General features: G+C 48.6%; 2 protein-coding genes across 3 annotated transcripts in view; both read left to right on the top strand.

The window, feature by feature from the left end:
- Positions 1-24,257: 24,257 nt before the first annotated feature.
- Positions 24,258-48,583, top strand: PRPSAP1 (phosphoribosyl pyrophosphate synthetase associated protein 1). 2 transcript variants are annotated; one of them, XM_043461545.1, is made up of 10 exons: positions 24,258-24,692; positions 27,697-27,749; positions 30,637-30,703; positions 38,569-38,741; positions 40,286-40,401; positions 40,878-40,933; positions 41,639-41,784; positions 45,418-45,488; positions 46,265-46,411; positions 47,298-48,583. In XM_043461545.1, exons 1-10 carry the CDS (start codon positions 24,523-24,525, stop codon positions 47,454-47,456), a joined length of 1,158 nt encoding a protein of 385 aa, XP_043317480.1. In that variant the 5' UTR covers positions 24,258-24,522; the 3' UTR covers positions 47,457-48,583. The 2 variants fall into 2 exon arrangements, with proteins under 2 accessions (XP_043317480.1, XP_043317488.1); XM_043461553.1 differs by lacking the exon at positions 24,258-24,692 and adding an exon at positions 31,162-31,309 and having other exon boundaries at positions 27,709-27,749.
- Positions 48,584-50,853: 2,270 nt separating this feature from the next.
- QRICH2 (glutamine rich 2) overlaps positions 50,854-70,101 on the top strand; it is a 39,373-nt gene continuing 20,125 nt past the window's right edge. Inside the window, exons 1-13 of the mRNA XM_043442779.1 lie at positions 50,854-51,363; positions 51,530-51,619; positions 57,792-57,986; positions 58,042-58,666; positions 58,847-60,112; positions 61,431-61,516; positions 62,591-62,688; positions 63,194-63,308; positions 67,938-68,198; positions 68,926-69,048; positions 69,126-69,200; positions 69,390-69,554; positions 69,650-69,771. Coding sequence (XP_043298714.1) covers positions 50,854-51,363; positions 51,530-51,619; positions 57,792-57,986; positions 58,042-58,666; positions 58,847-60,112; positions 61,431-61,516; positions 62,591-62,688; positions 63,194-63,308; positions 67,938-68,198; positions 68,926-69,048; positions 69,126-69,200; positions 69,390-69,554; positions 69,650-69,771 — 3,731 coding nt within the window. The remainder of the gene's footprint in view (positions 51,364-51,529; positions 51,620-57,791; positions 57,987-58,041; positions 58,667-58,846; positions 60,113-61,430; positions 61,517-62,590; positions 62,689-63,193; positions 63,309-67,937; positions 68,199-68,925; positions 69,049-69,125; positions 69,201-69,389; positions 69,555-69,649; positions 69,772-70,101) is intronic.

Genomic DNA, 70,101 nt, shown 5'->3' with positions numbered 1-70,101 from the left:
GGCCTGTCTCCAGCACCCAGTCCCACATCCTGGACACTGGTGAGGGGAGAGCAGGTCCCCGTCTGAGGCTGCAGCCAGCCCCCACCCTACCCAACTGTGTTTTTCTTTTTAAAGAAATAATTTTATTTATTTTTGAATGAGCTGGGTGTTTATCCCAGTGCATGGACTTCTTTTTCTAGTTGCCACTCCTAGTTGTGTGCAGGCTTCTCATTGCGGTGGCTTCTCTCGTTGTGGAGCACGGGCTCTAGGGCACACTGGCTTCAGTAATTTGGGCGAGTGGGTTCAGTCGCTGCAGCTCCCGGGCTCCAGAGGACAGGTGGCATAGATGTGGCGCATGCGCTTAGGGGCCCGGCGGCATCTGGCGTCTTTCCAGATCAGGGATTGAACCCATGACTCCTGCACTGGCAGACAGACTCTTTACCACTGAGCCACCCGGGAATCCCTCAACTGTGCTTTGAAATCACTTACTCATTTATACTGGTTTATACTGGCTCGGCTTCCCTAGTGGCTCAGACAGTAAATCATCTACCTACATTGCGGGAGACCCAGGTTCAATCCCTGGGTCGGGAAGATCCCCTGGAGGAGGAAATGGCAACCCACTCCAGTACTCTTGCCTGGAAAATTCCATGGACTGAGGAGCCTGGTTGGCTGCAGTCCATGAAGTCGCAGAGTCGGACACGACTGAAGCGACTTCGCTTCACATACTGGTTCGGAGAGATGCTGTGCGCCTGGTCGTCTCCTTCAAGGGAAGAGCAGCCAGCCACCGTGTCAAACTGCTTTGGGTGATTCCCAAAAGGAGAAGTTCTGGAAAGCAGGAAGAGAGCCCTGGCCATCTGCAGCCAGGCAGCAGGAACGCTGAGCCGCTTTTATTTGGTAGCAGCCCAGGTCCAGGCCAAGGGGATGGGTGTGTACACAGTTTTCCGGGCGTTTTTTGTTGTGCAGTGTTTTCCACTTTAACATCGCTCCAAAGCTAAGCCACGTCCTTGGGTTGTTCCCAAAGCAAACAGGCTGGATGCAGCGCTTTGGCACTAATGGTCTGGGGTGGTTTCCTCCCACCTGGGAATGGACCACTTCCACAGGGCAGAGGTGACAGCCTCTCTCACCCCCTCTGGAGATGCGGGAACGCCCTTTCACAGCGCCCTGCTGGCCCCTGGTGGGCACCTGGAGTTGCATCCCTCTCACCTCCCAGGCCTCCTTCACAGAGGCCAATTCACGTAGGCCGAAGAGGGGCCAGCGCCCTACTTTGCCAAGCTGCACAAAAAGACGGGCGCCTGGAGTGGGGCTTGCTTACCCCTGACGCTCATTATCCACATCCCGAAAATAGAAATTCCCCTTCCCTGCAGGCTGGCCTCCTGAAGGTCAAACCCTTCGATTCTTTCCAGACAGAACCATGGTCATTTAAGTAATGATTACACAGGATGGGCTGGACAGCTGGGGCTGAGGAGAGGGGCCCCGGGGCAAGGGACACGGTAACCTCGTTCCACATGTGTGCCCCCGAAGCTTTGTGCTGCCAAGGGAGTGATGCTGTGCCGATCCGACAGGAGAGCCACTTCCAAAAGCGGCTCGTTGTCCTTTTTGCTCCTTGCCCTAAAGTGCTGACCATGGCAACGTGACCGGCATCTTGAAAATGAGTTGAGATGTCATTTCTCCTTCAAGGCACCATCAGCAGCCTCCTCTGAAACTCCGTCTCAAAACAGAAGAGGGAGCCGAGTGAGTACCTGTCAAAGCTTACAGACTGAGTGAAGTTATTTTTAAAGAAAACAAAAGATGGAATGGACTTGGGAGGAGCATATAATGGGAAGCATATACGAATAAAGTATCCTTTCTTTTCTGTTTCCGTCTCCTTCCTAGAGCTGCCCTGAGCATGGTTCTATACACAGAAGTCCTCAAGAGAAATGCTTGTGGGCTGACCCCTCCCAACCTCAGCAGAGGATCCAGGGGAGGGAGCCCCATCTGGGCGCCAGGTGGCTGCTGCAGCGATGCAGAGAGCCCAGGAAGGGCACAGTCAAACACCCCACCTCCTCCTGGCTCCGCGCAGCAGGCTGATGGGTCCCAGGAGGGAGGGACAGACAGACAGCTCTGATGCAGAGTTTAAAGGACATATCCATCTTCCAGACTCGGCATGACCTAGAAAAATCCACAGCATCCCCTTGACATTTGCCAACAAGCGCAAAGATCCTATCATTTTAGGCTGAATTCCAGTTGCCACGTGGCAAGTATCTGTGACCACTTGGTTCTCAAATTGAGGACTTGGAGCACTTAAGGAGGGAAGACAGTCTAACTGTAAAATAGGATTAGCATGGAATCAGACCTGCCACCTGCATCTCTTGGCAGCAGTGTTATTCCTAAGGGGAGAGGCGTGTTGAGTCCTCCGGGGTGGATCTGTTGCCCCGATTTGCAGCCATTAGCGGTGCAGGAGCCACACAGACTGGGGGAAGGCTGGCTGGCCGCCAGGAGACAGGCAAACCCTAGGACACTAAGGTCTCAGGCATTTCTGAAATGCTAAGGACCCTGAGCGGAAGAGCAGGCTTCAGACTTCATTGTGCTCACTAGTGTCTGACTCTTTTTGACCCCATGGACAGTAGCCTGCCAGGCTCCTCCGTCCACGGAATTTTCCAGGCAAGAAAACTGGAGTGGGTTGCCGTTTCCTCCTCTGGGGACCTTCCTGACCAAGGAATGGAGCCTGCGTCTCCTGTGTCTCCTGCATTGGCAGATGGATTCTCTACCATTGAGCCACCTGAAGGAACAACAGCATCATTTTAATTCTAAACTGAGACTTGGATGTTAGGTGTACTTAACAAAGACAGGCTGGTCACCCATGAAAAACTGGTCCTAATAGATGGGGAACAGGGGCTTCCCTGTAGCTCAGATGGTAAAGAATCTGCCTGCAATTCAGGAGACCTGAGTTCAATCCCCGGGTCGAGAAGGGACCCTGGAGAAGGGAATGGCTACCCACTCCAGTATTCTGGTCTGGAGAATTCCATGGACAGAGGAGCCTGGCAGGCTACAGTCCATGGGGTCACAAAGAGTCGGATACAACTGAGCAACTAAGGCTACTACTACTAATAGATGTGGAAAACGAATCTGGAGCACCCACCAGCCCTTGAGAAAAATATGTGTTAAAAATTTCTTTATTGAAGTAGAGTTGATTTACAATACTGTGTTAATTTCAGGTGTATAACAAAGTGATTCAGTTACACATATACGTATTTTCTTTTCAGATTCTTTTCCATTATAGGTTATTATAATACATTGATATAGTTCCCTGTGCTGCACAGTAGGTCCTTGTTATTCTTCTCTTTTATGTATATATAGTGGTAGTGGTGTGTATCTGTTAATCCCAAGCTCCTGATTTAACCTCCCACCCTTCCCCAGCCACCACTGGTGGCTCAGTGGTAAAGAACCCACCTGCCAATATAGGAGATGTGGGTTCAGTCCCTGGGTTGGGAAGATCCCATGGAGAAGGAAACAGCAACCCACTCCAATATTCTTAGCCTGGGAAATCCCATGGACAGAGAAGCCTACAGTCCATGGGCTCCCAAGAGTCAGACATAACTTAGCGGCTGAACGGCAACAACCCTGCCCCAAGAAAAATATCTTTTTTCCCCCCTTTGGCTATGCCAGGTGGGTTATGGGATCCCAGACCCTCAGCAGTGAAAGCCTAGAGTCCTATTCACTGGACCACAAGGTAAGTCCCAAAAAATATCTTTTAAAAAGGAGAGAACTGGGACTTCCCTGGCAGTTCAGTAGTTAAGATTCTGGACTCCCAATGCAGGGGACAGGGTTTCAGGGAACTAAGATCCCACATGCCACAGTGTGGCCAAAAAAAAAAAAAATAGAGAAACTCAAGGTTCCTCAAAAAATTAAACATAGAGTTACCATGTGACCCAATAATTTCACTCCTAGGTATTTACCCAAGAGAACTGAGAACGTGTGTCCACATAAAACCTTGTACACGAATGCTCATGGTAGCTCTATTCACAATAACCAAAAGGCAGAAACAACACAAGCATCCGTCAGCGGATGAACGGGTAAAAGAAATGTGGTTTATCCATATTAAGGAATAGTATTTGTCCATAAAAAGGGATGAAGTCCCGATCTGTGCTACCCTGTGAGTGAACTTCAAGAACATCATGTGAAAGAAGTGACAGAAGGCAGACAAAAAGGCCACATATTGTGTGATTCCATTTAAATGAAACCTCCAGAATAGATAAATTCACCAAGACACAAAGCAGGTTGGTGTTTGCCAGGAGCGTGAGGAGACAGTGCTTAATGGACATGGGTTTTATTTGGGATGATTTTATTTCGGGTGATAGTTTTATTGTGGGTTTTATTTTGAAACCAGATAGAGTTCATTGTTGCACAACGTGAATATGTTAATTGACTTGTTTATTTCCTGTTATGTGCATTTCTTCCCCTTTTTTTTTTTTAAATGAGGGACTTGAACCAGAAATGTCCCTTTCAGCATCATTCTTTTGTGATGCACAAAAAGTCCATTTCTAATGATGCAGTTTAAATTCTGATTTGACTGCTGTTAAAGAAAAACATTTATTCCAGGCACTTGTTAAAGAAGGGTAAGGTGAGCTATATTCAGGACCTCTGTGATAGGGGCAGGGACCACTACCTTGGGGTCTTGCTGATAGGCGGGAGGGAGCAGAGATTGAGTTCAACTGTGAATACAAAGAGAAGTGGGAATATAAGCCAAGGAGTAGTGTAAGGGTCAGTGGGTGGAAGATTACTAAAAGGAAACATCAGGGATCAGGGGAGATTCTCACTAAACCGACCTGGCAGAACTTCCAGTGGCTAGGATGCCACACTCCTATTGCAGGGGGACCAGGTTCAATCCCCGTTTAAGGAACTGGATCCCACATACCACAACTGAGAGTTTGCATGCCCACAACTAAGACCCAGTGCAGCCAAATAAATAAATTAAAAAAAAAACTTGCTGAAGGCAGGCCAGAAGGCTCAGACATCACCCAAGGATGCTGGACAATGGGGAACCCAAACATTTTGAAGATGACCAGACCTGGAGGATGGGGGTTCTGGCTAAACTGACTTAGGATTCTTCTTACAACTGGACTTTGCATGGAAAGACAAAAGGGCCCCAGGTTTGAGACCTGGCCAAAGAGAGGCGTAAGATGAGCCTCAAAGAGGCTTAGATTAGATCAAAGAGAGAATCTTGCTCCTTGGCACTGAATTATTCGGAGTCTAGTATGTCAACCTCATGGAACCTCCCAGGGGCTCCTTCCCTCTCCTTACAGGGGTGAGAGGTGGCCACCAGCACTTTGGTGGCTTTATTTGGAGGGACTTACCTTGTCTCAAAAGTTGTGTCACCTTGTGGAGGCCCTAAGGGCCAATCCTTGGTTTTCACTGGTTCTTTTTTTTTTTTTCCATTTCTCTGTATTTCCCCACATAGTTATGCAGTATGTGTGGGGTTTTTATTTATTTTAGTTTTTAGGGTTTTTTGGACCCCTGCCATGCAGCATATGAAATTCTTAGTTCCCTGACTAGGGATCAAACTTGTGCCCCCTGCAGTGGAAGCATGGAGTCTTAACTACTGTACCAACGGGGAAACCCCTGGGTTTTTTTCCTAAAGAATGTACGTATCTGTATAACTGAATCGCTTGGCTATGTGGGATTTTTATTGAGGTATAAATATGTACAGAAAGCACATATTATAAACTATGAATTTATGAGCCAACACACCTGCATCACATCCTAGAACACATCCTAGAAAAAAGAACACATCCTAGAAACCCCTGGTGCTCCCTCCCAGCTCCTCCCCACCCCCCAACCACGATAACTACTCATGCTGTGTACTTTTATATTGGGGAAAAAAATACTTAAAATTTAAACAAAGCACAAATACATTAGAGATGGAAGATTTTTAAAACCATCACTTTAAAAAAAAAAAACAAACCAGCACTTCTTATTTGTGAGTGAAGTTGCTGAGTGGTGTCTGACTCTTTGTGACCCCATTGACTGTAGCCTACCAGGCTCCTCGGTCCATGGGGCTTTCCAGGCAAGAATAGTGGAGTGGGTTGCTATTTCCTTCTCCAGATCTTCCCGACCCAGGGATGGAACCTGGGTCTCCCGGATTGTAGGCAGATGCTTTACCGTCTGAGCCACCAGGGAAGTTTATTTGTGAAGGATCTTCCAAATGGCTTAGACATGGTAAGGACTGAGAGCTGTGAGTTTCAGGCTGCTCCCAAGGGAAAGCAGAAGGAGGCAGCTGGTAGTAGCCACGGGATCAACTGACGGCCCCATCGCCTTCCGGGGTCAACTGGGCAGCACTTTGGCACCCCCCACAGGGGGTCTTCAGCACTACAGATGCCCGGGCTCCATCCGCAGAGATGGTTTCACTGGTCTGGACTTCAGAATTTTTCAAAGCTATTTAGTGATTCTAATACGCAGACAAATTTGGGAACCACTGACTTAGCTTACAAGGAGGATCTGAAGCCTGCCTTCCAAGCAGGTGGGCAGACTCAAAAGCCTCCCAGAGATTCTGTAACTACCACAAAAAGCCATCTTCTTCAAGAGCATCATGAATTGTCATGGTCCCCGTGACTATTTCACTTCTGGAAATGAGTCAGCCGTAGTATACAAGTGACACATACTCTTACGGCCTCTCCCCACATCCTCCCCGACGCCGGCGTGGGAATGTGGGAACAGTGACAAAGCTGGCTGCCACCCAGCCTCCAGGAATGTGGGGCGTGGGGGCTGGGGAGGGGGGTCGGCGGTGGGGAGGGGAGGCTCTGCTGTTAATACAGTCACTTCCACTAGGTGGCGTCGGAGCAGAAGCTCTTGTGAATATCTTAAAAAAAAAAAAACAAACTCAATTAAACCTTATTTCCCTGTGCTCCTTCTTAGTATCGTACTGGTATTTAATTACTGGTGGGATTCTATTTTCCCTGAAAGGAAGATAAAGTTGCCTTACTCTCCCCAACTCCTCCAACCCCCCACCCCCTGAGGACTCTCACTGTGGGGGTTAACCTCTGATGTTTCTGCTCCTCCCACCTAGACACACTGTACCTTCATGATATGGGTGAGATTTCTAAGAATCTGACCGTGTTTCTATAGTGGTTGTTTGGAATAGTGGTTTAAAATTTATGGAAGAATGGGAAAGGCTTGACAGCAGGAAGAAGTGGGCAGGAGGGGGAGAACAAGGGGTGGGGGGCTGGAATGCTTTCATGTCACCCACCGTATGAGCTGATGCAGTGCCTGAGCCAGAACTTGGGACTGGAAGAGTGTTTGGCGTGTATCTTTCCACCGGCCTGGATATGCCACTTATGCAAACCCTTCCTGGACAGTCACTAGAAAGACAATTAATTTTTCATCCAAGAAAGCACCATATGTTTCTGAGAGTACTTGACTCCCTAGGGAAGTGTTCTAATTACCTGTTTCCGAGTGATAAATCACCCTAAAATGTAGTGGCTTGAAGCAAAAATTTACTGGGCCCTGTGCGGGATGACTGGACTCAGCCAGATGGTTCTCACTTAGGGACTCATGTGGTTGCAATGTCAATGGTCTGAACATCTGAGATGGGTCCCACGGGAGGGACTGCCCCCTTGAGGGGGGCTGTCAGCTAGCTCAGCTGGGGCTGGCAGCCAGAGCTCTTGGGTGGCACCTCCGGGTGACATGGAGCCTGGGTTCCCAGAGCGACGGTTTCGCAGGCATCATTCCAAGACGCCCAGCGGAAGCTGTGCGGCGTCTCATGCCCAGGCTTTGGAAGTCCCAGGCCGTCACTTGCGTCACATTCTGCAGCTCAAGCAAGTCACTAAGGCCAGGGCCGACTCCAGGGAAGGGAGCCAGGGCCCCTCCCCCTTGGTGGGGGAGGAGGGGGCTGTGGAGGCCATATTTAGGGACTCAGTTACTTATCTCAGGAAGTGGGAACTGGGACACATTTAGGGAACTGCTTCATCCTGAAGGAAACTGTTTTTCAGTTTAAGAACAGAGACCTTCAAATGTATTTTCAGGAAACCCCAGTGCCTGGTTGATCAAAGTCCCAGTTTCCTTGGGTGTCCGTGCTTTAACTGGAACCAGCTACCCAGCCAGACAGCATTCATCCTTAAGCCCTCTCTCTCCATTGGAAGCTGATGATTTTCCACTTCCTTCTTAATACAAGTGCTAACATTCATCACGCTCTTACTTTGTGCCAGACACTGTGCTGAGCAATGCATGCACTTAGCCCGTTGCATTAAGAAGACATGTCTGTTAGGAAAAGGTTGCTTGCTTGCTTGTTTCCAATAACTACCACCAGCTGTGCTCTGTCCAAACCCCCTTGGTCACTTGAGTGTAAGGCTCCCCATTAAGGCACCTCAATCTGATTCCACTTTTCCAGTCATTTTGTTTTTGTTGTTGTTATTAAGGCAGCCCCACTTGGGAGTTTAAGGCTTGTCCGTTTAAAAAGTCAAACTTGGGACTCAGATGTAGAGAACAAACTTATGGATACCAAGAAGGGGGAGAGGGGTGGGATGAACTGGGAGCTTGGGATCGACATGCGTCTACACTAGTTATAAAACAGATAACTACGGAGAACCTACTGCATAGCACAGGGAATGCTACTTAATGCACGATGGTGACCTGAATCGGAAAGAAATCTTAAAAAAGAGGGAATATATGCGTATGTATGTGCTTCCCAGGGCTTCTCAGATGGTGCTAGTGGTAAAGAACCCACCTGCCAATGCAGGAGACATAAGACACGCGGGCTCAATCCCTGGGTAGGGAAGATCCCCTGGAGGAGGGCATGGCAGCCCACTGCAATATTCTCGCCTGGAGAATCCCATGGACAGAGGAGCCTGGTGAGCTACAGTCCATATGGTCGCAAACAGTCAGACGTGACCGAAGAGACTTGCACACACGGGCTTTCCAGGTGGTTCATTGGTTAAGAATCTGCCCGCCAACGCAGGAGACAAAGGAGATGTGGTTCGACCGCTGGGTCGGGAAGATCCCCTGACGTAGGAAATGGCAACTTACTCCAGTATTCTTGCCTAGAGAATCCCATGGACAGAGGAGCCTGGAAGGGTACAGTCCTCAGAGTTGCAAAGAGTGGGACACGACTAAATGAGCACACACATACATATACTTAGAGCTGATTCATTTTGCTCTACAGCAGAAGCTAACACAACATTGTAAAGCAACCATACTCCAATGAAAATTAACGAACAAAAATAAATAAAAGAGTCAAACTCGGGAATTCCCTGGTGGTCCAGTGGTTTGGACTCTTCACTTTCACTTCCGGGGCCACAGTTTCCATCCCTGGTCAGGGAATTAAGATCCCAAAAGCCATGTGGTATGGCCCTAAAAATAAAACAATTAAGTCAAACTTGTCTCAGATTACCCCTACCCTTGCCGAAGCACAGGCTGAGGTTCCAGCACTGAAGCAGGGGACCAAGCATACCTCTCCCACCACCCCTCCTCCCTGCTTATGAGGCCCTGGGGAGAGAAATGGAAAACAGAGGTGTTTCCTGGGGTCACTGGCTGGGGTCAATGACCTGGCTGTCCTGTGTCCTGGGTCTTTACTGCTGACCCAACTCATTCTCTGGAGCAGGGTTTCTCATCCTCAGCACTATTGATGTTTCGGGCTGGGTTATCCTTTGTTGTGGGGCCCTGGCCTATGCATTGTTTGGCAATATCCCTGGCCTCCCCTACTGGACACCAGTTGTTCAGTCCTAAGTCGTTTAGCACTCCCCAAGTTATGCAACCAAAAATGTGTCAGCCAATACCAATATGCCCTGGTTGAGAACCAGTGCTTCTTAGACTTGGTGTGGACAAGGGGGTGCCCCATGGGCCTACTGACCGAGACTCTCTCCCACGGGGCTCCCCTAGTTACATATTCTTGTGGACCCTTGATCTCATGCCATATTGCTCTGAGGTGTTCCCCTGCCCCCAAACCCCAGAATCCAATTCTAGCCTTCCCTGGTGGTCCAGGGGTAAGGAATCTGCCTGCCAATGCAGGGGACGTGGGTTCGATCCCTGGTTTGAGATCCCATATGCCACAGAGCAACTAAGCCTGTGAACCGCAAGTACTGGGCATGTGCTCTGGAGCCCGAGTGCCACAACTACTGAGCCCGCATGCCTGGAGCCCAGGCTCTGCCACAAGAGAAGCCACCGCAAGGGGAAGGCCAAGCCTGAGCGCCAGAGTAAACCGTAGCCCCTGATGACTACAGCCAGAGACAGCCTGCATGCAGCAATGAAGACCCAGTGCCACCAAAAGTAAATTACTAAAAAAGCCTCAAAAAAACACAAAGACTCTGCAACTCCATCCGTACTCTGGATCCAGCTCTGGGGCTGTCGGGGAGGTGGGGTGGGGATGGCCTCAGTCCTTTGCCTCCTGGCTGACTGCCCACCACGCCAGCTGCCCTGGACACTCTCCAAACTTCAAGGAGTCCCAGGGCAGAGCCACCAGCCCACGGCCAAGTGGACAGCCAAGTGGGAGACGAGGTGTTCCTACCTGCTGTCCCACCCACCGCACAGTGACTCCACTGTGTCCCCGACCCCCTCCACTCCCACCTGTTTCCCAGAAAAGCCAGTCAAGTCTTCATGAAGAAGCAGCCTCTCACCCCTCCTCCCTCCCTTTTCCTTTGGAGGCACCAACTACCCAGGCTGGGCCAGACTTCACAGGTTAAGGGCTCCGTGCTCTGAAAGACTGTCTTCCCTCGGACACCAGCCGCCAAGTCTGGGGGGTGTCCAGGCCACACTCATGTTTTATCAGTTTGCTACAAACCTGGGGGTTTCCCCTACTCCCTCAGGTTTAATAATTCGCTAGAGTGACTCACAGGAAAGTGCCGTACTTGCCATTACAGTTTAATGAGAGCGAAAGGATACAAATCTGAACCAGTCTCGAGCCAGGTCTGGTGGTGGGGGGGGGGGTGGTGGTGGTCCCAAACTTGATGCTTCTGATATCCTCAGGGACATGTTACCCTCTTGGCACATCAGTATGTGACAATATGCCCAGAACTGCCAACCAAGGAAGCTCACCAAGCTTAAGTGTCTAGAATTTCTATTGCTGCTGCTGTTACTGTCATTCAGTCGCTGTCATGTATGACTCTGAAACGCCATGGACTGCAGCACGCCAGGCTCCCCTGTCCTTCACTATCTCCCGGTGTTGGCTCAAATTCATATCCATTGAGTTGGTGATGCTATCCAACCATCTCCTCCTTTAGGCTACTTCCTTCTCCTTTTGCCTTCAATCTTTCCCAGCGTTTTTACTGTGGTTTCATTATATGTCTACACCATTGACTGAATTCAATCTCCAGTTCCCCTCCCTTCCCCAGAGACTGAGCTAATAACATAAGGTTTATCCTAAACCAACAGGTCGAGTTGGAGGAGTCCAGTGTGAATAACTGACACTCCCATCACTTAGAAAATTCCAAGGATTTAGAGGTGGCCTCCCAGGAACCAGACAAAGACCATCCAAATGCCGGGTTACATACAGGATTCATAGAGTCAGTGCTATGTGGCATCCCCCAACCAGCCCCTGGCTGCTAGTTCTCTGAACTTACAAAGTGGGGTGCATTTTATTCTTGGCAGTAGGCTCTGGCAATTCTTGGAGAGCAGGAAAGACCCTGCAGGGTGCCTGCCTCCACCTTGTCGCAAATACGTCATGTCATTTGGTCGAACCGGTCTCCCACCCCCTGCCCCCAGGCAGGTGTTATTGTGATCACCCTTCCACAGATGAAGAAACGCAGGTGTAGGCTAAGAGACTCCTCAGGTGAACCAGTAGAACAGGACCGAGTCCAGGTCTGCCTGACTCCAGAGCTGCCCACTCATGAGGAACGGAGTTCTGGTTGCCCCCAACCCCCCTATCCCCTGCCCCCACTGGTGTAGTCATGCCAGCTCCCCTCACGGCCTCCAACACACCTCCCTTCCTCCTGCAAAGCTGTGTCCTAACCCTCTGCTACGGGGCTCACCCTGCCCCTGTGGTCGCCCACTCCTCCTCTGGAACGTCTCTGGCCTCTGCTCTCAGTCTTCCTGGCTCCGAGTTCTGCGAACGTGTAGAACATTAGGTTCTGGGAGCTGGACGCCTGCCATAATCTCTCTCCGATCTAGAGTATTTTCCATCCGCGTCCGACCTCAGCCTTGCCTCCCTCGCGGCCGCCCCCGGACCACCAAGCCCTCCTCCAGGGCTGGAGTCCACGTGCCAGGGCGTCCTGCTCTCTCCCTCCGGCGGCCGCGCTGTCATCCAGGCCTGCCTTTAACCCTTGAGCACCTCCTCTCACTCCTCCAGTCCGCCGTCCTGGGGCTGTGGGCAGGGAGAGGAGGGGCAGCGTTTAAAGCAGGGGCCACACGCGGCTCCGTGACGCTGCCGGGACTCTGCGAACCCCTGTTTCTCCTCCGCCACGGTCCCTTCCAGCCTCTGCCGCCAGGGGCGCTAGCGGGGCCCACAGGGCCGGCGGAGCGGGGAGGGCTGTGGCTTCCAGTCGGCTCGCTGGTCGGGCTCCCGAGCATCACCCTGATGTCTGGCTCCAGGCTCCAAGGTCCCTGTGCTCCCAGAACCAGTCTCTGTGCCCCACAGAGATACCGCACCAGCTGGGCAGTGGCCCCTCGTCAGAGATCCGAGTCCAAGCTCCCTGGGACCCCCTCTTCCCGGCTTCTAAGGATCCCATAACCCCGACCTGTCCTCTCGGTTCCCCAGCCAAGGGGGTGGGGTAGCTGCTTCCTGTGGTTCCCCCAGAGTCGGCTTTCTGCCACTTCTGTCTTGCAATACCCATTTAACCAATTCTCTGTTCTAAATTCTTTGTTAAAATAATGAATGTGCTTGTTTTCCTGGTTGCCCGTGACTAACAAATATGTATAAACATTTCCCCTCTCCCTTCCCTGGGGGCTCAGAATCCACCAGTGCAGGAGACCCGGTTTCGATCCCTGGGTTGGGACGATCCCCTGGAGGAGGGCATGGCAGCCCACTCCAGTATTCTTGCCTGGAGAATCCCATGGACAGAGGAGCCTGGTGGGCTGCAGTCCATGGGGTTGCAAAGAGTCAGACACGACTGAGCCACTAACACTTTTCACCTAATTACCTCCAACATGCCAGACCCTGTTCTGCTTGACATGTATGGGCTCACTTAACTCTGACAAAACCCTTCTAAACAGCAATTACTATTATCCGCATTTCAACAGGGGAGAAAACTGAAGGGCAAAGGAAGACAGAATTATTTGCTCAGGGTCACGCGCTGGTGAGAGTTGGCCCGGAGACAGCACACATGTATGCACCCTCTCAGGGTGTCCCTGGGGCATTAAGTGAACACATAGTTTCCCAGTTGATGGATGGACTAGAGCTATTTTTGGATGTTTACATCATGTGGAGCTTTTAGCTATTAGAGATCCTGAATCACCTTGAACCTGACAAATTTAGTTTGCTTGAGCCAGGAATCTTGCAACTTTCTGAATTATTTGGTTCATGATTTGTTACAACCTGCCTCCTTAACGTTTGTTTGTTTTTAATAGGGTTGTTTTTGTTTATTTATTTGGTTGTGCCAGGTCTTAGTCCTGGAACATGGGATCTTCAATCTTCATTGCGACATGTGGGATCTAGTTCCCTGACCAGGAGTTGAACCCAGGTCCCCTGCACTGGGAGCTCTGAGTCTTAGCCATTGACCACCAGGAGAGTCCCCTGTCTCCTTAATGTTTATCTTCTATCTTATCAGCCCCTACTGACCTTTTTCCTCCCTTCATGTCTTTCCCTATGAGCTCCCCCACCCCCTTGCCAGGGCTGCTATCAATCTGGAGATATGGGCAAGGAAACGTCTCCTGTTTGGCAGAACTCTAGAAGGCACTATGGTCTCACCTTGAAGCAAAGTCTTCAGCAAGTATGGGTATTGGTGATACCCTGAAATGTCTCTGACTTCCCAGGTGGAGCTAGTGGTAAAGAACCCACCTACCAATGCAGGAGACATAAGAGACACTTATGTCTTCACAGGTTCGATCCCTGGGTGGGGAAGAGAGCTTGGAGGAGGAAATGGCAGCCCACTCCAGTATCCTTGCCTGGAAAATCCCATGGACAGAGGAGCCTGGTGGGCTACAGTCCACGCGGTCGCAGAGAGTCGGACATGACTGAAGCTACCTAGCATATAGCACCTATCTCCAAAGGCCTTCACCAAGAGTTCCCAAAAACCTCACAACAGAGAGGTTCTGTCCTACTGAGACTCTACGCTGGATTCCATTTCAGACTTCCCCGTGGCCATCAGGGCAGCTGCTCTCTATCACTGCCCTTGCTCGAGTTGGGAAGGGTCACTCCCAGCGCGCTTGGCTCTGTCTACCCAGTATTTTGCCCTCGTCCCCAGCATGGTTTCTGGTGTCCTATGGAGAGAATCAGCTTAGAGATCCAAATCGGTATTATTTTTAGAACTAAAGATCATTTGGTCTCAGCTTGCTTAGTCCTGTTCAGGGAATGAAAACAGGGAAAAGTCTCATATTTTTTCAAAGTTCAAGTCGGAGTAGTGAGACTTGGAGGCAACACTTCTGAATCACCGCCTAAAACGTTTTCCTTTGTTGCAGAGACTGACCTTGTCTTCCAAAGGATTCATTCCCCGGGGACAAGGCTGCGTCTTTTGAAACACACCCCTCTTTGTCTTTGACTGCTTTCTCTTGGACAATTCGTGTCAAATCTGAACCTGTGCTTTCTCTTCCAGTTTTTAGAACAGATGAGATTATGTTTCCATAATTTATGCTGAACCTGCAGCCCAGTTAACAACAGGTTTTTTTTTTTTTTAACTTGAAAACTGAAATTGAGTTGAATGTGGAAAATGTCATCTTGCACCAAGCAGAGAGAGCTGTTTTTGTTTTTGGTTTTTTTTTTTGCAGGAAATGTCCTGCAGATCTGGAAGATCAGCCTGTTCTTATAGAGAAACCTTAAAAAAAAAAAAGAAGAAGAAGAAGAACTGGGCAAGAAAAGTCTCATTTCAAACTGAAAAAAAAAAAATTCTTTACAAAATGAGCACAGATATTTTTTCCCTCGGTTCAGACCCTGTATTGGTCAGGGTTCTCCAGAGAAGAAACAGGATTGATATGATTATCTATCTATCTAGAAAGCAAAAAAATTTTTAATATTTATTTGGCTACGCCGAGTCTTAGTTTCGGCATATGGGCTGTACTATAGTTTCCTGATCGGGGATCAAACCCGGGCCCCCTGCATTGGGAGAGCAGAGTCCTAGCCTCTAGACCACCAGGGAAGTCCCTAGAAAGCAAATACTAAAGAACTAAAAGGAAATATAAAAAACTCCACAATCAGAGAACAAGCAGATGAAAAATAATTAAGGTAATAAAGAATTTGAATACAACTAACAAACTTGATCTAACCAACAGATATAGGACATGCACCTCCAAACTGCAGAACACATATTCTTTTCAGGTGTAGGCAGGACATTTACCCACATAGATCATGTGCCAGGCCACCAAGAGTGTCTCAACACATAGCAGAGGACTGAGTTCCTTAGAGTGTGTTTTCTTACCAAGTGGAATTAAATTAGAAATCACGTCATAAGTCTCTATAAATTTCTCAGTTTAAAAATCAAGCAACACACTGCTAACAATTCACAGGACAAAGACGAAATCATAGTGAACATTCCAAAGATTCTCAGACATAAAAAACCACGTCATTTTCAGCAAATGGCAAAGAGTTGAGAAAGCCACAGGCCCAGGGCATGGCCTATGGGGTGGGGGGGAGGGGAAAGCCGGAGATGGGGAGGGAGGCTCAGACCATGTCAGGCTAGGGAGTTTGGCCTTGTAGGCAGTGGACAGCCCTGAAGGATTTTTACCAGGAAATCTGCTGTGTGTGTGGAGGGTGGGCTAGAGACATTGGAGGGAAGGAAGGACAGAATGTGAAAGAATGAGGCCAGCTGCGAGACCTCTGCCCAACATCAGAGATCAATAGCTATCTGCTGTTTCACATGTCGGGTCCACAAATACAGGCAGAGCCCTTACTATGTGCCAGGGACATGAAAGGCACTACTAATACCTTCTCCCAAGTACAGCGTGTGAACCACCTTGGCGCCACGTAGAGTATTATACACAGATCACTAACTGGGAACACTTCCAACAGTGTAACCGAAATGTTCATTTTTTATGAAGCGTCACATTAAAACAGAGCATGTAGTTCTTGATGCCAGGCTAAGATTAAATGCCTAGCTTGATGGCACTTCCAAAGACATTCTGTACATAAAGCCCAGCCTCCTCCCTCCACGCCTGAGGCAGTCTGGGAGGGCAGCTGCTTCTCATCAGTATCACCCCACATAGTTATTACAAATTCATCTCTCTTTTTGAAGGCTGTTTTTGGTGTGGACCATTTTTAAAGTCTTTACTGAATTTGTCACAACATTGCTTCTGCTCCATGTCTTGGTTTTTCGGCCATGAGGCATGTAGGACCCCAGCTCCCCAACTAGGGATCAAACCCCAACCCCCTGCACTAGAAGATGAAGTCTTAACTGCTGGACCACCAGGGAAGCCTCCCTAATTCATTTTTTATGGCCTTCCTCCCTATCACTGGAGAAATAAGAGAAGTTTGTAGGAATTTAGACATTGAGGCTTTGTGAAGGTGAGGACTTCCGATCTCAAATTTTGTATATTTTTTCATCAGAGACTTCTGAACATGAGATGGGCTGGCTGTCTGGTCCAGAGACACAAGGATGAAAGAACACAGACTCATCCATGCCTTTTGGAGCTAACAGTCTGGTGGAGAGATAAATAATCACCTGAAAATGGGGACCAGTTGGGGACAGGCAAAAAGGCTCTAAGAGAAAGCTCCCAGCATACCATGCTTTAAATCAGATAGACACTGATCTCCTGTCCTCTGTGACCAAGCCAAGGTGGGTGGTCCAGGACTGGCGGGGCAGGTCTGCTTCCTGAGGTCAGCCAGCAACTCAGGTGATAAGCTGACTCTGCTGTCCTCAACACATGGCCTCCAGCTCCAGGTCCACAGGGGTTGCTCCAGTGGTTGTCATTTCCCAGCAGTGAAGTGACAAACTGGGGCCACCAGATGCCTGCACATTGCACACACTGCTTCCTTTCTCATTCTCTTGGCCAAATGTGTTCATGTGGCCACCCTAGCTGCAAGGGAGGCTGGGACCTGACACTAGCTGGGCGGGTTCTAATACTGAAAGGAAGAAGGGAGATTGGGTACAGTCTCATGATTGGTGGTCCTCACAATATACACATTTGCAAGTGTGAGTTCAGTTCAGTTCAGTTCAGTCACTCAGTCATGTCTGACTCTTTGTGACCCCGTGAAACACAGCACGCCAGGCCTCCCTGTCCATCAACTCCCGGAGTGTACCCAAACTCATGTCCATCAAGTCAGTGATGCCATCCAACCATCTCATCCTCTGTCATCCCCTTCTCCTCCCACCATCAATCTTTCCCAGCATCAGGGTCTTTTCAAATGAGTCAGCTCTTCACATCAGGTGGCCAAAGTACTGTAGTTTCAGCTTCAACATCAGTCCTTCCAATGAACACCCAGGACTGATCTCCTTTAGGATGGACTGGTTGGATCTCCTTGCAGTCCAAGGGACTCTCAAGAGTCTTCTCCAACACCACAGTTCAAAAGCATCAATTCCTCGGCACTCAGCTTTCTTTATAGTCCAACTCTCACATCCATACATGACTACAGGAAAAACCATAGCTTTTGACTAGACAGACCTTTGTTGACAAAGGAATGTCTCTGCTTTTCAATATGCTGTCTAGTTTTGATCATAACTTTCCTTCCAAGGAGTAAGCGTCTTTTAATTTCATGGCTGCAATCACCATCTGCAGTGATTTTGGAGCCCCCCAAAATAAAGTCAGCCACTGTTTCCACTGTTCCCCATCTGTTTGCCATGAAGTGATGGGACTGGATGCCACGATCTTAGTTTTCTGTATGTTGAGCTTTTAAGCCAACTTTTTCACTCTCCTCTTTTACTTTCATCAAGAGGCTCTTTAGTTCTTCTTCACGTTCTGCCATAAGTGTGGTGTTATCTGCATATCTGAGGTTATTGATATTTCTCCCAACAATCTTGATTCCAGCTTGTGCTTCCTCCAGCCCAGCGTTTCTCATGATGTGCTCTGCATATAAGTTAAATACACAGGGTGATAATATACAGCCTTGACATACTCCTTTTCCTATTTGGAACCAGTCTGTTTTTCCATGCCCAGTTCTAACTGTTGCTTCCTTACCTGCATACAGATTTCTCAAGAGGCAGGTCAGGTGGTCTGGTATTCCCATCTCTTTCAGAATTTTCCACAGTTTATTGTGATCCACACAGTCAAAGACTTTGACATAGTCAATAAAGCAGAAAGAATGAAGGGACAGAACCAAAGCAAAAACAACACCCAGTTGTGGGTGTGACTGGTGATAGAAGCAAGGTCCCATGCTGTAAAGAGCAATATTGCATAGGAACCTGGAATGTTAGGTCCATGAATCAAGGCAAATTGGAAGTGGTCAAACAGTGAACGTCGACATTCTAGGAATCAGCGAATAAGATGGACTGGAATGGGTGAATTTAACTCAGATGACCATTATATCTACTACTGTGGGCAGGAATCCCTTAGAAGAAATGGAGTAGCCAACAAAAGAGTCCAAAATGCAGTACTTGGTTGCAATCTCAAAAACGACAGAATGATTGCTGTTCGTTTCCAAGGCAAACCATTCAATATAACGGTAATCCAAGTCTATGTCCCAACCAGCAATGCTGAAGAAGCTGAAGTTGAACGGTTCTACGAAGACCTACAAGACCTTTTAGAACTAACACCCAAAAAAGATGTCCTTTTCATTATAGGGGACTGGAATGCAAAAGTAGGAAGTCAAGAAACACCTGGAGTAACAGGCAAATTTGGCCTTGGAGTACGGAATGAAGCAGGGCAAAGGTTAATAGAGTTTTGCCAAGAGAACGCACTGGTCATAGCAAACACCCTCTTCCAACAACACAAGAGAAGACTCTACACATGGACAACACCAAAATCAGATTGATTATATTTTTTGCAGCCAAAGGTGGAGAAGCTCTATACAGTCAGCAAAAACAAGACCAGGAGCTGACTGTGGCTCAGATCATGAACTCCTTATTGCCAAATTCAGACTTAAATTGAAGAAAGTGGGGAAAACCACTAGACCATTCAGATATGACCAAAATCAAATCCCTTATGATTATATAGTGGAAGTGAGAAATAGATTTAAGGGACTAGATCCAATAGACAGAGTGCCTGATGAACTATGGATGGAGGTTCGTGACACCGTACAAGAGACAGGGATCAAGACCATCCCCAAGAAAAAGAAATGCAAAAAAGCAAAATGGCTGTCTGAGGAGGCCTTACAAATAGCTGTGAAAAGAAGAGAAGTGAAAAGCAAAGGAGAAAAGGAAAGATACACCCATTTGAATGCAGAGTTCCAAAGAACAGAAAGGAGAGATAAGAATGCCTTCCTCAGTGATCAATGCAAAGAAATAGAGTAACACAATAGAATGGGAAAAACTAGAGATCTCTTCAAGAAAATTAGAGATACCACGGGAACATTTCATGCAAAGATGGGCTCAATAAAGGACAGAAATGGTATGGACTTAACAGAAACAGAAGATATTAAGAAGAGGTGGCAAGAATACACAGAAGAACTGTACAAAAATGATCTTCATGATCCAGATAATCACGATGGTGCTTTCACTCACACTCACCTAGAGCCAGACATCCTGGAATGTGAAGTCAAGTGGGCCTTAGGAAGCATCACTATGAACAAAGCTAGTGGAGGTGATGGAATTCCAGTTGAACTATTTCAAATCCTAAAACACGATGCTAAGCAAGTGCTGCACTCAATAGGCCAGCAAATTTGGAAAACTCAGCAGTGGCCACAGGACTGGAAAAGGTCAGTTTTCATTCCAATCCCAAAGAAAGGCAATGCCAAAGAATGCTCAAACTACCACACAATTGCACTCATCTCACATGCTAGTAAATTAGTGCTCAAAATTCTCCAAGCCAGGATTCAGCAATATGTGAACCATGAACTTCCAGATGTTCAAGCTGGTTTTAGAAAAAGCAGAGGAACCAGATATCAAATTGCCAACATTCGCTGGATCATTGAAAAAGCAAGAGAGTTCCAGAGAAACATCTATTTCTGCTTTATTGACTATGCCAAAGCCTTTGACTGTGTGGATCACAATAAACTGTGAGTGTGAAGTGAAGTGTTAGTTGCTCAGTCATGTCTGACTCTTTGTGACCCCAGGAACTGTAACCCGCCAGACTTCTCTGTCCATGGGATTCTCCTGGCAAGAATACTGGAATGGCTCGCCATTCCTTTCTCCAGAAGATCTTCCCGACCCAGGGATTGAACCCGGGTCTCCTGCATTGCAAGCAGATTCTTTACTGTTTGAGCTATGAGAATGTGACCAAGGTATATTGCTGGTAGAGCCAATGGGAGGAGCCTTTGACCTTCTCAGAGAGGTCAGAGAAGACTCTCCAGGGCTGAAAAGGAATGAGAGCTGACTGGGTGATGAGAAGGGGGCAGAGCTTCCCAGTAGAAGGAACAGCACATATAAAAATCCTGTGGCAGCAGGCTACAGGGCCAGAGCAGGGCTGGAAGGAAGCCAATCAGGTTGATGCCAAGGGAAGAATATAAGGCATGAAACTGAAGACATAGGCAGGGATCAGACCTTAAGCTTTGGCTTTATTCTAAAAGTGACAGGGAACCTCTGATACCTTTTGGGAGGAGTCACTATCAGATCTGTATATGTAAATCCCAGGCTGGCTTATGTGGAGAACAGGTGAACATAAAGAAGAGGTCATAATGAATGGAACCCGGTAGAGAGGATCTGGCTACCCTAGTGAGACACCTATCAACAGGGCTAAGAAGGTGGGAGGGCTTCCATAAGTTTTGGTAAGTAGAAAACACAAAAAACTTGGTTGGTACCCCACCCCAGAACCCTCTTCTGTGATAGCAAGGATAACAGTCCTCCAAAGATCATGACATCCAGATCCCCTTGTCAATGAAAATAATCAATAAATAATCTAAGGGACTTCCTTAGTGGTCCAGTGTTTAAGACCCTGAACTTCCACAGTGGAGGGCAATGGTTTGATCCCTGGTCAGGGAAGTTCCATATGCCTCCGAACAAAGCAAAACGGAAGACAACAACCAAAAAACTATAATAGGAAAAGAAAATAGTATTATTTGAGCCAAACTATAGGCTGGAAGACAGCCTTCCAGATAACTCTGAGGAACTGCTCCAGAGAAGCATGATTTTCAGCAGTTTTATGTCTTATTAGGACAAAGAACATCAAACAAGTCAGCAAGACACTCTTTCAAAATTAAAAAAAAAAAAACAACAGATCAGCAGGTACACAGTGACTCATGGCCTTGTGCCTGGGAAGGGAGTCTTATCATTCAAAGAGGAACCAACATCAGCACCCAGAGGGGAGGTGTTCAATCTTTATTTTAAAAATTTTTTTTTTTTTTTTTTTTAGTTCTACCACTTTATTGCTACCAACCCATCTCCCTCCACCCTCGGGCACACATGCTCAGTCATGTAACCCCATGGACTGCAGCCCGCCAGGCTCCTCTGTCCATGGACTTTTCCAGGCAAGAATACTGGAGTGGGTTGCCATTTCCTTCTCCACAATCTTTATTTTTAACATGTACATTCTTTACGGTGCCCCGATAAAGAACCTGCCTGCAATGTGGGAGACTTGGGTTCAATCCCTGGTTTAGGAAGATCCCCTGGAGAAGGAAATGGCAACCCACTCCAGTATTCTTGCCTGGAGAACCCTGTGGACAGAGGAGCCTGGCTGGCTACAGTCTATGGGGTCGAAAAAAGTTGGACATGACTGAGCGACTTTTACTTTCATTCTTTACTTCTGGTCAGTGTGCCCTTTTCCTTAATAATTAAAACAGATGTACACTGTAATTTTCAGAGGCCACTAACAGACTGTTATAGTTAGTATAAAATTCAAGTTAACTCGTGTATAAGCCAGAATGACTTCCCATACCTCAATATGTGAAAATTTCTTTCATAGTACCAAACCAGCGAGTTGATTACTTTACACGGTAAAAGTGACTTCACAGATAAGGTCAGGACCTTGAGATGGGGAGATTTTACTGGATTCTCCAGTTGGATGAAATGTCATCACAAAAGTCCATAAGGGGGAAGGGATGTCAGAGTGGGTAAAGATACATGAATGGAAGCAAAGATGAGAGAGAGAGATTTGAAGATGCCAGGTTGTTGGTTTTTTTTTTTTTTTTTTAGGTTGTTGGTTTTGAAGATGGAGGTTGGGAACCACTAGCCAAGGAGAGAAGTGGTCTCCAGAGAGTGGAAAAGGCAAGGAAATGCATTCTCTTCCAGAACCTTCAGAAGGAAATCAGCCTGCCAACACCTCCATTGTAGGACCTTTGACCTCCAGAGCTGTAAGATGGTATAAGTTTGTGTCATTTTAAGCCACTTCGTGGCTCAGATGGTAAAGAATCCACCTGCAATTCAGGAGACCAGGGTTTGATCCCTGGGTTGAGAAGATCCCCTGGAGAAGGGAATGGCAACCCACTCCAGTATTCTTGCCTGGCAAATCCCATGAACAGAGGAGCCTGGCGGGCTAGAGTCCATGGGATAGCAGAGTCACAACTGAGTGACTGACACCTTACTTTTTTACTTTTAAGCCCCTTTGTGGTAATTTGTTACCGCTGCAATAGGAAATAAATACAACTTCTAACATACTATATAACTTACTCAGTTATTATGTTTATTTTTCAATCTCTGTCCCCCTAATAGATGTTCCTCTCCAGGGTAGGAATTTTTGTCTTTTTTTTTTTCTCTAAAGTATCCCAAATTACTTAAAATGGTCCTGGCAAACAGCAGATGCTCAGTCACTGTTATTATATGGATAATTGGATAGATATAGAAAGTGAAGAAAAGGAAAGTGCCAAGGCTTCTCTTGCACTTTATTGACTGGGAACCTCATGTTATGTTTACTCACAGAAGGAACAGAGGAGCCGGACAGTTTGGAGAGAATCAAGAAAATAAAGATGGGTTTAGTTTGAGGTTTGAGAGGTTCTGTAGGAGATATAACTAGATAGACATAACGTGAGGGACTTCCCTTTTGGTCCAGTGGCTAAGACTCCACACTCCCAATACAGGGGGCCTGGGTTCACTCCCCAGGCAGAGAACTAGATCCCACATGCCTCAACTAAGAGTTGGCATGCCGCAACTAAAGATCCCAAGTTCCACAACTGAGACTCAGCGCAGCCAAAGTAAATAAATATTTACAAATATATATTGCTTTAAAAAAAAGAAGAGAAAAATGTGTCAGTAATTCTGCAAAGGCAGCTGGAATATGGGTCAGGCTGCTAACAGGCCCTGGGGCTGTTCAGTTTCCAAATCCTGAAGCCTGAGGCTTGGAAGGCTTCACAACACAAGAGTCAGAATCAAGTGCTCCCTCTGGTTTAATGTCACAACAGGCAGGGTCCTCAGAATAAGAAACAGATCAGCCTCCCTCCCCAATCCTGGGGCAACTGATAAACTCACAAGTTTCCTCGTCCTTTAACTTTCTTCTTGGATCTTAATTGACGGGAATTGATTGTGTGCCTCCGGAACTCCGCCCCAGACACCGGGAAAGACAAAGCACTAAGTGTTACACGATCTTGCCCTAAGAGGACTTACATTCTAGTTGGAAAGTCAGACGTTCACAAAACTAAATTAAAATAGAAGCAACCATACACGGTGCCGCGCATGGTACTGTCCAGCGGGCGAGGGTGGCTTACTATGACTGAAGCATCTAGAAAGACCCAGTGGAGCAGATGTCACGTGAATGGGTCTTCGAGGGGCAGGGGCACAGAGAAAGGCTTTCCTGACCTACAGCAAAGACTGCCAAGAATGCTTTGACTCGTTCAGAGAGCCTTGCCTAACGTGCAGATTCCAGATTGGAGTCTGTTTGGGGAATAAACACTTGGTTTAGGAATACACCACCTTTTGGGCATTTTAGTATCCCAGGCAACCTCCCAGCCCAGCGCATGCGCCTCGCAGGGCTCGCGCAGTGTTACCATAGAGGCTCAAGGCTAGATCGTCAACCAGCGCAGAGGCAGACATTTTGGATCCTGGCAGGAAAAAGTTGGACAGGCTGACACCACTAAAAAGTCAGGCTGAACCGCCAAAGAACGTGAGAGCAAAAGAACCCCCGTGGGGGCGACAAGATCAAAGTGGCGAAACGAATCTTTAATGCCTTCCTAGAAAAAAATAAGCTTGGGGAAAGTTGCCCAGCGCCCTGCCCTCATCTAAGATGGCGACCGTGCGGGCGCTCTAGCTGCGCCTTTCGGATTCCCAGAGGGGGCGGTGCCCTCGTAGCTATCTTTGAGGTGATCAACGGCGCAGGTTGCTTTGCTCTCTCGTCGCGCCTGATTCCTCAGCGAGTGGCCTTTGGTACAAAGGAGGTTGGGGGTCTCGAGACTCTCCCCCGCCCCCCCCCGCCTCCCCCGCCTCCCGTGTCGGTTTTCTCGGCGCCTTCGCTGCGCTGGCCTCGCGGCCGCCTCCGTCAGAACCGCTCCCGGGTGCAGCCCCTCGCGGGCCGGCTGTAACCGCGCCCCCGGGCCGGACGATGCCCAGGAAGCTGCTGCTGCTGCCCCCGCTCTCCGTGTCCTCCGCTTTCCGCGCCCCGCGAGCCTGCCCCGCCGCCCGCCCGGCCATGAACGCCGCCCGCACCGGCTACCGAGTCTTCTCTGCCAACTCCACGGCCGCCTGCACCGAGCTGGCCAAGCGCATCACCGAGTAAGGGGCGGGGGACGGGGATGTCCTAGGGGGCCCTTCCTTTCAGGGAGACCGTCCTTGCTCCTCTTCGCCTCCACATCCCCCGTCCGGGGCGAGGGGTGATGTGGCCCCTTCATCCTGCCGCCCCCACCCCAACTTTGCAGCTGAAAACGCGTTGGGCTGGCCGACTTAACTGGCTTTTCCCCCAGCCCACCCTTCGGGTCCTTGGAGCGCCCGCCCTGCTTTCGGCTCCCCACTCCCACCTCCCAGGCGGTGGAACCCCACCCCCACCCCCAGGTTAGGGCTTTGTGGGAGCAGGGGCGGCTCTGGGTTTGGCTCCTTTTCCCACGGTTGGAGTTGACCTCTGGATCTGATCGCCGCGGTTCCCAAGTCTCCCCGCCCTGGGAGACGGAGGCCGGCACGTAGTTACAATATCTGGTGCAGTAGATGGGGGCGGCAGGGGGCGGCCTTGCAAGTGAAAGACCCCCGAGGCCCAAGATGCACGGACTGAAGCAGACGTGTAGGGGAGGGCTGTGAGAACAAGGCAACCCCAGGGAGCAGATTTATCGCAGCTGATGATTGAAACGACAGGTCTAACCGTAGTCTGTAAGTCAGTTAGGTTCGATCAGTCTTAAGTCTGCTATTTTCACCTAAGGAAGCCTCCAGCCTCGAGTGGCCTTTGGGGTCTTAGGACCTTGCCCGTCTTGCCCCTGGGCAAGAGACTTGTTTTTCCTGAACTTCATTGGTAAAATCGAGACAGTTCCTTCTACTGGACCCAGAACATTGTGAACATGAACCAAATAATGGTTCATGCGTTCAGGCGTCTAGCAGAGCAGAGGTTCATAGTGGCCCTCTGAAAAATACATGCTTACTAAATGGCCTCTTTTCTAGTTGGCTCTTGTAGAGAGTTCCAGAGTCCTATTGTAGAGAAAGAACCTTCTGAGCCCTTTGCAAATAAAGTTGTTAAAAAAATAAATAAGCTTGTTTTTTAACTTTTAAATTCATTCTCACGTTTTAAACAACTTATTAGAGTTCTGTGGGGTTTTCAGAGTTTATAAGTAATGGCATGAATATATTTTAAAATTCTAGATGAAAAATGTAGAAGAAAGGGGAAACTTTAGTGATATTATCTCAATATTGGCTGTGTTCTTTTCAGTTAGTTTTAAATGAGATTAGAAGAGTGTAAAAAAACACACAGTCCTTTTGCAATCTACTACCTAGTTTCCATTTCTGACCACTGATTATTTGTCTTTCTTTTTGAGGCCAACTAAAACACTTAATTTTAAATATAAAGCTTGTGTTTGTTTATTTTGGGTCAGATTTACCACAGTGACCTTGCTGAGAGAAACCAGAGAGGGGAGGGCAGAATTAAATAGTCAGTGGTTTTGCCTTGGTCTTATATTTGGTTCTTGAAAAAATTGTTCCAGAAAAGTTTTCAGTTTTAACCTTTTTTTTTTTTTTTTTTAGTTTTAACCATTTTTAAGTGTGCAATTCACTGGCATTAAGTACATTCACAGTGTTGTGTGATTATTGGCACTGTTCGTTTCTGGATCTTTTCCATCATTTCAAACAGGAACTCTGTACACTTTTAAGTACTAACTCCCCTTTATCCACCCCTCCCAGTCCCTGGTAACCTCTGTTCTATTTTCTGTGACTGTGAATGTTCCCATTCTAAGGTCCTCCTATACATGGACTCATACAATATTTGTATTTCTGTGTCTGACTTTTTTACTTCGAATCTTTTTTTTTTTTTTTCAATCAAGGTTTATCAATAATGTGGGCTTCCCTGGTGGCTCAGATGGTAAAGAATCTGCCCACATCCCTGGGTGGGGAAGATCCCCTGGAGGAGGGCATGGCAACCTACTCCAGTATTCTTGCCTGGAGAATCCCTGCGGACAGAGGAGCCTGGCCGGGCTACCGTCCGTGGGGTCGCAGAGTCAGACACAGCACAGCCTCCATGCTGTAGCGTGGACCAGAATCTCACCTCTTGTTAAGACTGAGTAATGTTCTGTTGTGTACTTGGCTGGAGTGTTTTTAAACAGATTGCAGAACGTAAACAACAACCATTATCAACAACCCTTATTTCACTCATAAAAATGGTAATACTGACCAATAAGAACTGAAAACAAACAAAAACCCACCATTAATTCCTTTATGTCTACTCTCTTGTCTAGGCCTAATGTCTAGTTCTTGTGCATATTTCACTGTGTGTGTTAGTCACTCAGTCATGTCTTTGCGGCCCCACAGACAGTAACCCACCAGGCTCCTCTGTCCATGGAGGCAAGAATACTGGAGTGGGCTGCCATTTCCTTTTCCAGGGGACCTTCCTGACCCAGGGCCTGAACCTGGGTCTCCTGCATTATAGGCAGGTTCTTTACCATCTGAGCCACGAGGGAAGCATGTTTCCTAGGTTGTCTCAAAAACGAGTTTTCCACTTGGTTTGTTCTAATCGGGATCCAAACAAGATTCATACTGCGTTTGGTTAATGACACGGAAGTCTGATGCTTTTGACAGTTGAGGCATTTGCCTTTGGCTTGTGTTTTTTGAACTATTGCTGCTAACCACATGTTTATTTGGCATCAATTTTGCAAGACAATTATTATTCGAGAAATGATGGGAGTAGATGTTAAACTTTGGTTGTGGGCTCTTCCCAGTAAAGCAGTGTGTTACAGAATGGTGAGCGCTGGAAGCTGCTCATGGAATGACAGGATTTTTAGTTCTTAATAATGAGTTAAATTTTCTAAATTTTTTTTTTTGGTAAGAGAATGCTGGTGTAGTTATTGTAGTCTTTTTGTTAAACACATGCCTGTGAACTGGAGTTTTTCTGAAAAGAGCCTGCCTTCTTCTTTTTCAATTAATTTGTTTATTTTTTGGCTGAGTTATGCAGCATGTGGGATCTTAGTTCCCTGACCGGGAGTTGAACTCCAGTCCCCTTCATTGGAAGCATGACTTCTCTGATGGTCCAATGGTTAAGAGTGGTTAAATGCTCCTAAAAGAGCTTTAATTGCTTTTTTTCTCCCTTTAGGCGTCTTGGTGCTGAATTGGGGAAGTCTGTGGTTTATCAAGAGACCAACGGAGGTAAGTTAAACTTCTTAAACGTTCTTTGTCCTTCAAGCTCCGTTTAATTGACTGGCATGTTTTTAAAAGGCGAGTGTTACTCATATTTAACACAAAAAATCCGTTGCTCTTTAACAGTAGGGGTGGAAAGCTTTCAGTACTTCTAAACCTTGACTTCTTATTTTCTCCTTAAGTCTTCTTTCCTGTTGTCCCAAGGTAATGCAAATATCTTGTCATTTTAGAATGAAAAAAGTGATGGAGGAGATTTTTCTTCCTTATTTTGTTGTATTTGATATATACTTTCTATGTTTATCTGTCTTTCTAAGTCATCAAATGGTGTTAGGAGCCATCTGTACTAGATAGGTAATGACTTACTTTAAAAACCTCTTTGAATTAGTTTTATCTCTCATTTTTTCTCTCAAGTCTTGTCAAAGCTTACCCTGGGTTAGTCACCACTTTTTGTTGCCACCTGAGTTTTTTGTTTCGAACCAGGTGGAGGATGTGGGACTCTTCATTCCCAGCCTAGGGATGGAACCCGCACCTCCTGCAGTGGAAACATGGAGGGCCATTGGACCGCCAGGGAAATCCCCTGCTGGGTTTCCAGGGAGAGCTGGAACATGAAATAATACTGCTTGAAGGCACTTTGTTGATAGCCGTGTTCCAGGAATAAACCCCCAGCTGGGAATTATTTTTGCAAAGTTGAAAGCCTTGGATTCATGTTTCTGTGTTTGCCTAGGAGATAATTAAGATGGAACTTATGTTTGGGGATCTAAAAAAGCAAAGTATCGGACAGTAATGTAAAGCGTACGTTCTGGAGTGTGTGCAAGTTACATCTGTGTTATAATTAACCCCCAGAAACCCTTAATCCAGTTTCCACACTCAACAGCTGCTAACTTGGTGACTTCAGAAGCTCTCCTGCCAGGGCAAGTCAGGAGATGCTTATTTTTGTTGTTGTTGTTAAACACATGCGTGTGAACTGGAGTTTTTCTAAAAAGAGCCTTCATTCTTCTTTTTCAATTAATTTGTTTATTTTTTGGCTGAGTTGCGCGTCATGTGGGAATCTTAGTTCCCCAACTGGGAATTGAACCCCAGTCCCCTTCATTGGAAGTGTGACTTCCAATGAAGGTGAGTGCATATAGGTGAGATAGCCTATTTAACAGTAACAGATTTGGTTCATTGTGATGGCATTTGGGGATCTCATTAATGAAGCATTCGAGGGAAGGAGGGAGGTTTAGGGAGGACCTTTTTCTCCAACTTCCCATCACTGTTCTAGGCCTCCTCTCTCTCTCTTGCTGTCAAAGTAGCTTCTTAACAGGTCGTCTTACTTACATTTTTAGCCTTTAGTTTGTTCTGCTCCCCTCCAATGGGTTATTTCCACAATGCAAACATTTTTTACTTATCTCTGCTTCACATTTTATAGGCCAGAGTTCAGTCTCCTTAGCAATCATGTTGGGGCCCTTTGGGACCTAGGTTCTGCCCATCTCACCTGCTTCATCTTTCATCATGCGCATCAGCATGTCTTGTGTGCTCCGATTCAGGAATCCATTTGAAATCTACCTGCTTCTCTCTCTGCCTCCACTGCTGCTGCTCTGGTCCAGCGCACTGTCTGTCACTTGCCTGGACTCCTTAAAAAACAACCTAGATGGGGAACACATGTTAATCCATGGCTGATTCATGTCAATGTATGGCAAAAACCACTACAATACTGTAAAGTAATTAGCCTCCAACTAATAAAAATAATTGGGGGAAAAAAAAAAAACCAACCTGGAGTGGCCTTCCCCAAGTAGCCTCTCCTGCTTTGCCACCATTCTCTTTACACTGTAGCCAGTGATCACACGGATCCCCCAGTGGTTCTCCTGTCTACTTTGGAATAAAATCCAGACTCTTGGGACGTCTGGTCTCAGTTGGCTCCCTGCCCTCCTCTCTTATCTCCTTCTCCTCTTTCAGTCTGTTTCCAGATGCACAGTGACACCCCCTCTGCTTGGTACCCCCTGCCCCCGCTGTCCCACACTTTCGTTCCCACTACGTGGTCCAGCCTGTGGTGAGGCCATCGTTCCCAGGCCTGTTTCTCCTTTCTCGTGGCTGGGCTTTGTCCTATACATTGTCCTGGAGTGTTTGCCAGTCTCTGGCATTGCGTTGTTTCTCCTAGGTCAGTCTTCCCCTTGGTCCATGTCCTCCTCTTTGGGACCCCAGCTCAGGGCCTGACACAGAGGAGACCACGGCTTTGTTAAAAAGAATAATAAGGATATTAACCTTTGGCCTCTTTAATTGCTGAATACTTTTCCCTGAGCATCTTGTGTTTATTTAGTGATGGATTTTCTTTTCTGGACCCTGAGATTTTACATAGACCTGATTATTGCTTTTGCCTTCTAGTCTATTTTTGGCTTATTTTCCCCTGAGCTTGACTTTTTTTTTTAACATCAGTACATGTCATTCCCAGATCTACTAAGAATTTATTTTGGTGCACTAAGTGAAGTGTCAATTTCAGTTCAGTTCAGTTGCTCAGTCGTGCCTGACTCTTTGCGACCCCATGGGCTGCAGCACGCCAGGCTTTCCTGTCCATCACTAACTCCCAGAGCTTGCTCAGTCTCATGTCCACCCAGTTGGTGATGCCATCCAACCATCTCATCCTCTGTCGTCCCCTTCTCCTCCCGCCTTCAGTCTTGCCCAGCATCAGGGTCTTTTCCAAATGAGTTGTTGTTTAAATTCCCCTTTACTCCCTCCAAGTGTTGGTTTAGATTCCCCTTTACTCCCTCCAAGTGTTGGTTTAGATTCCCCTTTACTCCCTCCGATTGCTGCCCAATTCTTACAGCATTCTTTTTTTTTTTTTCTTCTTACAGCATTCTTACACCATTCTTACAGCATGAAGTACTTTTCCTTAAAACTATAGAACATTTTTATTTTTCAGAAACAAGAGTTGAAATAAAAGAATCTGTTCGTGGCCAAGATATTTTCATTATACAGACAATACCCAGGTAAGAGCATGACTTTATCCCTTTTCCTCTAAAAATCTTAGTGATGTAACTTGCTGTCTCTTCATGTGAACTTCAGTATTTTCTAAATTGTAAATGTGTTTGCATGTTAACTGCTTTCTAAAACATGATGTATATGTATGCATTCGCGTGTATACAGACACACACCTTTGGTCTTTTGGAATTCTTCCCATGATTGTCACACTGTACTTAACTGCTGTGTGTTTACTTGATCATCTTTTCCAAGCTTGAAAATCCTCAAGGACAAAATATCCTCCCTCCGTTTGCCAGGGTCTGTCTGTTCAGCTCTACTGAAAGCCTTTGTTGTTGTTAAATGCAGTGCATAGCCTCTCTGGTTCGTGTCCGCTGAGGCCGGTTTTTGCACTGCGTTTAATTTTGCACAGTGGCCGGTTCCCCCCACATCGTCTCTATCGCAGATACCATCTACTCCTTCTCTCCAGGCAGGACAGGCCCTGGGAGAATCCTGGCATACCTGAGCGTGAACTTCCCTGTGGGGTCATCTCCTCTCAGCCCCTCACTGGGAATGGGGTTGGTGTCTTTGAAAAATCCAGACCTTCACGTCTCGATCAGATTAGTTCCTGAGACTGTGTGAGTAATAAGCAGGGCGCTGGGTGCCAGCAGCGTGCGGGCGCTTTACATGTGTCCCTTTTAATCCTTGGGTGTCAGTTCCACGTGGCCACTCTTGTTTGGCCTCTGTGATTCTGAGATTTATAATAAGAAATATGGATTTGGTCTTCCTGTCCTGGCGCAGAGCTCCTAAAACTATTGGAACTTCCTCCTTGAGAATTAGCAATCAAAGTATCTCCATTATTCAGAACACGCCCCTTTCAGTTACCCCTGAATTATGTTAACGCAGGGAGTTTTGGAAATCCCCTGGATAAACCCAGGGTGGGGGCTGGTTCCTAGGGGTACCAACCTTGTGATGAGAGGGTGGGTGCCTTCAGCCTGGCCCCCGTGACCTCTGGAGAGGAGTTGAATCCATCTCCAGTGGCCAGTGATTTGACAACTTGTGCTGGTATCATGCTGCTGCTGCTGCTGAGTCGCTTCAGTTGTGTCCAACTCTGTGTGACCCCACAGACGGCAGCCCACCAGGCTCCCCAGTCCCTGGGATGCTCCAGGCAAGAATACTGGAGTGGGTTGCCATTTCCTTCTCCAGCTGGTATCATGAAGCCTCCATAAAACCCCCAGAAGGCCTGGGTGTGGAGAGCCTCTGGGTTGGTAAAGATGGGGGTGCTTGGAGGTGGGTGCACGCAGCAAGGGTGGGGACGCTCTGCACCCTTCTCCCATACAGCATGCAGGATCTTCGTTCCCCACCCGACCAGGGATCAAACCCGTGCCCCCCTGCAGTGGAAGCACCAAGGCCTAACCATTGGGCCTCCAGGGAATTCCCTGAGTTCTTTTACTATTATTATTAATTTGCTCTAGCAAACTAATCGGAGCTGAGGAGTGGATCCTAGGAACCTCTCAATTTATAGCAGGTTGGTTAGACAGGTGACAGTCTGGACTTGCCCGTATCTGAAGTGAGGAAGGGCGGTCTCATGGGACTGGGCCCTTAAGCTGTGGGATCTGTTGTTATGTCCAGAGAGAGACAGTCAGAATTGAACTGAATTGTGTGTACTTGTTTTGAGATTATTTTAGAAGCCACCGTTGTCTTCCCTGTGGTTCAGTTTGGTGGTATCAAAGCAAAAACACCTTCCCTGGACAGTTGCTGTATCTTTCAGGATGATGGGGATGGGAGAGGAAATTTGGAGAAAAGACAAAGAGAATGTGTGTGGGTGTGGATCCCATGTAGAGTTATTGGGTTTGTCCCAATAAACAGTATAAAACAACATTCTGTTGCCTGACTTCAGAATATTTGAATGACAACTAAATTTAGTTAATTTAGTGGGGAATTTAGTTTTTTAGTCCTATTTGCCATACATGGTTATATAGATTGCCGATTGGTGCAAAATGCATAGCCTAAAAGTTGCAAGTTAGGTTTCATTTGAGGACCTTACTGAGGACTATAGCCTTGGAGCCTGTCTAACAGGTGGAGCTAAGGAACCACTCGATGAGGTAAGAGAGGAACCAGGATTTGTGTGAGGTGTTTTCCAGGTGGGGGCGGAGTGGGGGAAGTGAAGCATCAGAAGATTATTGCTGATCACCAAGCAGAGACATCCCAGTGATTTTAGTGCTTTTCTGTACTTGGGAAGACAAGGATTTCTGGTCATTGAAATTAGCCCTTAGGTATGCATCTGTTTATCTAGGGCCTGTTACCCAAAGCCTAGAGAGCTGCTAGTTTTTCTCCATCCTGAATTCCCCTCAGGGCTTGACTCCGGTGGAAGTCAAGATGTGTCCTGGGCAAGGTATGCAGGGAGGGGTCCGGAGCTTTCAGCTGCTGTCCCCCCAGCTCTCCAATCCGGAAGTTCTCTGAACCCCCTCCTTTTTGGGTTTTTACAGAGGCTTCATTACAAAGGTATGACCTATTAAATCATTAGCCTTTGGTGGTTGATTGAATCCACGGGGTAGGGCTCAGTCACGGGGTAGGACTGAAAGTTCAACTTCTCTAACAGTCGTGTGTCTCCCAGGCAACCAGTCTCCTCCTTCAGGTGCAGTCCGAAAGTCACCTCATTAACATAACGAAGGACACCTTTACTGTCTCAAAGCTTAGGAAATTCCAAGGGTTTCCAGAAAGCCTGAAATGGCGGCCAAATAGGTGTTCCTTACAGTCAGTCACACTGCCACAGGGGGTCCTCGGGAGCTCCCAGGTGCCCTGAACACCGGAGCCGGTGAACTAGGTGGGGAGCTTTACCAGCTGTTGTTCGTAGGACAGAGTGTTTTATGTCACACCTTCTAGTTTGCTGATGTAACTGTTGGTGTTTAGTCGCTAAGTCATCTTAAGTGATCTCTTAAGTCCATCTCTGTGCAGCCCCATGGACTGTAGCCCGCCAGGCTCCTCTGTCCGTGGAGTTTCCCAGGCAAGAATACTGGAATGGGTTGCCATCTCCTTCTCCAGGGGATCTTCCCCACTCAGGGATTGAACCCACGTCTCCTGCATTGGCAGGCAGATTCTCTACCACTGGGCTGCATAAGACGACTCATTAAAAGAATATGACAGCTTACTCGCTGCAAATGATGAATTGTTGGAGGTGGAGGTGGCACGTGTCCTGCTCCCTGACCCTGTTCTCAGAACTTCCATCTGTGGTGCTGGTCTGTCTTTGCAGTTTTAACTGATATGTATAGACTATGTCCTTACCTCACACTCATTTTTTGCCCATTGAAAATGAGAGAGCAGTAAAAGCCAAGGTTAATGTAAGATGTGATAGTCTTAGGGAAGAGAAAAAGAGTTGGTAAACAATTAAGATTGTTCTACTTAGAGATTACAGGCACTAGCCAGAATATCGGAGAAGGCAATGGCAACCCGCTCCAGTGTTCTTGCCTGGAAAATCCCATGGATGGAGGAGCCTGGTGGGCTGCAGTTCATGGGGTCTCTACGAGTCGGACACGACTGAGTGACTTCCCTTTCACTTTTCGCCTTCATGCATTGGAGAAGGAAATGGCAACCTGCTCTAGTATTCTTGCCTGGAGAATCCCAGGGACGGGGGAGCCTGGTGGGCTGCCGTCTGTGGGGTTGCACAGAGTCAGACACGACTGAAGTGACTTAGCAGCAGCAGCCAGAATGTGCTGGGAACAGATAAAGCAGAAACTGCCAGCCAGTTTCTCTTGGCCCTGCTAGCCCACACAGTAACTGCCTGGTATCCAGTTTGTCCGGCGTCCCTCAGAGAATGGGTAAAGCCGCTGTGACAAAGGCCCTTTTGTCCCCTTCCTGACCAAAAGGGGGTGGGGCATGGGAGGCTTTCCTTAGCCTTGATCTAAAGAATGTTGAATCCCCTGGTGCATAGGTCATTAGGAAACGGAAAAAGTAAAAAAAAAAATAAAAACCTCATGGGAGAGATTAGTAATTAGTGGAAAGAAAATTACTCTGAAATCAAGGCTTCTCCAAAACTTTTGTTCCTCTTGTTACACTCAATGGCTTACCATCTGGCCCTCCCTTGCGTGGTGTCTAAACCTTGTGGCCTATGGTTGTGTATTGTAAATGCTGTCACAAAGACAGCTGAAAACCCATGACCCAGACAGATATCCTTCTAGGGTCTGTTTAATTAACTTCAACTCTCAACGTATTGTTGGCATTGGGATCTGGTATAAGAAACCACCATGTCCAGTGAAGCTTTTTTTAATGCCACACACTGCACCACACCAGTGGAAGATTAAGAAAGCTTATCTAGCGTCAACAAGCAGTCTGTATGTGGAAGAGGCTTTTGATAGAGGGTATATGATGCCTGATGTTTAGAGACGGACTCCTGAGTTACCTACATTCTGTACCGAGTGCCGTGCCGGCTTCATCTCAATCCCCAGAGCCCACAGGCATCCCTTGAGGTGATCTGTTGTGGGCGGGGAGCTCTCCTCTGGGCTGAAGGATCAGAAGGGGAAGGGGACATTCTTAGGTGAGTTAACGTGCTCCTCCTAGGGACAAATGATCCCAAGGGTGATGGTGGGGGAGAGCCAAAGGATCCCCCCCCCAACAAGATGAGGTCAGCCTCATTTACCAAGTTATCTCCCCACCGACACAGTACGTGATGCAAGGTGCTCAGTAAGTATTTGGTAAATGGATGATGCAGGATGAAAATTGTTGAAGAGTGTGGAAAACTGACCAAGTATTATGAATTCCTAAGTGTTAGGTTGATACAAATGTAATTGCGATTTCAGACCATGAATTTTAAATCATTATAACTGGGCTCAAACACATTTCTATTATAAAATAGGAACCATTAAAATCAACACATTTTTGCCAGAGGAATAAGTTGCCGGGAATAAGTTGGTATATTCCAGTAGTGTAAAAATCTGTGCTTCGGGATTCTACAAACTCATGGAAAGCATTTTCTTCTGCCTTCTGCTGGTTGTGGAAACATTTTCCCTGCAAAAAGTTGTCAAGATGATTGAAGAAGTGGTAGTCGGTTGGTGAGAGGTCAGGTGAATATGGCGGATGAAGCAAAACTTTGTAGCCCAATTCATTCAACTTCTGAAGCTTTGGTTGTACAACGTATGGTTAGGTGTTGTCATAGAGAAGAATTGGGTCCTTTCTGCAGCCCTGGCTGCAGGCGTTGCAGTTTTTGATGCATCTCATCGATCTGCTGAGCATACTTCTCACATGTAATGTTTTGCCAGGATTCAGAAAGCTATAGTGGATCAGACTGGCAGCAGACCACCAAACAGTGACCTTGACATTTTTTTGGTGCAAGTTTGGCTTTGGGAAGTGCTTTGGAGCTTCTTCTCGGTCCAGGCACTGAGCTGGTTGTCGCCGGTTGCCATATAAAACATACTTCTCATTGCATGTCACGATCAATCCAGTCGAGACATGGTTCATTGTTGCTGCAGGGAGTAAGAGAAGACAGCATCTCACAATGACGGCGTTCTGATTTTTCGGTCGCCTCGCGAGGCCTGCGCTCAGAGCACTCTCACCGCTTCAGTTTGCCTCGAAGGCTGTGTGATCTCAGAGTGGCCGTTGTGGAGTTCTTTGGTGACGTCTTGTGTGGTTGTGAGGATCAGCTTCGGTGATGCTCTCGGTGGTTTGTTGTCAGCTTCCGATGGCCAGCCACTGCGCTCCTCGTCCGCGAGGCTCTCGTCTCCTTTGCAGGACTCCTGAACCACCGCCGCCCTGTACGTTGTTAGCCAGTTCCTGGGGCCAGTGCATTGTTGATGCTGCTAGTTGTCCCCGCTGCTTTATAACGCGTTTTGAACTTGAATAAGAAAATCACAGGAACTTGCTTTTTGTCTAACGTCATTTCCCTAGTTTAAAATAAATATAAAATACACAGTAATAAGTTATTAGCAAAAAAACATAAAGTGAGAAACGTGCATTAAAATGATGTATAATATAACCACATTTATTTAAGGAAGTATTCCAAAACAGCGAAGTTCAACAGTCCAAAACTGAAGTTACTTTTGCACCAACCTAATAACCTTGAAAGTGGTTGATAAATGTCGTGTCATGATTATACCAAAAGGTTGTGTGTCTTCTGACCTTTTGATGCCAGACATGGGATGTTGGAAATATGAGGGAGAAGAAGATTCCAGTTTATTTCAGAGGAAGGAAATGATAATTGGAAAATATGTAACCTGTTAGCAGTCCAAAAGGAATATCTTAGTCGACAGTTGCATCTTGAAGTTGAGCCCAGAATCAACTCTGCCTACCCTGTGGAAGGAGTAAACAGAGAAGCTTATGACTGAACCTTGAAATAGTCATGAAGAGTCCAGACTGCAGAGGGGAGGTAGGGAGTCCCCCCAGTGAACATGGGTGCGGAAACGGTGTCAGAGGGAAAGGGCGTCTTTGCATCGCTCCCTCCCAGATGCATAGATGTGAATAGAAACTGGAAGAGACGAGGGGGAAGCGGCCTGACAGTCCTTCAAGCTAAAAAGCATTTCATGATGAGTATTTCATTCGACCACTTATTCAACAGTCATTTGTTAAGTTTCTGCTGTGTTGATGGCAGGCCTTTCCATTTTGATCAGGTGATTCAAGAACTGAATAAATAATCCAGGGATTTCCCTGGTGGTCCAGTGGTTAAGACTCTGCCTTCCAAATCAGGGGTGCAGGTTCAGTCCCTGGTCAGGTAACTGAGATCCCACATACCACAGGGTATGGCCAAAAATTAACATAAATAAGTAAAACTTTTCCTTTTTTTTTTTTTGTAAAGTATAATCTGAAGAGCCTGTTCCTCACTTGGGTGGGAACTTGGACATGGGAAATGATCTTCTTTATCTTGGGAAGGCAAGGGAAATACACTCCTAATGCCAAAGGGTGTTTGAGGACACTTGGACAATCCCAAGAAGAGTTGGGAGGAGGCTAGAGAGAGAGGATTGAACTTTGGAAGGTCATCCTGAAGGATTTCAAGGCCCTTTAAGAGCAGAGCCCTACCTGCTACTTGATCAGTCTTGGCAAAGGGTGGCACTCAGCATTCATTAAAATTTGGAAATAGCCTTTCCTTTGAATACCTTCCAGATTCACATTTCCTTCTTTGTCTGTCTGGGTTATCTTTGTATCCCAGGTGACTCAGTGGTAAAGCATCCGCCTGCCAATGCAGGATCCACAGGAGATAATTCCTGGGTCAGGAAGATTCCTGTGGAGAAGGAAATGGCAGCTCACTCCAGGATTCTTGCCTGGGGAATCCCATGGACAGAGTAGCCTGGTAGGCTATGTCTATACCCTTTTGCCTGGTAGGCAAAGGGTCTGATACAACTGAGTGACTAAGCACGCACGTGAATCTAGGTATCTCAGGGAAAGAAGGGATGGGGGAGATTTTTGGAAATTAACTTCCAAGACCTTCCTGCCCTGCTTACCCTTCTCTCCACCCGAAAAAAAAAAAAAAAAAAAAAGACCAAATTCTTTCAGCTAAGTGGAAGGGCTTGTGGATTTCCCATGGTGTTCCCAGGAAAAGGAGGTGCCAGCACCCTGGCCTGAGTTCAGATCCTGGGGATGGTACCAGCAGGTGTGGGTTAACTGGTCATCCGCAGTCAACATCTGCTTCACCTGCCACTCCCATGACAGTGTCATTGACAAGATCCAGGCAGAGATGAGTGTGGATGATGGTGCTGTGAATGTCAGTAACCTCAGATGCAAACTAGAGTTCACTCAGCTCAAAAGAAAAGTGAACCAGCTTCCTCCTCTATTCAAGAGGTGCCATCCTAAGCTACTGAGAAGATTCACATTAACACCCATCTTGGCAACCAAGGTCAGGTTGCTGGGATTGAGATCCTTGCCAGGGGTTAATAAATGACATTAATCCCAAAGGACAAACCACCTGTTTCAGAGACGTGAACACGGCTGTGATGGAGTTGCTGATCATGGCGTATGCGCTGAAGACCGCCTGTGCCAGGAACATCATTGGCGTCATCCCCTACTTCCCCTACAGCAAGCAGAGCAAGATGCGGAAGAGGGGCTCCATTGTGTGCAAGCTCCTGGCATCCATGCTGGCAAAAGCAGGTGAGTGCGGCCCGCGCCTGGGGCCCCACACCGGCAGTTAGGACCCTCCCCGGGCCAGAGTAGTCCATACCCCACCAGCCATAGGTGGTTGGTGGTTACCTGTTTCTCTGAGCGTTGTTGGGTAGTTTCTTTGTCTTGCTTGTTTTTGCATAATTCTGGTTAGGGATCTGTGAGCTTAGGTGTACATTTTTTTCCTCTTTGTCCCACTTCGGAGTGACCTTGTCTGCTTCAGGATTCTTTTCTCTTAACTTGGACTTTTTCCACATTCTATGTCCTAGTCATCTTATCATCATTGAAATTTTAGCTGACCATCTTGGCATTCGGCTGTGATCTTTTGAGCTTCAGTCTAGATTTGTTTAAACCTTAGCTACCAGGGAGCTCAGTGATAAAGAATTCCCCCCTGCCAATGCAGGAGACACAGGAGACGTGGGTTTGATCTGATCCCTGGGTTGGGAAAGTCCATTAGAGGAGGAAATGGCAACCCACTCCAGTATTCTTGCTGGAATAATCCTGTGGACAGAGGAGCCTAGCGGGCTACAGTCCAAGGGGTCACAAAGAGTCAAACGCAATTGAGCACAAAATTCAGTGTATGTACATAGTAGTAAAACTGGGTTTTTCTTTTACCATTTCTTCAGCTTACATACTCTCTTCTCCCTCCCTGATTGTCCCTCTGTATAGCAGATCATTTCATCATATGTTTTTGTAGTGACATACTTTCTGTTCAGTGTAATAACCTTTCAATTGTTGGGATTTTATTTGCTTCATGTTTATTTAAAAACTCAAATATAGATCTGAGTCCTCAGAAACATTTGAATTCCATTCTTTAAAAATGTGTAATGTTTTTGGAAAGAACAAGTAATTCTGGTTCTTTCCAAAGAACCAGAAATTTTGCTCTGGAAATTTTTCAGTGAGCTTGGCCACTTGCCACGAATGTACATTGTCTTTTGTTTAGCACTGTTGATTATAAGAGTATGTTTTCACTGTTTTTCTATAGGCGTACTTCCTAACCCGTTCTCTTAGGACATAACACAGATTTTTCCGGACTCTTCAGTGTCTTATCCTTGTGTTTTGTGGTTTCTTTCTTTCTAGTATATATATATTACTTTGCTTTTGCTTTCTTGTTCCTTCTTCATTTATCTACAACCCTTCAACATTTCTTCCTAGATTCTTTAATCAAGGCCTTACTTGTTTTTTACATCTATTTTTGCTCCAGTATTTAATGCCCTATTCATATTTTTGCTTCTGCCTGATTTTTCTTTCTCTAGTTTTCAGGCCCAGGCTAATGGTTAGAGTAGAAGAAAGCGCTGTTTTTTCTAGGTTTAGTTTTCTAATCCGTGTGGAAGTTTATAGGCTTCTTTACATCAGGCTTAGCATTGTCTTTACTAAGTTTTGTTAAGATTGCAAATAAGGTATAGAACCAGCGCACTTGTTCACAGTACCCCCTGCCTTCTGTTAGGAAGCAGGCATTGGGCGGCTAGTTTGTGTCCACTGTAGCCGTCAATTTGTAGGGGTGAACTTTGTAATTTTGTGTTTTAAAATTTCAGGTTTAACTCACATTATCACTATGGATCTTCATCAAAAGGAAATACAAGGCTTTTTCAGCTTTCCCGTGGACAACCTTAGAGCCTCACCTTTCCTGCTTCAGTATATCCAGGAAGAAGTGAGGAGCACCAGCAAATACCCCCTTGTCCTCAAAAGAGACCCCATGTAGTTCTTCTCTGGTACCAGGTTTCCATATTGAAAGGCACAAAGGGTGATCACATGATCTCTTGCTGAAGTCTTAATGCCTGAGGCAGCCAGCCAGGGTCAGCATTGAGGCACAAAGGATCTTTTATTTTTTAAAGACATTAAAAACAGAGTTCCTTCTAAGTATCTTTAGCCATTTGCTTATATTTTTTAAAATGAAGGTTTTAAGAATTGTTTTTTATCTTCTTGATGTAGCCTACTTTGGCCATGATGCTAATTGATAGGGATTAAAAAATGGTAACTGTGTGAATTGAGATTCTAGCATACTTATTTGCTAATATGGATCATTTTTATAAGAGGAAAAAAGATGTAATGCCAGCACCCAAGTATTTTTGTTTATTTATTTTTTGATATCTTTTCAGTATTTTCTTATTTTTCCTCCAAATCTAGATTCCAAATTACAGAAATGCAGTCATTGTAGCTAAATCGCCTGATGCTGCAAAAAGGTAAATAAGCTAGACACACTCATCGCTTTCGGGTGCTTCTGAAGTCAAAATGGGCTGTGTTAGGATCCGGGGTCTGTCCGTATACAGCCTGTGAAAGCTCACGAGTCCAGCTTTCCCCCAAGTCACTGTCATACTCCAAACCACAGCTTTGCCTCTGGTCTCCAAATAACATGCGTGGTTCTTGGAATTACTCAGTTTTCCCTTGGGAGAAAACGAAGTCCTTCAAGTTCTCAGCAAAAGGAAAACAGGAATGCCACAAGCACCTTTCAGGCAGTGGTTTTTGAGACCTTTTTGAACAGAATTCTGAAGATGAGTGACTTCCCTGGCAGTCCAGTGGTTGAGACACTGAGTTTCTACTGCGGGGGTCTCAGCTTCCCTCCCTGGCTGGAGAACTAATATCCTGGTGTGACAGGCAGCCAAAAAGTAGAGAAAAAAACAAAACCAAAAAGCAACTAAAGATGAATGTGAGGCTGTTGGGCAAAGAGTAGAACCAAAATGACCAGAGTCAGATGCCAGCCCACTTCCCACCTTGGGGTCCTCTTGAGACATTTGCATTCTGGCCCAAGCCTCATATTGTGACTTGCAGAAACAGTTACTTTGCATGTCCCTAAGAGGTGGAATGGTATTTTCATTCTGTGGTTAATGAAGCCACGCTTGGGTCTTCCTTCCCATGCATCTCACCCTCTCCCATTGGCTTCCTCTCAGGGCCCAGTCGTATGCAGAGAGGCTGCGTCTGGGCCTGGCTGTCATCCATGGGGAGGCCCAGTGTGCGGAGATGGACATGGACGATGGCCGCCATTCCCCGCCGATGGTCAAGAACGCGACTGTCCACCCAGGGCTGGAATTGCCGTGTAAGATCAGCCGTGTCTTTATTCTGTTTGTAAATCGAAGACAGTTTTGAATAGTACGAATGGCTAGGAGTTCATTCCTACATGGATGTATTCTGGTATTTTTTTTTTACAAGTTTGAAATTTTATTTCTTTTTTTAGTATTATTACAGGTTTTAGATTTTATTTCTTTTTTTAATATTAATATGATTTAAAAATTACTTTATATTGGAGTATAGTTGATTTACAGTACCGTGTTAATTTTGAGTGTATAGCAAAGTGGTTTAGTTATTTGTGGTTGTTGCTGTTTAGTTGCTAAGTTGTGTGTCTGACTCTTTTGTGACCCCGTGGACTGTAGCCCACCAGACTCCTCTGTCCATGGGATTTCCCAGGCAAGAATGCTGGAGTGGGTTGCCATTTCCTTCTCCAGGGGATCTTCCTGATCCAGGGATTGAACCTGCATCTCCTGAATTGGCAGGTGGATTCTTAACCACTGAGCTACCAGGGAAGCCTAGTTTAGTTATTATATCTATTACACATATTACACGCACACATATCTATTCTTTTTCAGATTCTTTTCCCTTATGCGTTATTACAGAGTATTGAGTAGAGTCCCCTGTGGTATACAGTAGGTCCTTGCTGACTGTTTTACATACACTAGTGTATATATTAACATATCTGTTAGTCCCCAACTCCTAACTAATTTATCTCCCTTCACACCTCTCCCCTTTGGTAACCATAAATCTGTTTCCTAAGTCTGTGAGTTTGTTTTGTAAATAAGTTCATCTATGTGCTTTTTTAGATTCTGTTTATAAGTGACATGCTATCTTGGTATTTTAAAATAATTGAATGGTATTACAGTGGTTTCGCCTTTCGTGAAATATTTTGTTACACACATTTGTAGGCATCGAGGACAGTAGAGCTAATATGGGTAGCACTTGGTTTTCCAAGACTGTGAAATAATTTTGCCTTTAGTAAAAAGTTGTATGTATAGTGGCATGAATATTTTGGTAAGATGGGTGATGGCGCTTTCCAGGTGGTGCTAGTGGTATAGAACCTGCCTGCCGATGCAGGAGACTTAAGAGAAACGGGTTGGATCCCTGGGTCAGGAAGATTGCCTGGAGGCGGGCATGGCAACCCACTCCAGTATTCTTGCCTGGAGAATCCTGTGGACAGAAGAGCCTCGTGGGCTACAGTCTATAGGGTCACAGAGCGTCAGACATGACTGAAGCGACTTAGTACACTTGCACACAAGATGGATGTTGGCAAGCATTGGTCAAATATCAGGCTTTGGTGATCAGGTAACTAGCATTTATTTTAGTGATGTAGCTCTTTTGACCTGATACCTAACTTTTTTGGTTTTAGTAATTTACTTGTTGATTTATTTTTGGCTGTGCTGGGCCTTTGTTGCTGCATGGGCTTTTCTCTACTTGTGACGAGCAGGGGCTACTCTCTAGTTTGGGTGCTAGAACTTCTCCTTGCGGTGGCTTCTCTTGTTGCAGAGCACGGGCTTAGCTGCTCTGCAGCATGTGGAATCTTCCCAGATCAGGAATCAAACCCATGTCCCCGGCATTGGCAGGCGGATTCTTAACCCACTGTGCCACCAGGGAGGTCCTGTGGAGGCCTATTCTCTGGATGCTGTAATGAAGTCTGTCTCTTTTAATCGCCACCAAATTACGTGTTGAGTTTGTGCTGCTCCCAAAGCCACTTATGAGCAGGGACTGAGCGTACCAGGAGTGAAGCTTTTGTTGTCTTAGTCTTTTTTTTTTTTGGCCTCAACCCTAGCCATGCCTATTTTTCATTTCAAACTGATAGAATTTTGGGAGGGAAAGGGAAGCTTACCAAAGAGTCAACAGGAGCATCAAACTAGAGCTGAGTTTCTGTTGTGGTCTGACAGGAGAGACTAGCTTGCAGTCTTTTTCTTTTTTTACGGAGAAAAATGGTCACGAAAGGGACCACATCTCTTTAAGAATTGGGGAGGCCAGCATAACCACCTACCCACATGGTTTAATTTACAGACAGGATTTGAGGAAGGTTTTTCTGATGTTGGTGGTTTACTTCCTCCTCTTTTAGGTGATGCTTATATGCAGAGCCTTTGTGACTGCCCAAATTCAGGAAATTGCTCTTGTTTCCGGGATGGGGAATCAGGAAATGTCTATTGAAGTTTGCCAGTAATGTAGTGTTGGATTTCAGCCTGGCTGATTTGCTGGTACACGCGGAGGGACACCTGTTCCTTCAGGTTTATAGCACCTGTCAAGAGGAGTCAGCTCTGGTGGATGGCCTGCCGATAATCACTAAACTGTAGAATGACCCTGAATTTAGCCTCTTCCCTTTCCCTCACTACTCCTACAGTAGATATTTCAGATTTAAAAGAAGCTTTCCAAGACTTCCCCTGTGGTCCAGTGGTTAAGTCTCCACACTTCCAGTGCAGGGGGGCACAGATCGGGGAAGTAAGATCTTGCATGCCACGCAGAGTGGCTGAAAAAAATTAAAAAGCTTTCCCCAAAAAGCAGGATGTCTGTTCTGAAATACTTCTGCCCCCTCAGTTTACTGGGGCCTCCCTTGTGGCTGAGCAGTGAAGAATCTGCCTGCAGGGCAGGAGCCTCAGGAGACGCGGGTTCATCTCTGGGTTAGGAGAGTCCCCGGGAGCAGGCCACGGCGACCCCTCCGGTATTCTTGCCTGGAGAATGTCCCCGTGAATAGAGGAGCCTGGCGGGCTGTAGTCGATGGGGTCGCGGAGTCGGTCAGGCCGCACGCCCAGTTTACTAACCCCCTTTTCAAAGTGAATTCCTCTGTCCCTTCTGCATCCTGTAGTTTGCTTTGTATTCGGGGTGGGCCTTTTTCACATGTAAATTTTGTAGTAGATAAGAAGCCTCAACTTTAAGGACCAGTTAAATCAGGAAAAGATGATGGACTTGTGATTATTGTCTTCAGCTTCCTAATTTTCAGGAAACTGATTATGTCAGTGGTGTAGCTATTTGATAGTGAGGTTACATTCTTTGTCCCAGGAAGGTCACTGTGGAAGAAAATGAAGTCAAGCCAGCTCTTTGACAGCATTTCCCTGTTTACTTTCTAAGCGGCATTTATTTACATACATACAGAGTGTGTCTGTTCTGAGTGGCATTGTGGTATGGCTGCTTCTCTGTACCAGTGAGCTCTTTCTCGCTCTGCTCCTCTACCCTCCATCTGGAGGCCCCCGTGCACCCAGCGTGGTCTGGGTCTTGGGCGCACAGGGCCCCTGAGCCCTTGAAATGCAGTTGGTCCCAACTGAGAATCACCACATGTGGAGAAGGCATACCAAATAAGAAGACAGTGATGAGAAAAAAAAAAGTCTCTAATAAAGGTGCATATCGATTATGTGTCAAAATCATAATATGTTAGGTATACTGAGTACAGGAAAAATCTGTGAATTTCATCTGTTTCTTTTTGCTTTGTGATGTGGGTATGGAAAGTTTAAACTCGGCTTCCTTGCTGGTGGACGGTGCTCCTCTAGATAACCCACCTCTGAGAGGCCTCAGGTTGACTAAGGGGAATCCACACATTTTTAAATTGTCTGTCCGGGCTCTGCCACCCGTTTCAGGGAATGTGATGTGATGACTTCATTCACCTAGTGACCCTTGGCTGACTGGGATCTTGTGATTTGTTTTGCTTTCCTAGTGATGATGGCCAAGGAGAAGCCGCCCATAACGGTAGTTGGAGATGTGGGAGGACGCATCGCGATCATAGTGGTAGGTCACTGTCTCCCGTCCTGGGCAGACCTTGTAGCAGGTGTCCATCTTGGGATGGGTGTCCGGTGATGATCGTACATTTAAATGGATCCGTCTGGCCTTGAACCCCTCAGGACAAGTAGCAGAAACTTTTAAACCAGATGAACAGGGATCGTTATTACAACTTACACATGTAAAATGAGCACAGTAGTGGCACCTGTAAGTAAATTCAGTTCCACAAATAACCTTGTCTTCAGGGCCCTGGGTTCTATCAAACCAGCTGACCCCGCTCCTCACCCGTAAGTCTGTGGGTCGTGAAGTGAGCTCGACGGCCCTTCCACTTTCACCAATGAGAACATGTGTCTCCTTTGTTGCTTTAACACAGTACCTGTGCTCCCAGCTCTAAACTGCCTCTGCTGGGCCACAGGATCAGACCTTTACTATGGCTTACTTCATTGCTCTGTTCCCATCAATTAGCTTTCTCTTGGGCAAACAGTAAATGAGACACTGGCTATGTGGTTTTCATCAGAAGTTTGAAATAGATAGGGGAAGGAATCTTGGGAGATCTCCTGAGCTGAAGCAGAATGTCACGCTGTAAGGCTTTGCCGCGCTCTCCTCTGAAGTTCAGTCCGCGCGGCTCTGTTGCCGCTGCCGAGGGCTGCTCAGTCCTGTCTTTGACCCGGGCGGATGGCTCCGTTCTTCCCTTGGACACCCTCGGAAGCAAAGTGCAGAGAGGCACACGTTTACAGACGGGGGTGGAGGGACCTCCTCGAGCCCAAGCGTGGGTCTGTCCGCAGGATGACATCATCGACGACGTGGAGAGCTTCGTGGCCGCTGCGGAGATTCTGAAGGAGAGAGGCGCTTACAGGATCTACGTCATGGCCACACACGGCATCCTGTCCGCAGAGGCCCCCCGTCTGATCGAGGAGTCCTCCATCGACGAGGTCTGTCTGCTCTTTTTGAGGTTTTAAATCTTTATTTTATACGGAAAGAGCTAACATTATTTCCATGTAAGGTAGACGTCCTGGGTGAGCCATTCAGGGAAGTGCACTTAGCCTAACTTAGAGGTCTGTCTGCTCCTGAGTCATGATTTGCTGCTCTATCTTCTGTGGATAGTTCAGTGGCTCAGTCAGTATCACTTCCTCCCTCTCCAAAGGACTGAAATCATGCTTTGGGTGGCTAGCCATCTGGGCAGATGTCAGATTTACAGTTAGAAATATGGGCTTCCCTGGTAGCTCGGCGGTAAAGAATACACCTGTGGTGCAGGAGACACAGGTTCGATCCCTAGGTCAGGAAGATCCCCTGGAGCAGGGCATGGCAACCACTCCAGTATTCTTGCCTGGAGACTCTCATGGACAGAGGAGCCTGGTGGGCTGCAGTCTATAGGGTTGCAAAGAGTCGAACATGATTAAAGTGACTTAGCACACATGCGTGCGCAGTTAGGAATATGTCTATTTTCATAAAGACTTGCTCTCTGTACTTCAGTATAATTTGTATTTCAGTATAATTTCATTCTAAAGTAGCATTTCTCTCAAGACCTAAATTCTTCCCTAATAGGAAGGTTTCTTGCAGAGCTAGGTCTCACCCTATCATTTCTGCATACATAGACCAAGACCTCCATAAGCTTCTCTTTTGAATCCTTTCCCTTGAATGTAAACCTTCCCTTGTGTAGTGTTGGTTTAGTTTGTAAAAACATACCCTGTGAAGTTAGGTTTTGTAGTTTGAAACTTGGTCTGTGGGTACCAAATGTTAGATACACGTTTCCAAGTGACCACCTCAGGCCACACAACATCAGTGACAGTGTTTATTTTCCATTACTGCGTCAACCAGGTGGTGGTGACGAATACTGTCCCTCACGAGGTGCAGAAGCTGCAGTGTCCCAAGATAAAGACTGTGGACATCAGTCTGATTCTTTCTGAAGCAATCCGGAGAATCCACAACGGGGAGTCCATGGCGTACCTCTTCCGGAACATCACAGTGGACGACTAGCTCTCGCGGTTGCCTGGGCCCTAGAACTCCTAAGGAAAACATGTGAAGAGCAGTGCCATCAATTATGTACACGGTGTTTCCTTTCAAGGGAGGCAGATGGTTTCTCTTGCCACGTTCGGTGGGTAGGAGGCATTAAGATAGTCCAGGGGACAACAGGGATCGTGGGGGAGTGGCCTCAGCTGTCTGCTGTCACCATCCTGTCTCTTAAAAAAAGTTAGATGCCTTCCTGAATAGAATCTGAAAATCTTGCTGGTGTTGAAAGGGAGTGAAAGGCAGATGAAACCCTGACCCTCTTAACGTTCATTCAGTTGTTTCCACCGCAGGGCACATCCGTGTTAATGTTGAACCCGGTTAGGGAAGCTGAGGACCGTTCCTGTTCCACTTGTCGTCTCGCCGGTCAGCTTTCTCCAAGTCTTTTCTAGAGAATCCCATTTTTCTTTAAGAACCCGCTTGCCAATAGCCAGTGAACAACGTTGCATTGGTGGTGGTGCTCCTAGCGAGGACTTCACATTAGCGAGTCACGCTTATCTCTGGGTCCCTGCGTTGCTCTTAAATTGCAAATAAAAGAATTTGCTGTGTTAGTGTCTTCACTGCAGAGCTGCCCACTCCTGCCTTCTGTCCAGACGCTGCAGAAGCCAGTGCCTTGAATGCGGGACGGCCCAGGTCCATGGCTGGCCCCAGCCCTGGACAGACGTGCCCCTCTGCACATTCCATCCCCTTCCCCTCATGTTCCCTGAAGTTAAATTCTTGTTGAATAAGTGAATGTTTGAATATTGATATCTGAATATTTGAATGTTCAATATTTGAAACCTAGGTGGTAGTTGTTATTTTAATAGACCTAAACTGTACTTTTCCCCTGTGTGCTAGGTGACATTTAGGTTGGTTGCGTTATTTAGGACTGCACTTCATTTTTCTGCCAACATTTAAAATGACACAATCCTGATTCTGTTATAGTTGACATCTTATTTGTCAGGCAGGCCTTGCTACAAGTGCCACATAGACTTTTTCTAGCCTGATCCAAGTCAGAACTGAATGAAACAGGAGGAAACAGTGTCCGCCCGGAAATGAACTGCAGTTGCTCATTTGTTCTGTTGGTTCCTGAGATTAAATAAACACCGATTCACTTACTTGTACCATTGCATTTCTCTGTGGGGAAGTTTCCTGGACATTCTTCTCCCTTTCCTAACAGCTAGGAAAGTTCCCCAGCCCACCGTGGAGACTTGAGCACATTCCCTTTCTCAAGCACACAAAAAAGTTGCCTTCTGTTAAGAGTCCAAGTAGGAGGATCTTGAGAAAAGAACTTAATTGTGAAATGATTCCCGTGGTTGTAGAGGAAGTGTCGTGGACTGCCGTTACTCAGCAGACTGGTTTTGTCCTGGAGGTTGGGCCAATGACCCTTCCCGGGTCTCTCTCATCAGCTGTCAAAGGGGAGGTTTGGAATCGAAAGCCAAGGTCCTTTTCAACCCAAATTCCATTTATACCTCCAGTGAGTGTTTTCTGTGTCTCCAGGAGATTTTAAAGGTACTTATTCAACAGAAGCATTTAGGTGTACATTTCCTGGGATTAGAATTGGAGTATGTTAGAATAAGCCCTTTGCATTGGCATTTAGTGAGTCCTAGTGTGTGCCCAGGGGCGGGGGAGCCTGGTGGGCTGCCGTCTATGGGGTTGCACAGAGTCGGACACAACTGCAGCGACTTAGCAGCAGCAGCAGCAGTGTGTGGGCCTAGCACGATAGCAAGTCTCGGGGACGTGAAAATGGAAACATGAGGGCCCAGAGAGTTGATGTTCTGGCCTTAGCTAGTATAGTAGCAGTCATATTCTTCTGGAAGGTCCCTGAACTTAGAATCGATTAAGCCCACACATTTCACCCTCCAATACAGCTGACGCTGAATCCAAAAGCTTCAGGTATGACTCTGTGACCTGCCTTTATGTTTTCTAATGTAGGAGTGTATGTGCACAAAAGACTGCAAAGAATTTTTTTCTCCCTATTTTTTGGCCACTCCTCGCGGCATGTGAGATCTTAGTTCCCCAACCAGGGATGGAACCCCTGCCCTCGGCAGTGGACACGCAGAGTCCTAACCACTAGACCACCAGGGAGGTCTGAATAATTTCTTCTGATCTCAACAACCCCTCTGAAGGCCTGCTGTGTGTCAGGCTCTGGGAATATCATAGTGAACAAAAATCCTTGGGTTGTTAACCCTCATGGAGGTTACAGACTCGTTAACTCCATTTCCAAGAAACACCGCTTTTATTTTGGAGGGGCGTAGGGAGTGAACATAGAGGCTATCAATTTTACCGGTTCAAACTAAAAATTTTACTTTGAAAAGTAGTGAAAATAATATCTAGTATAAGTGCTGGTGCAGGTTTTCTTCATCTGGAAGGTAAACACTGAAAGCAGTACCCATTCCCTGGGAGAATCTGGCATGGGAGAACAAGCCTCAGTTGCTGAGAGCATCACTTTCCCCCTGCTCCTATCTCATCAGCCCTGCCTTGTAACCAGGGGAGATGCTGGCACATGACCACGTGAATCTGTTCTGAGATAAGCGAGGCCAGGGCAGCACAGAAAGTTCTGTCAGCTTGCGGCTAACTGGAACCACCTGGGTAGTGTGACTGGTATTTAAGTTACCTTCCCTCTGATTGAGCAAAGATATGGGAACTGTGCCCAAGGGGCCAAGGTCTCACAACTGTGTCTCTTAGATTGCCATTGCCCTGTGAAGGGAACACAAAAAACCCAGTGGCCATGAGGCCTCTTTAATCTTTGCATTATTGTGACCCGCCCCCCACTCCCCGAGTGAACCAGCTGGAATCTAGGTGAGCCTTAGGGGGCCTCCACCCTTCTACCCCCAAATTGATGTGTTCCCTGGGTGGGGGTGGGGGTGGGGGGCGTTTACTGAGAACCAAAATTGGTGGCGCTTTGGGGTGTGCCCAGGGCTTCCCAACCCACTAGAACAGGCTCTCCTTGCATCTGGGGTGGCTTCAAGGACCAGCAGGTCTCCCCTCCGAGGCTAACTCTGCTGGGCGCGTTCTTCCGTGGAATCCTCCGAATGCGCGTGGGGCCCCCCACAACCGGGCAGCGAACGGGGCCACGAACTTCGTTCCAAACGTCCGCCGGCCGCTTGGACACCGCACTCCCGAGTTCGAGCTCGGTGATCGGATGGCGGCGGGCTGACGGCAGAGGCTCTGCGGTCCCGGGACCCGGATTTCCCGGGAGCGAAGAGTGGGAAGCCCGGGGGCCGGGCGCTTCCTCTCCGTCCTCCAGACAGGCTCCAGACCGAGACTGGTGCCCAGCGCGGCTGAACCCAGGGGCAGGGGCGCCCCGGGGCCTCTCAGGGGCCCAGAAAGGCCCCGGAGGCGGGGCAAGCAGTAAGGCAGGCAGGGCCGCCCGAGAAGGCGCACGATGCCGCCCGCGACGGCGACCCCCTCGGTCTCCCTCCGGGAGCTGGCCGACCTCGCCATCGGCACCCCGGAGGTGGGCGCCGTCAACTTCACGGCCCTGCACACGCTCCTTGTGGCCATGCTCAAGAGCCTCAACCTGCAGGATACGCGGATCGACTTCCAGTCTCCGATGCTCGACCAGAGTCGCTCCTTTGAGTCCGCGCGGGTGTCGACCAGCACCCCGCAGCTGCCTGGGCCCAAAGAGAGGCGAAGGAGCAGCGTGGCCAGGGCGCAGACGCTGGAGACCCAGGTGAAGGACCTGGGTGGCCAGGTCCAGGACCTCGGCCGGCAGCTCAAGACCATGGGGAGCCAGGTGCAGGCCATCGTGGCGCACGTGCAGCACTTCCCCACCCAGACTAGCGGGCTGGAAGACCGCGACTGGCTGGAAACGAAAGATTTGGCCTTGCTGACGCAGGAGAAGGGGCAGACAGGGCCAACGAAAGGCAGGAGGGACAGCAAGCCGGTCTTCCAGGTGGGTGTGCGGGCGGTCCGCCCCCTCCAGGCCGCTCTCCAGCGCCCCGCCCCCAGGGAGCTGAGCTTCTGAGACGCCCTCCTGGGAGGAGTCCCGGAGGCCAGAGGGAGGCGTGGGAAGGCCGGGTCCAGGCCGGGAGCCCCGGGGCTCGTTTTCTACCTCTTAGGGCCCCGAGCTGCTCCAGGACCTCATGGAAGACATGAAGATTTTGAAGGAAGCCCATCAAAAGAAGGAGCAGCCTGAGCTGCAGCCCGAGGTGAGGGCGGCTGGGGACCCCACCTTGGGGAGCTGAGTGACCCCCCCTCCTGGGCAGCCTCCTTCCTCCCCTCTGCTTACCCGGGGCTCACCCACCACTTGTCAGACACCCATGCGTCCTGAACAGACCCAGAGAGGGTCCAAGAACTTCTCAGAATGTTCTTTAAGTGACTTTCCTTTAAACTAGAATAAAGGAGCAAGGTGGTGGATGTTGAGGGATAAAGTTTGGTCCAAGAGAAGGGAGCTAGAACGAGAGGGTCATGGGTCACCACCCGCAGCCCCCCAGGCAACACCTCTCTCGTTAGGATCTTTGTTTCCTTGGAGGGAGAAGCTGGAAGCCCTGAGTGTAAGCATTTCCCAATGAACAGCAGAGCCCTGGCGCGGGTCAGTTCCAGGAGATACCAGGCCCGGCTCCTGTTTCAGGCCTGTATGAGGCTGAGTCCGGGATTAGAGCTGGAATAAGGAGGAGCAATTAGGATGAAGCCCAGGGAGAGAAGAGAGACTTGAGGGAGAAATAAAGCTCAAAGGAGGAGGCCACCGAGACCCTAGAGGAGACTCGCCACCAGGCCCACGTGCCCATTTCATCTCAGACCTCCAGCCAGACTCATTTTTGCTCTGGGAAGCTTTTCTTTTTAAAGTTGTGGTGGTTTTAGGTTTGTGGCTTCCCCAGTGGCTCAGCAGTAAAGGTTTGATCCCTGGGTCAGGAAGATCCCCTGGAGGAGGGCATGACAGCCCACTCCAGTATTCTTGCCAGGAAAACCCCAGGGACACAGGAGCCTGGTAGGCTACGGTCCATGGGGTCGCAAAGAGTCAGACACAAGTGACCAAGCACATTTTTAGGTTTGGGGTTTGTCTTTGGTCTTTAGACTAAAGGTTGTTTTACCTTTAGATTCGTAGATTCTGAAGTTTTGCCGAAGTTCTAAGGAACCACATGTTGTTGTTTTCTAAGTTGTGTCCAACATTTTACAATGCCATGGACTGTAGTCCACCAGGCTCCTCTGTCCAAGGAATTTCCCAGCTGAGAATACTGGAGTGGGTTGCCATTTCCTCTTCCAGGGAATCTTCCTGACCCCAGGATTGAACCCGCATCTCCTGCATTGGCAGGCGGATTCTTTACCACTGAGCCACCTGGGAAGCCCTAAGGAGCCACTTAAGTGGTAGCGATTTGCTTTGATCCTTCAGAGGCACTTTTCTCTTTAAACAGTGCAGACTTTCAGACACCCAGTCATCTTTGTTCTTGAGAGGCGAGGTCAGTCTGATTCCAAAGTCCCACTAGTGGGTTGTATGAAATGCATCCTGGGACCAAAGAAAGGGTCCCATCCCCGCACCATTTTTGTCCGAGGCACGCAGCCCCCAGATACCACCCACCACGCCTCGTGTCCCTTCCTCTTGTTGCCTGGGAAGAGAATGGGGAGCCTGGCTTGGCAAGCTTCTCTGTACCTTGGGCTCCTCTAAGACCCAGGGACCTCCTTTCCTCTTCTGCCTTGTGTGTGTGAGTGTATGTATAGGGGCCACTGGAGGGGCTGTTTTGATCCTCAATCTCTGAACTTTTCTTCCAGAAACTCCTTCAACGAATTGAAGAACTGGAGAGGATAATTAGAGAAAGGGGCGAATTCCTGGTAATATCAGCCAGTTCTGCGGGAAAGGGTGGTGAGAGAGGATGGTTAGGGGTAGGATGGTTGCCCAGAGCCTGGCCCCTCTCCCGGGGCTCACCCAGATTCCCACCCCAGGGGTCTGCATGCCTCCATTCTAGGATGATATATGTCCCCTGCCTCTTGGGGTGCCGTCCCTGGCATGTGGGAACATTCTTTTCCTGATCATTGGTCCATCTGGGGCCCACACGGGACACAAAACCAGCCGCCCAAGATGCACTGGTTTCTTGAAGGACAGTACTTCTCCTTGGGGCTTCGGAAAGACCCACCCTATCCTGTGCTGTTCTGTTCTGTTCCTAAAGCTTCCTGGGATTAAACTAGGGGTGTGTGTGCTGTGTGTGTTCGGTGTGTCTGTGCTTGTCTGTGTGTGTGGTCTTTCACTGTCAGGAATTATTAAACCGGAAGCTGAGTGGGATGCCGTCTGCAGAAGAGGCCACCATGGTCACCTGGGAAGAGCTGGAGCAGGCGATTACTGATGGCTGGAAGGGCTCACAAATGGTAAATAAGGGTGGGGGGTCCTGGGGGTGGGCAGTGGTCTTGGAAGAGGCCCCTGAACCCCACAGTGTTCTGTTATGTGGATGTTTATAATTTCCTTCATGAGTTTTCTATTAATATTATGGATAGTTTTAATGTTTTTCCCCAAGCTTATAAGGAACCCTGCTCTAATGTGACATTCACACAAGTGAAGGTATTCATAGGGTAAATTCCTAGAAACAGAATACATGTTTATAGTTTGGCTAGCTTTGGCCAAAATTGCCTTTTGTTGTTGTGGTTCCGGTTTGGAATTCCACAAACAACGGAGGAGAGGACTTGTTTCTCAATACTGGATTTTGTTTGTTTTGTTTTTTTGTTTTATTTTTTAAAAATATTTATTTGCTGCATCGGATCCTGGTTGCAGCATGTGAGATATTTTTAGTTGCAGCACGTGGGATCTAGTTCCCTGACCAGGGATCAAATCCAGGCCCCCTGCATTGGGAGCATGAGTTTCAGCCACTGAACCAGCAGGGAAGTCCCCGAAGCATAGTTTTGATTTGCTTTCCTAGCTTTTCAAAGTCCTTTAGAGTCCGTCCTAAAACGCATGAATCCCTTCACTATTAGTGCCCAAAGGTGACCAACCAAAGAAATAAAACCCGTTCAGGGAGCCTTTTGCTGATGGGGACTTGTACGCATGGGTGGCATCTGCCTCGAGGCAGTGCATAGGATAACCAAACCAAGCTTTCTTCGTCTGAACAAAGTGGGTATTTTCAAATGACCCTCAAGGACAAAGATCAGGTGCCCTTTTGGCCTTGACATTCCTCTTCCCCTGACTTTGAATATCTGGATTCCTCAGAAAGGGTCACAAGGATGGACAGACAAGCAGGGGAAAGAGAGTGAGCCCTTTGGCGCCACCCAGTGGCCATCTGGGGTGCGCCAAATACCATCTGGGTACAAAAACACCCTTCTAGTCTCCTTGTTTTCTGAGCTCAGGGCCCTCTTCGAGGAAAGCAGCATCAAGAGCCTGCAAACCAAGTGACCAGCCTATAAAAAGGTGGCCTCTGCTTTCACTGTCATTTTTTTTTTAAGCCAAAGCTTTTTTGCATTTACTCACATATCACTATTCTGTGTTTTTCAAGTGAGCAGCACATTTTTCAGGGTACCAGCAGAAGACACCTGCAAGACCTAAAAATAAGCCTCGACAGAAGTGCCTCTAGACTTTTTACGTTTCCAGAAGTAAGAAAGTGTCAGGGTTCTGACAGTTGCTCAGAATCACGAACAGCCCCAGAAGCGGATGAGAATAAATATAAATATTAATTTTTGAGAAGCAAGAGTCAGTAATGACCGTAATGAAAGCAGTGGAGAGTTTCACTCTCTCAAGCTGAGGAAATACAACATGCTTGAGCCTAATGTTTCGGCTAATGTTTTTTTCTTTTGCCTCGTTGGCCGTAACTCTAAGGTGATTGTGAGGTACACTGTCCGCCTGCATCATGAGTAGATAGGCAGGATTGAAGCTTGGATGTGAGTACAGAGGGTGGGGGTGTGTGATGAGTACAGAGGAGTAGATTCCAGGCTTGGAGACACAGACATGAGGAAGGACACTGTCCATGAAGCAACTACAGTTCAAGGAGCTCAGAATTCACATGGAAGATGCTCATCCCAGGACTTGAGTATGAAAGGACACTGACCGCTTGTTCCCAAGGGTGTGTTCTGCTGGCTGACAGGGCACATCTTTGCAGCTTTGTTCACATACCCAGCGGTGCTGGTGGGGCTTCTCTCCCACCTTCTTTTTCTCTCCTTCCTCCTCCTCCTCATGGTACCTCTTCAAGCAATCCTTGTATCAGTTACATCCCTAGAGGAGAAGTGTTGAAGAATCTTCTGTAAAACAGAGTTGACTACCTCCCGCGGTTCATCTTTTTAGAATTTTGTTTATCCTTGACTGCACTGGGTCTCTTGCTGTGTGCAGACTTCCTTTCGTTTCGATGAGTGAGGGCTGTTCTCTAGTTGCGCGGGCTTCTCACTGTGGTGGCTTCTCATGTGGCAGAGCCAGGCTCTAGACTGCGGGCCCAGTAGCTGTGGCACATGAGTGTAGTTGTTCCACGGCATGTGGAATCCTGCTGGACCAGGGATCAAACCAGTGTTCCCTGCATTGGCAGGCAGATTCTTTAGCACTGGACCACCAAGGAGTCCAGAAGCATGGAGTCTTAACCACGAGGCCACCAGAGAGGCCTCTTGGTCCCCTATGGATAACCTGTTTCATAAACAATGCCTCAGACTCTGTCTTTGTACATGTATCTTGGCCTGTTCTTTTGTGAGAGTCAATACAGACAATTCCTATCTATGGAGTTTCTGAGTTTGTGCTTTACGTTTTAAATACATGGTTTACTTTCCCTACTGTGTACGCTTCTACTGCCAGCAATGGGTCAATGGTGGAGTAGACTTTATATTGTAAACTCAATAAATTACTCATGTCCTTTATTTGTAGACTCAATAAAAGCTGGAGTTGATCACGTGATTTAGCAGGTTCCCCCCCACCACCTTTTTTTTTAATTTATTTTTTGGCTGTGCTGAGTCTTCATCGCTACGTGTGGCCTTTCTCTAGTTGCGGCGAGCAGGGAAGATTCTCTGGCTGCAGTGCCTGGATTTCTCATTGTGGTGCCTTCTCTTATCGTGGAGCAGGAGCTATCTATGCCCACAGGCTTCAGTAGTAGTGGTGTGCAGGTTTAGCTGCCTCACAACATGTGAATCTTTCCCAGACCAGGGATCAAACCCATGTCCCCTGCACAGGCATATGGATTCTTAACCACTGGACCACCAGGGAGCTCCCCCCTCCTGTCTTTTATGAGGAAAATTACATATAAGGATACCATTTACAAATGTACAGACTCAAAAATCTGGAGAACTGTCTTTCAAGGATGTCAAAGTCAGTCTTTGCATCCAGTTTAGTTTTGTAAGGGTGCTTGTTTTTTCCCCCAAGGGCTCTAAATCATCTTCATCGGATACCCCAGACTTCCTACCCTCTGACTCTTTATCATGAGTACTTTTTCCTTAGAGTCACTGATTTCTTTCTTCCTCTTTCACCAGATCTCAGAGTCATCAACAGGACTTCAGCGGCGCAAAAGACAGGGTTCCATAACATCAAATGACCTCACTGCAAGTGGAGTCTCCACCGCGCATCCAAGTGTTGACCAGGCTATAGACTCTGCTGGTTTTATCACAGACAAGACATTTTCAGGAACCAGCGGCATAGGATACCCCTTTGATGGGCCTCCTGGCAGGGAACGAAGCAGAGTTTCCTCTGCTACTGGGTTTCCGGGTAGAGAACAGCACTCAAGAGCCCGTGATGAAGCTGGCCTGGCCAGACCCCATCCGCCATCTATGTCCCAGTTGAGGGCAGAGTCAGACCGCCGCCGGTCTAGAGAGCAGCACAGCTTAGGTCATCTACGCAGAGATGAACGGGATGCACACCTTGGCCCAGTGTTTCAGGATGTGTCCTTGCCCAGAGATCGACACCCTCAGGTGTCCCCAGATCAGCACAGGGGAGTGTTCACTAGCCCAGGCCACCTCTATGCAAGGCCCGATCAATATGGACTTGGATCATTTGACTCGGATCAGTTTGAATTGCTGTATCCCAGCACTTCTGGGCCTGGCATGGTACCCTTCAGTGTGGACCAGGTTGGAGTGATGCTGCCTGGGATGGATGAGCAGGAACTGGTACTTGCTGGCCTGGCTCAGGGTGCTGCGGTGCCACCATTGGCACCTGGCAGAGATCAGCCAGGGTCCGAACAGCCTAGTACAGATCAGCCTGGTGTGGTTCCACTTAGCACATATCAGCTTCCTGGAATGGATGAGAGTGGTATGGGACCACTTGGCACATATCAGTCTGGACTGGTACCTCTTGGTGTAGATCAGCATGGATTTGTAATATATCCCATGGATCAGCAAGTTTTTGTACAGCCCAGTTTGGGAACATCTGGCTTCATACAACCTGGCATAGAGCAGCATGAGATGATCCAGCCCGGCGCAGGTCAGGCTGGTGTGGTGCAGCCCGGCGCGGGTCAGCCTGGTGTGGTGCAGCCCGGCGCGGGTCAGCCTGGTGTGGTGCAGCCCGGCACGGGTCAGCCTGGTGTGGTGCAGCCCGGCGCGGGTCAGCCTGGTGTGGTCCAGCCCGGCGCGGGTCAGGCTGGAGTGGTGCAGCCCGGCGCGGGTCAGCCTGGAGTGGTGCAGCCCGGCGCGGGTCAGGCTGGTGTGGTGCAGCCCGGCGCGGGTCAGCCTGGTGTGGTCCAGCCCGGTTCAGCCTGGTGTGGTGCAGCCCGGCGCGGGTCAGCCTGGTGTGGTGCAGCCCGGCGCGGGTCAGCCTGGTGTGGTCCAGCCCGGCGCGGGTCAGCCTGGAGTGGTCCAGCCCGGCGCGGGTCAGCCTGGTGTGGTGCAGCCCGGCGCGGGTCAGCCTGGTGTGGTGCAGCCCGGCGCGGGTCAGCCTGGTGTGGTGCAGCCCGGCGCGGGTCAGCCTGGTGTGGTCCAGCCCGGCGCGGGTCAGCCTGGTGTGGTGCAGCCCGGCGCGGGTCAGCCTGGTGTGGTCCAGCCCGGCGCGGGTCAGCCTGGTGTGGTGCAGCCCGGCGCGGGTCAGGCTGGAGTGGTCCAGCCCGGCGCGGGTCAGGCTGGTGTGGTCCAGCCCGGCGCGGGTCAGCCTGCTGTAATGCAGCCTAGAATGTATCCACGAGGTTTGGTGCAACCTGGGATGTATCCACGAGGTTTGGTGCAACCTGAAATGTATCCACGAGGTTTGGTCCAACCCGGTATAGGTCACCCTGGTTTCATGCAGCCTAGAACGTATCCACGAGGTTTGGTACAACCTGGAATGTATCAGCGAGGTTTAGTGCCACCTAGAATGTATCAGCGAGGTTTGGTGCAGCCTGGTGCGGGTCAGCCTGGTATGGTGCAACCTGATATAGGTCAGCCTGATTTGGTGCAGTCTGGTGCAGGCCAAGCTGGTGTGATCCAAGCTGGTGCAGGCCAAGCTGGTGTGATCGAACCTGGTGCAGGCCAGGCTGGTGTGATCGAACCTGGTGCAGGCCAGGCTGGTGTGATCCAGCCTGGTGCAGGCCAGGCTGGTGTGATCGAACCCGGTGCAGGCCAGGCTGGTGTGATCCAGCCCGGTGCAGGCCAGGTTGGTGTGATCCAGCCCGGTGCAGGTCAGGTTGGTGTGATCCAGCCTGATGCAGGTCAGCCTGGTGTGGTGCAGCCTGGTGCAGGTCAAGCTGGTGTGATCCAAGCCGGTGTAGGCCAAGCTGGTGTGATCCAGCCCGGTGCAGGCCAGGTTGGTGTGATCCAGCCCGGTGCAGGCCAGGCTGGTGTGATCCAGCCCGGTGCAGGCCAGGCTGGTGTGGTGCAGCCTGGTGCAGGCCAGCCTGGGTTGGTGCAACCTCAAGTGGATCAGTATGGTTTAGTACAGTCTGATAGAGGTCGACATGGCTTTTTCCAACCTAATATATCTATGCCTGGCTTGGTCCCACCTGGGGTATATCCTCCTGGTCTGGTCAAGACTGGTGCCTATCCACGTGGCTTCGTGCAGCCTGGTGCTGATCAGCAGGGTTTGGTTCAGCCTGTAATAGATCTGCGTTGGGGGAGGCAGCCTGGCACAGGTCGAAGCATAATACCGCCAGGCACAGAGCTTCTCGGGTTTCCAACACACCGTGCCGATTCTCGAAGTTTGACATCACCACGCCCATACCAGCAAGGTGTGGCACCTCCTGGCAGGGATCAGTATGGTCGGGTGTCATCACTCCTAGCCAGTCAAGGTCTGACGCCATCAGGTATAGACCGAGAAGTTTTGTTACGAGAAATGTATCGACAAGGTTTGCTGCAGCGTGGCCCAGCACCATTAAGCACAGCTGTAGGATCTGCACCCCAGGATCAACAGCATTTGGAAACACCTGAACCAGAGCAGCGTGACCAGGCTGTTCCCAACTCTATCGCAGACTCCCAGGGCCTAATGTATGGTGGCCCAGGGTATCAAGGTGTAGATCAGCAAGTCCAGGTAGGTGTGGGTCCAAAAGAACTATATAACTTACGCCAACCCGGAGTTTCTGTTCAGACTTCCCCAAGCCAAGAGGCCCTCTTTCCCAGGAGCACACACTCCCTTGACTATCTGAACCGAGGCTCATCCGAAAGGAGTGATACTCAGAGTGAGAGACATGAATCACTGGATAAATTGACTCCTAGCTTCCCCATAGCAGTGGAAACATTTCGTATGATGGGAGAGATTATCGCCCTCTACACGGAGCTTAAGGAGAACATAAAGGACCTGGATGAGGAACAGGCTGGCCAAACGGACTTGGAGAAGATCCAGTATCTGCTGGCACTGATGGGTGGGTGCTGCATGCACAGAGGAGAGGCCACTGTCCTCCTCCTCAGCTGATTTCATCCTTTTCTCCTCCTGCGCCTCTGCCTGAGACCCCAAAAAGGGCATTTCCATTCTCAGCTATTCTGGGTTCTCCCATAGCCTTCAAGGGTCCAAGTTGTTGGTGTTTAGTTGCTAACTTATGTCTGACTCTTTGCAGTCCCACAGACTGTAGCCCACCAGGTTCCTCTGTCCATGGGGTTTCCCAGGCAAGAATACTGGAGTGGGGACTTCCCTGGTGGTCCAGTGGTTAAGAATCCACCTTCCAGTGCAGGGGGACACGGGTTTGATCCCTGGTCAGGGAACTAGATCCCACATGCTGCAGGGCAACTAAGCCTGCACACCAAAACTAGAGAGAAGCCCTTGAGCCACACGACAAAGACCCTGGGTGCTACAACTAAGACCTGATGCAGCCAAATAAATAAATATTGAAGGAAAGAAAGAAAAAGAATACTGGAGTGGGTTGCCGTTCCAGGGGCTTTTCCAGCCCCTCTTCCAGGGGCTTTTCTGACCGAGGGATCAAACACACATCTCCTGCTTAGCAGGTGGATTCCTTACCATTGAGCCACCTGGGAAGCCCTCAGGGTCCAAGGGATGAGATTAAACCAGTAGGAGTGAAGGGGCCTCAAGAGAGGAGGGAGGCAGTTTCCTGTGCCTCCGCTGGACTCCCTGGAAAGCAACCAGGAAGATGCTGAGCAAGAAGAAAACGACTGTGTTGGGTTGGACGGGGAGAGAGAATGTTGAAAATTTAAACTTAACCTTTGCACATTCACAGCTCTAGCCCCAGAGAATTAAGATTTGAGTGGCAATTTTGAGTTAAGCGGGTAATATCCTTTAGGAAATTAAGCATCAGGTAGACTTTTAAGGCTAAGGATTTTGTTGTCCTTGTTTAGTTGCTAAGATGTGTCCGACTCCTTTGTAATTGTTGTTTAGTTGCTAAGTGATGTCCAATTCTTATGTAATCCCATGGACTGTAGCCCACCAGGCTCCTCTGTCCATGGAATTCTCCAGACAAGAATACTAGAGTGAGTTGCCATTTCCTCCTCCAGGGGATCTTCCTGACCCAGGGATCGAACCCATGTCTCCTGGATTGTAGGTGGATTCTTTACCACTGAGCCACCAGAGGAGCCCTAAAAAGACACTCCTTTCTTCCCATCCCCTCTCCCACCCCCCACCCCCCAGGAAAAGCCAGATAAATGATCCATGTTGTTCTTCATTGTGAGGCTGGGATTGGGAGCCCCTTAGAAATCTCATTTTTCTGACTCTAAGATCTCTGTTCTCCATAGTCAAGAAGTCCATACCCCCTGACCTGCAGGAACAGCTGAAGACCTTAAAGGCCTTGACCAAAGAAATTCGACAAGAAAAAGCAAAAGTAAGTAAGGGAGGGTCCACCTGCGTTGCCTTCCAGTGCCGCCAATCCCACTTTCCATTTGCATTTTCATGGACTACACAGTCTTTTCACCTCCGTTACTGTCACGTGATCTTTACAGTCCCCTCCGGTGGGAAATACACCCCAGGTTTCAGCGTGTTTCTTTCCTAGATCTAAAACCTGTCATTCAAAGCTATTAGGATTCCACTGAGCCAGCAAGGTGGTTGTTTCCAGGAATACCGACTGTCCCTGGAGCAGCTTTGGAGTTTGTGGGACTGTCCGGGACCAGCAGTCACGGCGAGGGGCTGTTAGGTCTTCAGTCCTTCTCTCTGTCTCTTTTTAAAGTTTTTATTTTGATGGGGACGATATTTAAAGTCATTATTGAATTTGTTACAATATTGCTTCTGTTTTTTTATGTTTTGGTTTTCTGGCCCTGAGGCAAGTGGGAATCTTAGCTCCCCTGCCAGGGACTGAACCCACTTGCATCGGAAGGTGAAGTCTTAATCACTGGACCACCAGGGAAGTCCCCAGTCATTCTCTTAATGCCAGCTCTCTACATCCATGGGCTTCTCTGGCAGCTCAGGTGGTGAAGAATCCAGCTGTGATGCAGGAGACCCTGGTTCAATTCCTGGGTTGGGAAGATCCCCTGGGAGGGCATGGCAACCTACTCCAGTATTCTTGCTTTCATAGACAGAGGAGCCTGGCGGGCTACAGTCCATGGGGTCGCAAAGAGTCGGACACAACTGAGCGACTAAGCAACAGCACCTTCATCCACGGGATAGACGGACTGAATGTCAGGAAGGGACCTCAGACTTTGCTAGAGGATTGGATTAGGATTAGGGGGTGGGGTGACTTGCCTGGAGGTCCAGTGGTTAGGACTCTGTGCTTTCCCTGTCAGCAGCCTAGGTTTGATCCCTGGTTGGGAAACTAAGATCCCGCAAGCCTCATGGTATGGAAAAAAAAAAAAAAATAGAATGGATTAGGGAATGGGGGAGGAGCTTGCTGGGCCTGCAGAGGTACATTCAGAAAGCAGAGATCTCAAGCCTGCCTGACACTCCTCTTCCATTGGATTTGTAGATGGAGAAGATGAGCAAGATCCTGGAGGGTCATGGGGAGAAAGAAATAGGAAAGGAGGAGAAAGGTAGCCCGCTGAACCTGCAGCTGGGTATCCTCAGGTAAAATCCCCCAGCCGAGTGCAGCTTGTGTCCTGGCATCACGTGTTCTCAGCCAGGGAGGCGGTAGCAGCCTCTGGTCCCCTCATTCCTGAACTGACTGCTCTCTTTGACCCAGATCATGTCTGCTCCTCAGGTTCAGGTTGCCTGTGGGGGTTTCCCAGGTTCTTAAAACAGTTCAGCACCAGGGCTTGGAAGAGCACTCCTCTCCCTGGACCAAAAGCTCCCAAGATTCTGTCCACAGTTGGAGGCTTCAAAGCATCTGCTGGAGCCCCTCAGAGCAGCCTCTGTGCAGGGCCAGACCTCACCCCTTTGAAGCATCTCAGCCGGGCACACTGGGCACCCACCTCCATGGCAGGCAGGGCCTTGGACGCTTTAGCCAGAGCCCGGAGAGGGGATATGAAAGAGGGCCGGTCTGCCTCCTCCATCCCTGATGGCCGGGGCTCGGCCATGGCGGGCCCAGGCCCCTGGGCGGGTAGTGGGGCTGGACCATCTCTTGCGCACACAGAGTCACCATGGCCGACATCGAGAAGGAGCTGGGCGAGCTGAGGGAGAGGCAGGAGAAGGGCAAGGTCAGCATGGAACAGTCAGTCTCCGAAGCCTCCGTTTACCTGCAGGATCAGGTGAGGCCCTTCAGCCACAGGGACGAGCTGGCTCATTCTCAGAGCTGGCTGAGCGCGGTGGGATCTTAAACACTCATCCGATATACGTTTTGCAAGTATTTTCTCCCATTCTGGGGATTGTCTTTTCTTTTTTTTTTTATTTTTTTTAATTTTTTTTTTGGGGTGGGGATTGTCTTTTCACTCTCCTGGGAGTGTCTGCCTTTACATCGTGAGTGTTGGTCACCCCAGAATGTTCCCAGTGAGGACTGTCTGGACTCAGACCAGCTCTCTGAGTGCCCACAGAAGGATCAGATGGGCAAAGTCACGGGCCCAGGGGGTTCACGACAGGAACCCCTTTATGCTAGAGGCCCCATTTGGGACCCACTCCAAGTTTGCCAGGATGGTGGTGTGCACCATTTCACAACCCAGGACTGACTGTCTTGGATAGGATGGCAGTAGATGGTGTGTTTGAGAGTCACGTGTTATCCCAAGGCTCAGGCCTAAGCTTAGTTAGCCACCTCTGGGGCTCCCTGGGGCCACACCTGGAGGGCACCCACCCGCCGCTGGGCAGGCCCAGCTCCCGACTCTTCTGGTGGCAAGAATCATGCTGAGCTCAGGCCAGCAGGAGCCTGGTTGAAAATACATATGTGTTGAGTAAATTGGGAAGGGCAAACTTCCAGGCCAAGGGGCCAGTCTGGCCCAGGCCACTCCCTGTCTGTCCTTGTGTGTCTTTTTTGAAACAGATTGATTTATTTCTTTTTTGGCATGGCTGGGTCTTCTTGGCTGTGTGCGAGGGCTTTCTCTAGTTGCGTCGAGCAGGGGCTACTCTTGAATGCAGTGCGAGGGCTTCTCCCTACGGTGTCTTCTCTTGTCACAGAGCATGGGCTCAAGGTGCGCGGGCTTCGGTAGTCGGCTCTAGAACACTGGCTCAGTCCCGTGGAGCACCAGGTTAGCTGCTCCTCGGCATGTGGGCTCTTGCCGGACCAGGGGTGGAACCAGTGTCCCTTGCTTTGCAAGGCAGACTCTCAACCACTGGACCGCCAGGGAGGCCCTCAGCGTCTTTTGTATCTGTCTTTGCCTCCGCGTCCCTTTCTTTATCCATCTTTCTCAAACACCGCCGTATCTCTCTTCCCTTCTCTATTCCGTCGGCTTTTTTTTTTTTTCTAATCTTTTTCATTTATTTTATAATTGGAGGATAATTGCTTTACAATGTGGTGTTGACTTCTGCTGTGCAACAACACAAATCAGTCATAATTATGTATATATATATATCCCCTCCCTCTTGAGCCTTGCTCCCCGCTCCCATTCCACACCTCTGGGTCATCCAGGAACGCTAGGCTGGGTTCCCTGTGTCAGTCAGCTTTCTTATCTCTCACACATGGTCCAAAAGGGCTGCCCCAGGCCTTGCAATGTCACCTGCTTCCAAGAAGGGGGGCCCTAGGTTGGCTCAGCCCCTCCCCCCGAGGCAGGCAACACGTCACAGATCTTTGGCCCGTCTGGTGTCTACCCAGGACCAGTCCTTTATGGGGACAAACTGGGACCCTGGGATCCAGAAGAGAGCAGGAGGGCCAGTGGAAGGAGTCTGTTCCCACCCAGGCCGTGAGAGACCCCTGCAGTGGTGGCACTGGTCACATTCTCTCTCTCTTTTTTAATTGAAGTATAGTTGATCTACAATATTACATCAGTTTCAAATGCACAGCATAGTGATTCAGTATTTTTACAAATTATACTCCACTGAGGGCTTCCCAGGTGGCTCAGTGGTAAAGAATCTGCCTGCCAAGCTGGAGACACGGGTTCGATCCCTGGGACAGGAAGATCTCCTGGATAAGGAAATGGCAATCCTAAATGACTAAACAGCAACATACTCCATTGAAAGTTATTATAAAAGAATGGCTCTCTTTCCCTGTGCTATACAATATAGCTTTGCTGCTTATTTATACATAGTAGTCTGTACCTTTTAATTCCCTCCCCCATCTTGTCCCTCCCCGGGCTCTCCCCAAGCTGTAACCACTAGTTTCTTCTCTAGATCGGTGATTCTGCTTCTGTTTCGTTACATTCACTAGTTTGTTTTATTTTTTAGATTCTACATATAGGTGACAACATACAGCATTTGTCTTTCTGACTAATTTCACTGAGGATAATACTCTAGGTCCATCCATGAAAGTGAAGTGAAAGTGTTAGTTGCTCACTCGTGTCTGACTCTCTGCAACCCCATGGACTCTAGGCCTGCAGGCTCCTCTGTCCATGGAATTCTCCAAACAAGAATACTGGAGTGGTTAGCCATTCTTTTCTCTAGAGGTCCATCCATGTTGTTTGGCAAATGGCAAAATTTCAGTTTTTGTGACTGAGTAGTATTCCACTTTAATATATAAAGCACATCTTCTTAATCTATTGATAGAAACTTAGGTTGCTCCCATATCTTGGCTATTGTAACTAGTGCTGCTCTGGACATTGTGGTGCATGTATCTTTTTGAATTTGTGTTTTCATTTTCTTCAGATACATAACCAGGAGTGGAATTGCTGGATTCTATGCTATTTCTATTTTTAGTGTCTTTAGAAATCTCTGTATTGTTTTCCATGGTGACTGCACCAATTGACGTTCCCAGTAGACTTTTTGATGCTAGCCATCCTGAGAGGTGTGCAGTGATATCTTGTTGTGGTTTTTTTTTTGACTTGCATTTCTCAAATAAGTAGCAATGTTGAGCATCTTTTCATGTCCCTGCTGGCCATCTGTATATCTTCTTTGGAAAAAATGTCTATTTAGGTCTTCTCAGTTCAGTCACTCAGTCATGTCCGACTCTTTGCAACCCCATGGACTGCAGCACACCAGGCTTCCCTATCCATCACCAACTCCTGGAGCTTGCTCAAACTCATGTCCATTGATGCCACCCAACCATCTCATCCTCTGTCATCCCCTTCTCCTCCTGCCTTCAATCTTTCCCAGCATCAGGGTCTTTTCCAATGAGTCAGCGCTTCACATCAAGTGGCCAAAGTATTGGAGTTTCAGCTTCAGCATCAGTCCCTCCAATGAACACCCAGAACTGATCTCCTTTAGGATGGACTGGTTGGATCTCCTTGCAGTCCAAGGGACTCTCAAGAGTCTTCTCCAACACCACAGTTCAAAAGCATCAATTCTTCAGTGCTCAGCTTTCTTATAGTTCCAACTCTTCACAATCCATGCGATGACTACTGGAAAAACCATAGCTTTGACTAGATGGACCTTTGTTGGTAAAGTAATGTCTCTGCTTTTTAATGTGCTGTCTAGGTTGGTCATAGCTTTTCTTCCAAGGAGCAAGTGTCTTTTCATTTCATGGTTGCACTCATCACCTGCAGTGATTTTGGAGCCCAAGAAAATAAAGTCTGTCACTGTTTCCATTGTTTCCCCATCTATTTGCCATGAAGTGATGGGACCAGATGCCATGATCTTAGTTTTTTGAGTGTTGAGCTTTAAGCCAGCTTTTTCACTCTCCTCTTTCAATTTCATCAAGAGGTCCTTTAGTTCTTCACTTTCTGTCATAAGGGTAGGATCCATCCATTTTAAAATCGGGTTGTTTTTGAATGTTGAGTTGTATGAGCTGTTTATATATTTTGGATATTAACCCCTTATCAGTCAGATCATTTGGAAATATTTTCTTCCATTCCATAGGTTATCTTTTTGTTGGTGATTTCCTTTGCCATGCAAAAGCTTTTCAGTTTAATTAGGCCTCATTTGTTTATTTTTGCTTTTATTTCCTTTGACTTAGGGGGCAGATAGAAAAATATTGCTACAATTTCTTTTATTTTTTATAATTTATTTATTTATTTTTGGTTGCGCTGGGTCTTCGTTGCTGCTCACGGGCTTTCTCTAATTGCGGTGAGCAGAGGCTATGCTTCTTTGCAGGGCATAGGCTCTAGGCACATGGGCTTCAGAGTTGCCGCCCATGGGCTCAGAAGTTGTGGCAGGCGGGGTAGTTGCTCTACGGCATCTGGGATCTTCCTGGACTAGGGATCGAACCTATGTCCCTTGCACTGGCAGGCAGATTCTTCCAACAGACCACCAGGGAAGTCCTATTGCTACAATGTATGTCAAAAAAATGTCCTGCCTGTTTTCTTCTAGGAGTTTTACGGTCTTGGTTTTACATGTAGGTCTTTAATCCATTTTGAGTTGACTTTTTTTGTAGGTGGCATTAGAAAATCATGTTCTCGTATTGTTATTTACATACTAAATGGGGAGAGAGCATGTGTGAGTCCACCGCTCCTCTGCCCAGGGCCCGAAGCGGGGCCTGTGTGTCGCCAGGGTCCTCAGAGTGTTTGTGGGCTGACTGACGGACATCTGCACTCTGGGATTTAGCTAGAGGAGATACGTTGGACATCAGCACTCTGGGATTTAGCTACAGGAGATACGTTCTCACATTGCAGCAATGGACTGGCTGGAGAAAGGTCCAGAAGCCTCCTTCCTGCAAGGGCTTAATCAGCACCTGCCCTCCCCTCCCTGGGACCACTGTTCAGTTTAATGGACAGACACTGAGCACTTCCCATGAGCTGCATACCCTGCAAGGCACCGAGGCTCCAGCAACTGCCTGGATCACAGCAGGTCAGGGCAGAAAGGCTGGTGGTGACCGTGTGGTGACTCGCTCACTGCCCTGCACCCGCCCTCTCTCCCACACCCAGTTAGACAAGCTCAGGACGATCATTGAGAACATGCTGGCCTCGTCCTCCACGCTGCTGTCCATGAGCTTGAACATGACCCCGCACAAGACCCTGACCACCCTGGCCCCCAGCCAGATCGACCCCGCGGCCACCTGCCCGGCCTGCAGCCTGGACCTGAGCCACCAGGTCAGCATGCTGGTGCAGCGCTACGAGCAGCTCCAGAACATGGTCAACAACCTGGCTGCCTCCCGGCCCTCCAGGAAGGCCAAACTGCAGAGCCAGGTGATGGGCCTGCCTCCCTCCTGTGTGGCTGCAAACAACCCGCCTGCCAGAAGCTGCCTGGGGAGTCCCCGGGGGAGGGATGTTGGGTCACTTTTGCATGATGGAGCCCTTTAGCAACTGCCCGAAAGTGCCTGGTCTTTCTGTAGGGTCACAGCAAGGGCAGCCATCAAGCTGGCCCTGGGCACAGGGGACTGAGGGGCAGAGCTGGGTCCACAGGTGGGGATGGGGACAGCATAGCTGGTGGACGGGTGGAGCAGAGCCATTCTCGTGCCTCGGGGACGCTGACACAGCTTTAGGGTTTGTTGCCCCCCAACCCCCGCTCCTTCACACTGGTCTTCTGGTCCGTTTCTCTCTTCCCCTGTAAAGGGCAGGCCTGCCGGGGGTGGGGAGGGCAGGGAGGACAAGTCCCTGAGGCCTGTCTCTTGGACTCCAGAATTCACACTTAGCTCAGGGCAGGAGGGGAGACTTGTAGACCACACCCCAACTCTCAGGGGCCCCAGGGCAGCTCACCACCTCTACCGATCACCTGCGCTAGTGGACCGGGTCCCTGGAGGCTAGTCCATGGGGAGGTGGTGGGTTATGATGGCAATCCAGGAGACCTAGAGTGGGGCCTGATATCAGCCTGTCTGCTGGGTGATGTTCTAAGGGCTCCCCTGTTTGGGGGTGGCAGTACCCCAAGTGGGGGTGGGGGAGGCCGCCCCAGGGAGCCTGCCTTTGTCTTGCGCAGGATGAAGAGCTGCTGGGCCACGTCCAGAGCGCCATCCTGCAGGTGCAGGGCGACTGCGAGAAACTCAACATCACTACCAGCAACCTCATCGAAGACCACCGGCAGAAGCAGAAGGACATTGACGTGAGGGCCGGCGGGGGGCGGGGCTGGGGCGCGACCTGGTTCCCTGCTCCTTATTCTCTGCTCCCTCGGCCTCCCAGGTGTTGTACCAGGGTCTGGAGAAGCTGGAGAGGGAGAAGGCCAACAGGGAACACCTGGAGATGGAAATTGACGTGGTAAGGCCAGGCCTGAATAAAAGCCACCCAGAGAGGTCCCATTGCTCCCACTCTTGAAAAGGCAGAAAGAGGAGAGGAGCCCAAGGTGGGATGTGGACTCAGCATCACAGTTGAGCTAGTGGAGCGGGGCCCCGCCGTGACTCTCTCCCATCTTGGTGGGGGCGCATCTTGTCCCCCGTCTCTGGGCAGAAAGCCGACAAGAGTGCCCTGGCAGCCAAAGTGAGCCGCGTCCAGTTTGACGCCACCACGGAGCAGCTGAACCACATGATGCAGGAGCTGGTGGCCAAGATGACGGGGCAGGAGCAGGACTGGCAGAAGATGCTGGACAAGCTCCTGGTGGAGATGGACAACAAGGTGACCGGGGCAGCGCCACCTCCGCCGGGCACTGCAGACCCCCACCTGCTTTCTCAGAGCTCACCTGGTGCCCGCCCCCCGCTCCCTCCCCCAAGCTGGACCGCCTGGAGCTGGACCCGGTGAAGCAGTCGCTGGAGGATCGGTGGAAATCCTTGCGACAGCAGCTCAAAGAGCGCTCTCCACTCTACCAGGCGGACGAGGCAGCTGCCATGCGGAGGTGAGGCCCGGCAGGGGCGAGGGTGGGCCGGCTGGAGGGTCCCCACATGTGTTTGGAGGGACTGGCGGATCCTGTCTGGGACTGTCCAGCAGTAGGAAGGGACAGAACTTGAAAAGCTTTTGTAGCTCAGGCTGATTCATATTATAGCAGAGAGAGGGAGGGGAGGGAGGCGTAAGGCTCTCTGGGCACAGGTGGGAGGGGGTCCACAGCCCCCACAGCTCAGCACCCAGGGTGACAGGCCCCAGGCCACCAGAGGCAGAGCCTGGGGGTATGGGGGGGTGAGTCCTCCTGGCCCGGGGTGGGATCGGGGGTGCCTGGCTCATGGCAGCT

Source organism: Cervus canadensis, chromosome 1 (assembly GCF_019320065.1).
Source record: "Cervus canadensis isolate Bull #8, Minnesota chromosome 1, ASM1932006v1, whole genome shotgun sequence".
Classification (NCBI taxonomy): domain Eukaryota; kingdom Metazoa; phylum Chordata; class Mammalia; order Artiodactyla; family Cervidae; genus Cervus; species Cervus canadensis.
Note: the sequence above shows the minus strand (reverse complement) of the source record. Positions and strands in the feature narration are given on the sequence as shown.

What these genes read in the sequence shown, in the direction of transcription:
- PRPSAP1 (XM_043461545.1), top strand. Translation starts at nt 24,523, where the DNA reads ATGCCCAGGAAGCTGCTGCTGCTGCCCCCGCTCTCCGTGTCCTCCGCT. An exon ending in CTGGCCAAGCGCATCACCGA is followed by an intron (nt 24,693 to 27,696) that starts GTAAGGGGCGGG and finishes TTCTCCCTTTAG; the next exon opens with GCGTCTTGGTGCTGAATTGG. An exon ending in CCCAGGGCTGGAATTGCCGT is followed by an intron (nt 41,785 to 45,417) that starts GTAAGATCAGCC and finishes TTGCTTTCCTAG; the next exon opens with TGATGATGGCCAAGGAGAAG.